Source organism: Talpa occidentalis, unplaced genomic scaffold, assembly GCF_014898055.3.
Source record: "Talpa occidentalis isolate TD23 unplaced genomic scaffold, MPIMG_talOcc4v2.1 talOcc4.5, whole genome shotgun sequence".
Classification (NCBI taxonomy): Eukaryota; Metazoa; Chordata; class Mammalia; order Eulipotyphla; family Talpidae; genus Talpa; species Talpa occidentalis.
In genome coordinates, this window is record NW_023604861.1 from 72,728,426 (window position 1) to 72,800,514 (window position 72,089).

The window sequence follows — 72,089 nt, forward strand, 5'->3', positions numbered from 1 at the left end:
AGAAAAGGATTGGGTAATCAGCGTGTTGTTTTCTTTTTGAAGATTAATTTATTTATGCATACAAGAACTGGGGTACAGGCCAGAGGTGCAGGGGGTGGGGGTTTGAGACGATTCATCAGAGACAGAGTGGGGAACAGAAGAGGCAGACTGACTGAAATACACTGATGAGGGTCACAGTGGGTGAGACAGAAGAGGTCTGCTGCGCCATATGGGTAGCTCCCTGGCCGGCTGGGGATCGAACTTGTGCTACAGTGACTGCAGTTATCTTCATAGTGCTGCGCTTAACATCTTGAGCTACCAGGGAGGCCAAGGGTGTGTTGTTTTTTAACCCGGAAGTATAGGCTCATATGCCAGGGCCTATAAGATAAACAATCACTCACCAAGGATGAAGGCTAGCTGGTTTCTGCGCTGGCATCTAGCATCCTACCAGAAACAAGTAGACAAGGCTCAGTGGGTAAATATTGCAAAGCAGAGAGAGGAAAGGGAGGAAAAAAAGAGAAAAACAGAAGGAATGAAAGAGAGAATGGGGTGAGGGCTGGGGGCACAAGGAAGAAATCCCGCAAAATCCTTCAGAAGGCAGGAGCAGGGGACAAACCTTACCTAACAGGTAGTGTGATATCAATAGCTGAAGAACATGAGCTGTTATCAACACAGCTAAGTATTCCTTCCAACCCATTTTTTCATGCAGGCAAGCTGCCATATCCTTTCTCACCTGAGTCATCAGAAATATAGAACCTATGTCCAGCAGAATTGCTGCTAAATTCTTTCCCTTGGGTGTTTTCACTGCAAGCATTTTCTCTGCTTCCAAGGCATTTGGCCATAAAGCAATATTACCTTAAAAAAGATAAAATCACCAGTGCTTGGGGCCTCCCTGGTGGCACAGGTGTTGAGCGCCACACTTTGAAGCTGTCCGCAGCCTCTGCAGTGCCGGTTTGATCCCAGCCGCCAGGGAGAATCCCACATGGCAAAGCAGACCTCTCCTGTCTCTCCCGCTGCTCCCCTCAGCAGAATATTTCAGTCAGTCTGCCTGTTCTGTTCCCTGCCCTGTCTCCGGTGAATCCTCTCACCCTCCCACACATCTGGTCTGTATCCGGTTCTTGTATAAAAATAAAATAAATCTTTAAAAAAAAGATAAAATCACCAGTGCTTATACCAAATACCAAAATTCTGTCTGCGTTCTGTTGTCCTCTATCAAATAGCAATTTTTTCCTCCATTTTTAAGAAATTACACTCTTAAGGAATTGCAAAATTTCTTTTGGGGGGGACAGGAGTAGTTCCATTCTCCCTTTGCCTCCAACTTCTAATATTATGTAATCAATTTGGTAAAGATAGCATTAAAAAAAAACAAACTTTTACATCTCTGTTAGCTAAAGAATTGATAGTTAATGCTCTTAAAGACTGTTTCCAATTACCAGCCACCTCTTTTACATAAAAGTAAACTTTGGGCTTTGGCAGTGGGAGGGAAGGATGACGGTGCTTCAGGAAGGATTTGCAAACTGATATGTCATCATTTTCTAATATCATATGTCATCTGGTTTTACACTGTCTTAGTTGACACTTCCAGGAAGTCTTTGAGTTGTATTTTCTATCAAGTCGTTACCTATAGTTGTCATCATCCTCTATTTGAAGACCACATATCTGCTTGTCACTATAGAGACCATCATGAGGGCTAAGATTTATATGACACAAAAATGGGAGCACAAAATCTTCTGAAACCCAACTGGTGAACCAAACTGCTCTGCTTGTCTTATCTGTTATGACAAAATTGCCTCAAACCTCTGGCATACTTCTAAGAACAAGTTTGTATCTTCTGAGAGCAAAGTAAATCAATGGCAGTTGAGAGATTCTTTGCACACCTAGTTGGGGAGGCCAGTAGAGTCACCTCAGGGGGGTAGAAGCTTCAGGCAGATTCATTGGCTGCAAGAGCGTGACTGTTGACCACATAGGCCATGGGGAGGCCTTGGTAAGAAGCCATGCTGCAGGGCAGAGTGATTCTAATTGGGGCCTGCTGCATTGCACCTCACTCTTGGGGAACGGTGACTGGTAATGACAGCATCATACACAGAACAGCTATAATATGGGAGCTAGTGGCCGCCTCATAGTTTTTAGTGGCTTCTCGTCACAGAATCTGAAAGGCCGCTCAGGGCCAGATAGAGAAAACATTTGGCCCAAGGAGTGTGGACACATTCCAGTGAAGCATATGCTCTTCAGTAAACAGAGCAGCCGCGGGTGCTCTAGGCCAGCGAGTCTGAGCAGGAGAGGGCAGGGGAGGCCTGCATGCAGGAGGGAAGATGAGGCCTGTGCAGTGAGAACTGAGAACAAGGACACAGGAAACAAGACCTTGAAAGAAAACAGCACTGGGCTCGGCTCCAAGCCTGAATTTATAAAATATTGGGCCAACACAAAATAATATGGCAGCGGCGTTGCACATCGGGGTCCTCACTGTCAGGCACCATTATTCCAATTGCTGACACTTGAATGAAATGTGGTATAATTGGGTTTCCGAGCCTCCGCTTCAGGCAACATCAATTGGAGTTTTTAAAAATGATGATGGTGGGGAAGGAGATTCCTTTTTCCCTTTAATGTTTTGAAGTTGCCACACTCTCTGTGCCACTTGTATGCCACTTGGAAGGGGCATAGGGCTCTGGGGAGGGCCTGACATGCCAGTGACTGAGCCTATGAAAAAATATGGTGAGTGGATGCAGAGGCTGCTCAGTGTGGCATGGGACGCAGGATCGACTCAGGGCCCAGACATACTTCTTAGGCCTCTCGCTGCTGTTTCTCTTCCCAATCAGAGCTTGGGGATTTCCCCCATCTCCTTTGACATCCCATCCCTCTGTTTTGCTTATAAATGACTGGAATCTTTTCCAGACTTTGTATGTTTTCTTCTTCTCTTGGACTTAATGTGACATCTATAGTAGTAAGAAAAATGTTGTTGTCATGAACAAAAAGCCTATTTCATGCAAAATGGATAACTCCTCCCTCAGCGGGGTGCATTGCACATGTGTGTCCTTGTGGATGCTGTTTGCCTCGGTGCCTTAGTGGCGTTTCCAGGTCTGAGATGCAGTTTGAGGGAGGAGAGAAAGAAGTTAGGGGAGTATCAAAATATCCTTGTACTCTTGGTTTTACCTATAAAAAATAGAGCAAAGTTGTATGTGTGTGTGTGTATGAGTGTGTGTGTGTATGTGTGTGAAAAGTGTCTTTGAGGCAGAAAAAGCCAATGTGCTCTGATTTTTAGACTTTCCTCCAGTGGAAGGAGTTGGAAAAGTGAGGAGCATACACCAGAAAACAATTCCCCTGAGTTAAAAATGCTTTCCTTCCCTACCAGTGAGCACCTCCTACCCCCATTACTCTTAATAGAAGTAAATAAATATGATTGCAAAGCAATCTGGAGTTGTTGCTTCAAAAGTCCCTATGAAAACTGCCAAGAACAGCTTAAACCAATGTTTTCCAAAAATAGCTCTTACATTTTCATGTTTCTTTTATGAGGATTCTGAGACTCCTCCTATGTCATGTGATATCATCACATGAAGCAAAAACAAGTATGAAACTGCCGTGCTCCGATGTCTTTGACAAAAATGTAGCATTGATTCCTAAACATAAAAGCAAACAGGTAATGACATCAGATTGGCATTGAATCCAAAAACATGAAATGCTTTCCTTTCCAATTCTATGCGTTGTATATATAGCAAGTATGGGGGAAATTAAGAGGGTTCCTAACTCAAGTTTGGGGAAAGTAGTTAAGTAACCTCAGTTTTATTCCAATTAAAAGCTTGTGTTTACTGGTAAGGTGAGGTCTTGGAAAGCCACTTTTTCTCTGACTAACTTCTTATCTGTAAGAGGGAGGACAAAATTTTCTCCATACTCCATGCATGTCTTGAGGACCAATTTATGACAGAATCGCTCATTTACCATGCATTTATTACCCAGCATATAGAAGCACACCTAGAACTGACCAGGGGCTAGTAAGTGTGCAAAAACATCACCAGTTTGACACTCCCCCAAAGCACATGCTACTGACTCTTGTGACAGAATGTGCCCTTGAATTAGTCATATTAGCAGTGAAAGGCAGGTGCCCACCCCATCCACCTCTGAAGGAACAGGGAGCAGAGACTGACATTCTCTGCCTCTCTCTACTTTGATAACAGTCTTGGATGCAGTAGCTGTTGGGCTTAGGGGTGAAGCCAGAATGTCATTTCTGACAGTGGGTTTCTCTCTTCATAACTGTTGGAGAAACAGGCCCCAGGCTGTTCAGGGGGCTGCTGTGAATTCCTTTCGCCTTTGGTGAGGCCAACCCACTGAGTCGAAAGGGACTGTGCGAATGTTATTGAAGCTTCTTAATTCAAAACATCACTGGAAAGAGACTTCCTGGGATGGGGCTGGAGGAAATGGGGCTGCTCAGCTGGGATGAATTACTGGGACTGCTGGGTTGGTTTTGCCCCCTAGTGGCTAGAGGCTTAGGGACCCCATGAGCTCAATGGCTCCAGGCAACAGGGAAATACTGTTGCATAAAGGAGGCAGTTTGGGGGAGCAGGAGGACACCTCAATCATGAACCAGTGGTGCGACCTCAATTCTCAAGTCTTCAGTCCCCACACTTGCAAATTGAAAATGTTGGACTAGATGCCAAACAATTCATTTCCTTCTGCTTTTGCTGGTGAATGGCTCCAGAAGCATAACCGTGACACTCTCCACCCCCAGGCATTTTTTTCCTGAGGGCAACGGAAGCAGAGTTTTAAGGTTCTGATGGTCTCTCATTTAGGCACCAGCAGCATCTGTGTGAGTACAAAGTTAGCTTATTCCTCACTGGTGTGAGAGATAGAGCTAGGACAAGAGGATGAACCTGTCGTCACCTTTGGAACAAAAGCTTATGTCCTTCATGGGCCTCCTTTGTGCCCTCTCTGAAAGCCCTGAAAGTGAGCAGGCAGGAAGACAGCACGGGGAGACAATCTCTTTCTAAGCAGCATTTCAATGAACTTACAGATAACAACAGTTTCACTGGAAGACCATAAAATGGAAGACTTTCCCCACTGAACTTATTATTTCTCATATCCTAATAGTATATAGACTAGGAATCACGAAAAATGACTCACCCTAACCCAGAAGTGATTGAGAACACACCTAACTCCTTTAACATCAGGGCAATAGAGACCCATCTTTAATTTTTTTTGGAATGATAAATAAAACAATTACCCTAAATTATTGAGATATTGACCACTGATTGCTGTGTAATGCTCCACATGTAATTGCTGTGTGGTTTATTTTTCTCTCCTTTGTGGAAGTTTGTTCATGGAATTGCAAAACAGATGAACATGCTATTGATTCTTTTTGTCCTGTGTCATCTTTCTAGATTTTCTGATGCACTCTACTATGTTGGGCAGGTAAGTCCACAACATCTGTACATGTCAAAGGTTTTGATCAGGTCATGCTGCAGACATGCATTTTTCTGACTAGTGTTTCCTCACTCAGTGGCTTATCATTTTCTCTTATTCTTTTGGCCTAAAGAGAAATGGAGTGTATGCCCTTTTCTGGGACTGTGGCAGGTTTGAATCAAACTCAGGATACCATTTAGTCAAAGTCAATCATGTTAAGAAGATGAAATGAATCTGGGTACATTAGTCAAAGGACAGTTACAGTTAATTTTTCAGGGCAGGCAAGTGATTGTTAACAAGAATAATTCCAGGTAGCTAGGGAAAAAAAGTGAATTACACTGTTCAGTTAAAGTGGCAGGACAAAAAAATAACAACCTATAAACTCCTTTACTGAAACCTGTTTCTGTCTGGCTAGAGTGAAAATAGAGACAATGAAATCATTTTCAGCACATTATTAGTGCAATATACTTTTTTTTCTTTTTAAGAAAAAGAAACTAAAGAATGGTTGTGGCCTTTTGTTGTAGATAGCTTTTCAGAACAGTGTAATGTAAACAGATTATCTGCAGTGTTTATTCAGTGTGAAAAACAGTTCCAAGAGCCCCAGGTGCTTGCCAAGATCATAATTGTACCTTCTTAAATACTTTCATTACTTGGAAGTACAATAAGCGAAGCAGAGACGCATGCTTTCCATTTTCTTGTCAACAAAACACCTCCAAGAAATTAAACTCTATTTTCTCTTGAAAATTTCTCTAGAATTGTTCCAGGTATATGAAAAGGGAAAGGACGCGGTGCTTTGGTTTCATTTCTTTATGACCTTGAGAAGAAGCCCATAAAATATCCAGTGGTGACTCAGTTGGGGAGACGGGGTGACTCAACCCCAGAATATTAAATCTAAGATGGTTCCTTTTTGGTGAGATTTGGACATGCAGGTGCAGAGGTTAAGGAAATATGACTGGATTTGACACACATTAGACTTTTCCTTGGGAAGACCTGAGACACTCTGGGAACATGTTTGAGGAAGACACAGGGTGATGTTCAGATCCTACCTGCAGACATTCCCAGGGTTAAGTCTTGTCTTTAGGGGATGGGAGGATATGGAGGATGTCTGCTGACCCTCTTAGCGCTTACCTGATCATAATTTGGAGGGGAACCCCCTCCACTTGTCGGGTGCAACTTACCTCAAAGGAGGTTTCATTCATCACAAAACTTCTTTTTCTTAGTCCTTTTCCTTCTCTGGTTCAGATAATATCGCTCACTTTTGCTCACTTCTTATTCTCTGAGCTATCCTCAAGCCTCCTTTCTAACCTGTCCTTTTTTCTCTCACCTTCAGTCACTGTGTTTTCACCAGCTTAATCAGCTTCAATCTCCTGGGGTAAGTCACAGCTGCTTGCATATCGCAAGCATTTACCTTCATGTAGCCTCTGCCACGTTGTTCTTTACTTGATCACCCTGAGATGGTGGTGAGAATCCTTCTCAATTCAGAGCAGCCTAGAAAGATACAGAAATTGGAAAAGATACAACTCAAAAATATAACTTTTCCATATCTCTTTCTCTCTCTTTGATCAGATTCACCTCCAAACCATTGCTTGGAAGGATATGCTGGCATGGAGAAAGAACTTGAGAAAGGGAGATGGTGGGTGGCAGGTGGGGGAGAGGGTTGTGTGCATATGTAAGAAGAGAATTAACTGGAACCTGTCTAATCAAAATAATCAATTCATTAGAATTTTCCTGCCCCTGAACTTTAGGAGAAATAGATAGAAAGCAAGGAATTAACAGCATTAAGCTCTCTGCCAGACATTTCTACATGCACCCTTTCAGTTAATCTTTATATCCACCCCACCAGATAGGTTTTTCTAAGCCCATTTTACAGAAAAGGAGACCGAGGTTCAAAAAGTTTAAACAAGGGCCAGAAAATTGTGGCCTATGACCTAAACCTGAATCACTAGCAGCTTCGGTAAAGACAGACTCTTCCTGGATTCAGTGAGACTGTGTGCTTGTGTGCTGTTGGCAACTGCTTTCCTGCTGTCACATCAAGTTGAATAGACACAAAAAACACTGTGTCCGACAAAGACACTGATTATGTGATCCTTTACAGAGTAAGTTTGTCAACCTCTGCTTTAAATGATCAGTATTTTAAGCCAAAAATTTATGCTAGAGATAGGATTTGACCGATACCTTTCTGGTTTCAGAATTGTTGGATTTTGAGACAAGAAACAAGAAACGGGGAAGATGAGTCGAAATAGAAATGAAGGTGATATCAGGGTTCTTCTTACTGATCACAATTCCAAGTAACTATTCAATTTACGAAAAAGAAAAGAAGTACACAGGAGCATTCTGAAAAGTCTAGAGTTAACACATCTTTACAAATTTTACTTCTGTCCTAGAACTCAGGGATGAATCAGAGGCACTACTAGATCTGCCCTTCAGTCACACATTCCTAACCTTACACAGGCAAAGGAAAAGCTGAGTTTTTAAAACTCTAATGTGGATGGGTGGAAACTATACTGATGGTAATCATGATGTAGTATATATAGATGTCAAATTATAATGCTGTATAACAAACTCATGTAACTTTTAAGTCAATGTCACCTCAATAAAAATTTAGTTTAAAAAATAAAAACTACTTTATTTAAAACAATTCCAATGTGCACACAACCCAGGGTTTTTAGTTAAAATTCAGGCTCCAATTCAGTTGCTCTGGGAATGGGGCAGAGAATTTTCATTTATAAAAAAATTTCAGCTAATGCTTAAGCTGCTCTTCTTTGGATCACACCTTTATTAACAAAGCGTTAATAGACCTATGCTAAAATCCTGCAAATTTAGGTTTTCAAACCAACCCTTAAATTACTTAGAAAAATCAAATAATCTACGTCGTCCTTCCAGTTAGTAGTCATTTGGCTGAAAGTGATCAATTCAGGTTAACCTGTCAGTTCTCAAAGTTTGATCCTGGGGTATAACAGCATCTGCAAATTTGGGGAACACTTGTGTCTTATGTTCTACCAACCCCTTCCAGTGATTCTAATTCTTTGGAAAGCTTGAGAACCAGTGGTTTAAGCTATGTGTAATTAATCAGGGGGTGTTTGTATAATGGCTCATTCATTCATTAGTCTGATTATTTCATTCATTCATTAGTTCCTTCATTGATTCATTCACTTAATGGATATTCTGTAAATTAATCTATATATGTCTGCATCTGTTTAGATACTATATACCATTCTTACATAGTAGAGGAGATGGCAAAATGGGGAAATACAGAAAAACACATTCCAACCTATTTGGGCCTTTCTTTTCGTTTAACAGGATACAGATGATATGGCTATTATTTTTTATGAGTTCACAGTCCCATAGTAAAGTTTCTTGTTTGATTAGTAAAGATACCATGATCCCCTATCCTACATTTGTCTAAGATGAAATATTGCCTGATATTCCCCCTGGCAGGGCAGGAGAAGGTACTTGTTTGACCTTGGGGATTTTTTGTCAATATCTTATTATTTACCATTATAGTACCAAGGTGCTGTTTCTTAGACAACCCTCTGAGTGTGTGTGTGTGTGTATATGTGTGTGTATATATATATATGTGTGTGTGTGTGTGTGTGTGTGTATATATATATATATATATATATATATATATAACCTCTTCATGAATTAGGAGTCACATCACTGTGACTTCAGGGATGAATAGGTCTACATGCATCCTCCCATGCCCTGGCCTTTTCCCCTGTTGATATCAAGGTGTTCAATGCTGCATTATCTCTGAGAAATCATGTGTTCACAACTCCAACTATGGAAAACCAATGCCCCATGGTGTGAAACTTAACTAGTTGTAGGCAGAAGCCAGCAAATCAATCTTCCCCTTGCCTCCTACTAAGTGTTGTGATCTGCAGGTGTCATACGGCAGCCTCTAGATTCATGTCCACAATATAGAGCAAGCAGAGACTATTTGTACCCAGTAGAATAGTACACTCTCTTTCCTGTCTCACTCTTCTCCCCACTTACTGCCTTTCTGGTTTTTCACTTCCTATCAAGTAGAAGCACGTTAACCATTGCCTCAGGTTCTGCTTTCTTCCAAACCAAGGCTCAGTTGCCATATCATTCCAGAACAGATCAGAAACTTCATCTCAGTCTATGGTCAGTGGAAATTCTCACATATTTATATTTGAAGAGTGGGGCTGGACACTTAGATGATGGCAACCAGATTTCTATAGGATGGCTGCAAAGAGCTCCTTCAGGGTGGAGCTCACACCATTCCCTGGATTTCAGAAACCCCTGCAGAAAATCATCCCTTTCTCTACTCAGAGCTATTGCTTTAGAATCTGCTAGGGTAGGTCATGGAATGTTTTTTATTTTATTTGTCCATTTGCAAGTGTGATTATGATGGTCAATTAGGGATGCCCCTACTACTTGATTAGATTTGATAGATTATTTTTTGGATAGGGGAACACTATTACCATTAATTTATATGGAACAAAATTGAGCATCTCCAGACCGCCAAAATAACCTACCAAGTCATGCCAAAAAAGAACATTTTACTTTTCCAAGGGAGGAGAAACCTATATTTACTTCATGACCCCCCACAGATATTTACCTCTTGTGAACATCAGTTTCCTCATCTCTAACTGGGTATGAAGAAAAATCAACCTCAAGAATTGTAATGATGAGATGATCTCATCAAGCATCTGGTGCAAAGTATGGATGGAACAGCTGTTGATTTTCCGGTCCTCTCTCCCACTCCCTTTCAGTGTCCTCATATGGAACTCACTCTCTGACCATACTTTGTCCTCTGAACCCTTGTTGCATGTCTCTGGCTCCTCATCTTCTATCCCTTCTTTCCTTAGTGTGTCTAGCTGCTTAGCGTTCCTGTCCTCCAGATCATTCCGTATTACACCCTTCTTGTGAGAGTCTGCCCAGTCCGTGAAGCCACCTCTCCAGGAGTAGCTATTTTTTTTTTTACATCATTGTTCATTTTTAAACAATATTTGCTCCCCCTCGGTGTAGCCCCATAGAATTTCCTTCACCGATGCACCCATGCACCATCACCGCAGTCCCCTGTGCTCCTCCCTCCCTTCCTCAGACATAGCTACTTTACTTGCTCTCTCCATCTGAATTTTTCCAGCACTTACTGTCTTTTCTACTTAGCATTGATTCCTCTGCATCCTTGTGATAATCTTGCATATCTCTGGGTTGTTTTCTGAGAAGGTCACACCACTTCTGCCCCATACCTCCTGGTAACCCTCAGTTTAACCGGCCTGGAACTTGAGCTTCAGCTGCTAGTTTCAGTTGGAGAGGCAATTCTCCCTTCCTAGAGAAACTGAGTGAGTATGAGAAAAATGCTACCAATTACTTACTCCCTGACTCCAATCTTGGATCCAACCAAACTGCTTAACAACAGAAAAGTGTCTGTTTTTCCCCCATTTGGTTTAATGATTTTCCTGTAGATCTGCATCTCTATCACAAAGAAATCACTTTATCCTGCTGGGTAATTAATACAAATGTACAGTATGGCAAACATATTCCTGTAGACTGCTTATTTTGCCGGTAAATTACAAGAAATCCTGTACAGTACACCTGGGATACCCTGCAGTTTAAAATTAGAATATAAAGTGTCTCCCAGTTCCTCCTACTTGGCCGGGATACTGGTCTGATTGTGAAAATCTTTCTAGTTAGACATGTAATAAACTGGGATGATGGCAAATTCATTTACTTCCCTTTAGCTTAAAGGTAATAAAGATTTTATCTACATTTTTTTAAAAAGAAAACAACCCAGCACCATGTTATAGCTCTGAGTTCCTAGAAGGGATGTGATGTGGTCATGGTTCCTAGCCATGAATTCACTCAAAAAAACATATGCCACATACACATTTGTAACCAAATCCTTAGAGTTTAAAGTATTTGCCAGTAAAATTTCTTGGCCAAGCTTTAGTCCCGTGTGACATCACATTTCTAAGAGGCCTGTGATAGCATTCGACTGGCCACACACAGCTGTTTACCTCTTAGGGCAGAGCAACACCCCCTTACCCACTGGCCCTCTCCCCGCCTGTGGGTGCTTTTTTTTTTTTTTTTTAACACAAGGACTTCTTTATGAGCATGGTCAGTGAGTTCTCCCTGCTTAATCTCACAGCAGGTTTGTAGAGACTGGGTACAGACATGGAATGATACTGCGCGCACACACACACATGGCCTAGAAGGACTTCTGTACAAGTGATATATAAATTCTCCACAGGCCTGTGTGCTGTAATACACAGCAAATAAACCTTGGCAACTTCCTTTCTGGAAAGAATAGTCTAGTCCAATCCCAGCAGTTTGTGGGAAATATCAAGCCTCATCCCTTCTTGGAAGGAGGGAAGGAATATTTGAAGTGTGACAGTGAAAGGTGTCAACTTTGCTGAAATGTAGCTGATCATTTGTTAACCCAGTGTGTCTTGCCCAACAGGGATCCATAAGCTATTTCTTAAAGGGCCACATAGTAAATACCTTATGCTGGTAGGCCATACCCTCTCTTGCTACCACCCAACTCTGTCGAGGTGTGGAAGCTCCACACACAGGTCTAAGTGTCTGACAAAACTCTGCTAACTGAAATAAGTGTTCGGTGGGGTCTGGACCACAGGCTTCGTTTGTCAACCTTGCTGTGAAATAACACTACTTAGAGGGGTGGTCAGGGGCCAGTCTGAAATTGTTTAACATTTCCCAGGACACGGTCAGAACAGAAATTGAAAGTGAGTGGCTAGAAAATAAATGGCTTTCCTAGCAATGTGACATCACAATGACACTGAAGTTCTTCCTTTCCAGAAGAAGGAAAAGGCTGGCTCAGAATTGTTGACCTTGTGCAGGTCATGCTCAGTAGGACATGGATACGGATAGGTGCCTGATGGAGTTGAAAACAAAAACAAACAAAGTGAAAGAAAAGCGAATAGGTTCTGTACCCCAGGCTGTTTGAGATGCTGCTCTAGCAGAACCCTGAATGAGATCTCTCAGATGGGAAATATCCAGTCCCAACGTCGAGCCCAGTTTGCCTGTCTTTTTTTTTTTCCCCCAGAATTATTTATTTATGCATACAAGAGCTGGGGTACAGCCCAAAGATGCAGGGGATGGGGGTGAGAGGATTCACCAGAGACAGAGTGGGGAGCAGAACAGGCAGACTGACTGAAACACACTGCTGAGGGGAGCAGCAGGCAGGAGAGACAGGAGAGGTCTGCCTTGCCATGTGGGTTGCTCCCTGGCCAGCCGGGGATCAAACTCTTGCTGCAGAGGCTGCAAATTACTTTGCAGTGCAGTGCTTAACCCCTTGTGCCACCAGGGAGGTCCCCATAGTTTGCCTGTCTTGAGAAGAAAGGTTGGGAAGTGGTCTCTGCTCTGCTTGTCTGTGACCTTAGACTACAAAATCTCTTTTGCCTTCTTGGCACTTTAGAAACATAGGGCCATACCTCTGTCTCTGGAAAGGTAGCTCATTAGCATCTTGATGAAGGTTTAATTTTATTTTTGTTTGGTCTTGTGATGAGAATTTTTGGTTAGTGTATAGACCTGAAGGGAATTGGGAAGGAGGTACAAATTGCTGGATCTCGAGATAAGAAAGATTAGTGCTTGATCCCAGACTGTTTTGTCTCTTTTCAAACTGTCCCTCAAACCTCCACTAAAGCCACCTTCCCAGCCAGGCCTCTTTTATAAGGTGCTACTCACAGGGTTGGCCTCACAGTTTGTAAACTCTTAGAAACTTATCTGCTTCTACAGTTGGAGTCTTCCAAACTCAAAGAAAACTTTGGAAACCTAAGGTTGTAAAGGAAAAGTACTAAATGCCAAATTGTGATGGGTTGGGGACATTTCAAGGTACATAGTACCTTTGGATTTCTAACCTTAAAAGCCATGATGTCACCGGAAGGAATATGATGTCAGACTATAAAAATATCAGAAAGGCTTTGAAAATTCCTAGGCTGTATTGGGAAGTTTATATGAAATGCTGAACAGAAAACACAGTGTTCTTTCACTTCTTACCTCCACCTCCTGCACAAGTACCCCTGCCAAAAAATGCTTAGGTGAGGCAAACACCGCCAGCCCCTGCTCTCACTGGGAATATAGCTGGCTTTTATTACTAGAAGTTGTTCATTCTCTAACAGAGTTACAGTAAAACTTTTTTAAGAAATGTTTCTTGGCTTAACTGCTACATGAAGTAGTAAATGCTCAGTCATCCCCCTTTAGAAATAGCATTTACTTTCCACAAAGTAGAGAAGGTACTTTCCCTTGGCTTGGCATAGCGCTCAGTACCATGGCAATCGTTTGTGTATTTTCATTTAAGAAGACTCTGGAATTCCTGCCCTAGGTCTCATTAAAAACCTATGGTGTTTCTCTTGCTACTTTCTTTCTCTTTCTCTTCCTCCTTCTTGCCCTCTCCCTCCTAGGATTCCGTACTAATTGTGTTGTTTCTTAAATAATTTATACTGATACACTTTCAAAGACAACAGCCTCAAATTCTGATGGAAAACTCTTGGGCAAATCAAGAATGATTAAGGGGCTGGAGAGACTGATCTATGAGGAAAGATGAAAAGACAAAATGTGTAGAGCTTGGCTAAGCAGAGACTTGGGGGCACCTGATAGTCATCTGTAAAGTCAGAATGGAGTGTGGCTGTAGGAGAGGGGAAAATAATCTCACCTAGAAGCGGGGGCTCTAACTAAAGTGATGTGAAGAAATTTAGGAGAGATGTGAGATGGGTATCGTGGAAGTCTTTCCAGTTTGGGATGCACTAGCTTGTGGGCTCATTTGTCAAGGGAATCTTCGCAGGTCCCTCCTCGGATAACTGAAAGCCCAGGGAGCTGGGGGCCAGCTCCACAGTGGGGACTGTTCAGAGAGCTCAGTAGCTATGAGATGGGCAGTTTTCTTGTGTCCAGATGCTTCATTTTTGCAGGGTTGTTATTCTGCTGTCTCAAGTCTTTGCAAAATAATGTGTTACAACAGCAACAGAAACTAAAAGAAAAGGCTAAATGGTGGGTGGCCTTGAGACCCTTATCTGTGAGTTCATGGCCCTGTATCTTCCTCCTAAGAGAGGCTCACTTTTCCCAGTATCCCAAACCATATTAGGTCCATAATGTGTTCTTTCAGTTAATGGGTAAAAATGTAAAATGAGGGTAAAAGTTAGAGGAAGAAAGTGCCCATTTTTCATACTGATTGGAGGAGAGACAATGTCTTGAGCGTTATGGAAAAACAAAATAAATTCACCTAAAATCCCATGGCCAAGGCTTAATTAATGTTCACATGTCAGTGTGTCTCATTCTTTCACTATCATTTCTGCATCGAATAATTGTCACTACTCCTGTTGTTTGAAGTTACTTCAAGTTTGGAGAACCTATCTTTTCTGCCACACTGTGCCTTTGGTCATGCCAAACAGAGTGTGAGGCAATGGCCCAAGTAACTGCTTCTGCCATTAAACAGAGCAGAAATTTAACTGATTCATTGTAGGGAAACTTACCAGATTTTGTTTAAATTATTTACCTATTATGGAGGTGAGACTACAAGATTGTAGAAAAACATTTCTTGAAATATTTACTATTTTCCTCCTTCCTCTGAGTGTAAATAAGGGTTTCTAAAGGGCAGGGGAGATTATAAAGGGGAGATTAAAAGAGAGAGAGTGAAGGGGGAGAAAGAGAAAGAGGAGGAACAGGGAGAGGAAATAAAGCTGATTTCAAGGGATTTAAAATCTGGTTAATATTTCTATCCTCTTAATTCCCTAGTTTCATATGTATTTTTCCTGTGAAACACAGTATCAGCATAGGCTAATATTAATTTGAATCTTTCCTAGTAGCAGATAAAAATATCCTAAAATTGTGATGTTATTTAAATAAGGTCAAGAGAGAGAAGGGCACATATTGATGTGACAAGTCACTTTGAGAAAAATAAGATTACAGAGGTGAGAGAAGATCATATCCTGTTAGGAAAGAAACTGAATTTTCTGAATTTTGGATTACCCTTCATGCACGTCTTATTAAAAAAACTCAGAGAACATAATGGTGAAGACAAATATCTAGCATATTTTACCTGACCTATATATGAAAACAGAGACATAAATTTTCTAATATACTGATTTTTTCAGCATCCGTTCAAAACTTTACAATTACAAATGAAACACTTTTTTATTAAAAGTCATTCAATAGATTTTAGTTACCAAATACATAAGTATTTTGATGAGATTTTAATAAGCTCTCATTAAAATCCTTGCTATTTTGCAGACACAACCTAAATGTCCTTTGTAAGAATTTTGCTTAAGACTTTGGAACTAATGCCTAGATTGAAAATGTAGTGTCTCTTTACCCAATGGGGTGTTTTTCCTCTTGTGTCTGTAACATGTAATTGGTCGGTAAAGAGAGAATGTAGGACCATCCTTTGCTTTTGCATACTTATGCTAATGGGAATGGAAAAATGAACCCTCTCCCTCCCCACCCTCTGAAACCCCAACTGACTTTTGCTCATCTCCCTCCTCATGTAGATACCTATAATAAAAGGTGTCCAGAAAAAGAGATTTGAATCTTGCTTCTAGCTTACCAGAGTTTTCAATTTTATTTTCCTCTGCTGTTTATCACTTTTGTAGATGTTTTGTATGGGTGAGAATGTGTGTGTGCATGTGGTTTAATTATATGAAAATTATATTGGGGGTTCAGTAACCAGTGACTTGAAAATTAACTGAATTATGAAAGCTGAAATGTGGCTCATAGCATCAGTTAATGACAAGGTCGCTGCCACTGTCATATTCAAAAGAAATGTCACACTTGAATGGGGCTGAGATGGCTGTGCTGTCCCAGGGTCCCAGGTAGAGACAATAAAACAGGGGCTCCTTAGGTACTGTTTCATCCCATGTTTGAATCGAATGCATTCTTCTTTCAACTCATTTTAGTTCTGCTGTGTTCCCATAATATATGGAGTCCCTAGGTATTCTACTATAACATGGAAACTTTTGGGGCTGGGAATAGCAGATCATGAATAGATTGGAAATTCTCTCTAAATGTCCCCTTGGGTGGTTGATGCAAAGACTCATTGTGTGTTGTTTCTGTCTTTTACAAAAATCAAATATGTCTAGAATTATTTGAGTCCAACAGGCTATTTTAGGGATCTGAATGTCAGCATACCCCATACACTGCCAGATAAATGATGACAGATGTATGCCCTTACTATCTCCTCCTATCTCCCCAGCTCTGGGCAACTGTACTTAATTGAAAAAGAGGAAAGAGGAAATTGAGTTTGGGATGGAGTCAGCTGGAGATGAAGGAAAATTCCAAATAAAATACTTTGATGTTAAGCTTGTCCCAAACCAGTGGCAGAGTCAGCTCAAGCACTGCATGGGTATAGGGGCGGAGGTGAGCACGCTGTGGAGCCGTGAACTGGAGGAGTATGACTAATGGGCCACTTATAACCCAAGGGGAGGCAAGTGTGCTTCACCTGCCCTCAACCCCCAGGAACTCCTAAAGAGCAGAACAGGGCTTCAGGAGAAGAACTGACAGTGCACTGCCTTGTCAAATACAACAACTTCCTCTTTATCAGGCAGAAATATATTAAATCTGATCTTGTACATGTTTTGTTTATTTTTCTTCCTTTTTCTCTCAAAATGAGAGTTACCTAAGATGTAAGACTAGGATATGTAAGTATGGGTATACTGTCCATCATTCAATTTATCTTTCTACCTGGATCCCAGATTCAGTATCATCTTCAGGGTCTTCATGGAAGAAAAAAAAATGACTCACTGCCAAGTTCTTGACTTACACTTCCTCATTTAATATTTACAATAGCCTAATACAGTGAGCAATGCCACCACAATTTTAAAGACAAGAAAACCAAAATCTGGAGAGGAAAGGAAGCAAGTCAACTTAGGTCACCCACTTAGTGAGATCGCTGAGTCCTAGCTGGTAGATTAAGGCCACCCAATTAGAAAGCAGCTCAACCTGAGCCCAGTCCCAAAGAGTCACAGCCTTGTCCATCTGCACAACATCCACTGACATTGCTCGTCTGTGCTACAGGGTAGCATAACTCTGTGCTATAGGATACTATAGGGTCACCTTAACTTTTGGCCTGCCACAGATAATCTGACTTCCTATTCCTGTCCCAATTTCCTAGCTGCTTTACAGTTGCCCCAGACAAGCATCTCCTGGTGTGATGGAAAGGATGCTTTGTACTGCTCACTGGTAGTGGCAAGTTTATCCCACTACGTTTCCAGCAGTAGGACAGAACTTCAGCTTTGACACCGAGTGCCCAGGAAAGTGGCAATGGTGGTAGAGAAGGTGGGACACTTGCCCCTCCCTGGACGAGGACTCTGTGCCCTCAAGACAACAAAAGGACACACAGACACGTCACACCTGTTCTTGCCCAGGTGTAGAGTAGCTCAACTTCTCCAGAAATTAGAGAAGATGAAAGGATTGGTGAGGTGAGCAGTGACTAGAGCAGGGAACCCTCAGTTGAGAATTAATCAATAATTCTGTCTAATTAGATAACTAAACAATATGCTGTGATTTTCTCTGATTAGTCATGCTGAAACAATAACATACCAGGAAGGCTATTCCTCCGTGTTTAGAGTTTGCAGAGTGTGAGCAGTTGCAAGGAACGTTTCTGCAACTCTGAATCTAGGGGGAGAAGAAATCTAAACACTTAGAGACAATTTATCCTTTACCATAAGGTTTTGGTAGCAAATGAGAAAGCAGGTGACATAATCTGGGTTACACATGTAGTTCAGGACCTGCCTCTCCAGGACACAAAGCAGAAAGAAACAGCCTGACCAGGAATGTAAGTCTTACCATAGATGTCATGGCTGCCCCATGAGGATGGGGGTGTGTTGGGGGTTCCCTTAGAATCCAGACTTGATTTTCATTTCCCATTCTAGTATTTAATTGCTTTAAGTGTCTTCAAATGGGAGATTAAGTAGGCACTGTTTTCCAAATCCCTGGAGCCAAAGAACTTTTTCTGCATGTTACAGTGTTACAGGATGAAGGGTGCTTTTAACCATTTGTAATATGTGATGATTCTTTTCTAAGAATTCTTCTATTTACAGAATCACTGAAATTTACCTTGCTATTACATTCCAGGCCTGTGTTCAAACTACTTTCCTGCCTGGAATGCAACCTTTTAATGAAAACATTGAGTTCTATTTTGTTCCCATCTTGTAAGACATTTTCATACATTTTCTAAATTATTCCTCAATCAACAAATAGCATAGTCTAGGTTATGATACAGTAAGAATAATAGCAATGACTTCAAACTCTTAGTGGCATATATAACACAGTAAATGTTCATACACACACACACACACACACACACACACACACACACAAATCCCCTACAGTTCTAAGTGACTCTCCAAGACAACCATCCTCTGTGTGGTGACTCAGACACAGAGGGCTTTGAACTTGAGACTCCACCTCTTTTTTTTTTTTTTAAAGATTTATTTATTTATTTATACAAGCACTGGGTACAGTCAGAAGCACGGGAAGGTGAGAGAATTCACCAGAGCCAGAACTGGGAGCAGAGCAGGCAGACGGACGGACCGAGGTACACTGCTGAGGGGAGCAGCAGGAGGCAGGAGAGGTCTGCGCGCCATGCAGGACCCTCCTCTGGTGGCCGGGGAACAGCCGGGGATCAAACCGGTGCTGCAGAGGCTGCGGGCAGCTTGGCAACCCAGCGCTCAACCGCTGCGCCGCTGGGGAGGCCCGAGACTCCACCTCTTAACAGGAGACTACCTCCATGTTTCCCATCTTGGGGAAAGAGAAAAACATGGATTGTTACTGCCTTAGCCTGAGAATGAAACTTGTCACTTCCTCTCTCCACTCGTTGGCCAGACTTCTCAGTCATCTGGCACTTTCCCGAGGACTGAGCGCTGCAGCCTCTCCTGTGCCAGGATGCCGGTGGCCTGCTAAAGGGCTGTTACAAATTATAAAAATAATTGACTGATACTTTTATTTCATGGCATATGAGGAAACTGAGGACTGAAAAAGTAAAATGACTTATTCAAGATCACACAACACAGTCTTTAATCCAGATGATCCGTCAGATGAGCTGGTCTCATACTTACTATGTGTGGATTTGTGTAATAAACTCTTAACCCATCCCACACTTGTGTGCAGGAACTGCACAGAGACCAAAATATCTAACAGAAGGAATAACTGTCTGCAGTTCTTTTCTTCACCCTTTCTAGATTGTTCTCCCTTTACTTTTCACCAATACTTAATGCACATCAACCTTAAAAATAGAATAAAATAAAACCTACCCTCCCCCCCCGCCATCTACACAGCCAAGTGATGCCCTTCTGCCGCTTTCCAGAATGGAGAGAAAACAATGGTCCCTGTGTAGAGAGTCCTAAGTCTTTTATCTTTCTACAGATTCAACCACAGTATTGATTCTTTATTGACCTAAACTGTCCTAAGCACGGCTGTGGTTTTTTCTCATATAGTGTATGGGAGAGTTAAGGCAGATACTACTTTAATATTGATTTTTGTGAAAAAGGTGCAGGGAAGAGGGCAATTTGTGTCTGCAGTTGCTCTTCACTATAAAAGATACCATTGTTAGGAGCTTATAGCATTATATCAAGGGTCTTAATCTGTAGCAATCTTTTTTTACAACTTAGAAATAGGCTTGGGCAAATGTGTTATTGGTGTTAATGATATTTTGAAGTGAAGCAAATTTGTCAGCCTTTCTAAGTAAACTGCTCAACTTAACTATTTGAGGACTTGGCAGGTTGACTCTGAGTGTGCAGAAAAGCTCTCATTTCTTTATTTATTTGAAAGTCCTTTGGATAGAATGTTTTGTTGTATAAACAGTGACAACAGTGTTTTCTCAATGAATCTTTGAGAAATGAGAATGATTATCTAGGGTTGAAATAAACCATGCATGTTTCCCTATGAGGATATTTCTTTTTAAGAATTAAAGAATGCTGGTTTTTGGAATGTCATTCTGTGATTCAAGAGAGAGGAGGAAAACAATTGCTCAAGAGACAGCAATTTTATTGGCCAGAGTAGAATGACCATTGATTTTGTAGGTGGGGTTTCCATTTTCTTGAATGAGTATTTTTAGAAACAGGTTCTGTTTGTATGATAGAAAAGCTTCTGATAGAAAAGCTTCTAAAAGAAAAGTTTCTGAAAGTGTTTCAAAAAACCTTAAGAAATGGTAGATTTTCTGAATCTGGCCAGCTTAATTTCTTTTATTTTTAGCAAAGGTGATAAAAATGGGCATTTAACACTTTAAGTCTAGAGATTTTTTTTTTTAATCACTAGCATGTGGTTTTATTGAGGTTATTTGCTTTCCTTCCTGTGAGAATACCCAATTACTTAGTGAGAAATATTAATTATCTATCTACTTCACACAGAACACTCCCTATACTACTGATCAAAGACGAGTACAAGACAACAATGATTTCAGAGTCGTGACCCAAGCTCAGGATGACCAGGGGCTGGCATGGGTAAGGGATATCAAGTAACCATCTATTTTTGGATGCGGCAAGACTCCTGTTAATTTATCTTTAAAAATTCAGAAGGTTTGGTTCCCCCAGCCACTAGAGAATTGTCACATGATGGCCCTCAGTATGAAAAAGACACTTCTTAAGATGATGAGAACTATCCTCCTGATAGGAAAGTCTATATATTATTTGACAATATTAACGTAGTGACTTCCACTGATGAGTGCTCTATCTGTAAGCTTTAGCATGCTCTCTGTGGGGCAAAATCCATCTCTTGGGTCAGATTCTTGCAGACAGATGCCAAATTGTATCAAATATTCAAATTATCACTTCCTTGTAACACCTGGTTTCTGTTGAAAACCCCAGGAAATTCCAAAATAACACCTGCTCTTCAGACCATTAGTTGGTATTTTAAACATTTTTTCTTTAATTTAATGTTGTTTAAACATGTAGAGTACTGGGATCCCATTGGGCTACCTTGTATATATTAAAATATCATAGATTCAGGCATAGGCATTATAAGAAGGCCAGAAAAAGGCTCATTCTAGAAGATATAGAGCAACTGATGTTTTTGGTAACACTCAATTTTTCTTCTATTTCTTTTAAGTCTCCATGTTGAATTACCTGAAAAAAATTGCAAACATGCAAAAAATGTGCCCCCTGATGACTGACACTTTGACATAAGAGTGAATTGTCCCTACAGCTCATAAATGTGTTGCGGAGTAGGCACACCGCACACATGCACACATGCGAGGACACACGGGTCTTCTCTCATTGGGACCCTGGAAAGTTGGAGAGTCATGAAAACAACCATAGGACCATGTGCCAAGTTCTCAAAGCAACACGATTATATACATTTCTGCCCACCCAAATTGCCTTTTGAAAAATTTTTTACTGAAATGCCCCCACCCTCCCATTTGTGAAGGAATTCAGATTATTACCTTGAGAAAACTAGATGTCGAACTTATGGCTTAAGTGAGGAGAAAGCTGGATGTATTGAGCGACTGGTTGGGGAGATTACCATGGGGCTTGGAGTGGACTAAGAAATTAGGGGAATCCCAGTGGAGCAAAAGGGAATTTGAGATTGCCCTTGTTCAAAGAAAGCTTAAGTATATATAATCTTAGTGAACAGAAGATTTTTCCCCCTAAAAAAGTTTAAGCAGTAGATGAAATTACTGGAACTTGAGACTCAATAGGAAGAGATTATCACCAAGAATAATAATAAGCATCAGAAAATTTGGAGTTCAAGGGTATTCAGGTCTGCAAACTTCCTTTAATGCACCCACACTCTCCCACCATATACATTCTTAAGAACATACAGTGAAGGAATGAGGTAAAAGATGGAGCATAGTCTGTTTTTAATAGCACATTTTGATACTACACTTGACCTTTGCCAAAAGGCAGAGAAGCAATAATAATAGCACATTTTGAAATCTTAGGTTATCACAATGGTCATGGCAAAGAAGTCTAGAAGATCTCACATAATGAGGAACTTTATTCTGTAAGACTTTAAAACTCCCTGCCACAATTGCATGTAAGTAAAAGTTTATAACAAATCCACCTAGGAAAAGAATTTCTCTTTAATATTTACATATTTAGCATAATTTTAACATACACCTTTTCCAGGGTGTTACCACTGTGAAGTTCAGAGGAAGCATAATTTTTCACTGACAGCGTGCCAGGAAATTGCTTACCATTTTGGACAGTCACCTTACTGCTTGCTGCATTTAACTCACCTGTACTTCTCAGGCTGCATTTATAGCTATGAGACTTGCACAGTGATTCTACATAATTTTAAACCTCTGATTATTTTATTATAACATATAAGAATACATATTTTAGAAAGGAGTATTGGATCTGATGGGGTTGAGAACCACTGATTTAAGAGTCTAGTTCGTCCAAAATGTGCCATCTGACTTCTGTATCATCATGCTTTGGTCTTTTCTCATTCTTGATTTCCTCCAAGTTCTGACTTTTCATTCTTCAGTTTGGAATACCAAACATCCTTCTCCTGGCCACAACTCTACCATGGTGCCACAGCCTAATTTGAATAAATTCCTTTTTCTGATGAAGTCAGCATGGCATTAACCTCAGTTCTCCCTGTGCTGGATCTAGGGGAAACTCTATGATCATATTATTTAATGTACTCACTTGAAGATGGTCAGACTAGTTCTCAGGGAGGTTGTCTAAATTCATGCTGTTTCCATAGATAACATGAAGTAAGATTGTGCCCTAATATTTATTGTCTCGACCTGAAGGATCTCAGAGCCTTGTTCAGCAAAGTTACCTTTGAGAGACCTAATAATCTCAAGGCTTGTAATACTGGACTGCGATGTGATTGACATCTTTCTTTAAAAAGGCTAACAAACTCAATCAGAAGCTTTGCAGAGGAAGTTTTGACTATAATCTTCCAAGCTTCGTCTGAGGCTGATGGAGTATGAACTTTCAGGCTTTGCATATTCTTGTCCTCTGAGCAAGATTAACTCTATTATGGAATGGATGAGACTGCTAAGTCTGATGCTATTAACTTCTAAGTTACTTGTTAATTTACTTGGTTCTGAGTCCATGCTCAGCATGGTTATATCTGGTTTTCTAAGGAGAAAATGAGATGTTACATGGATGAAATCTAAATTTTTACTATTTTCATCATTTTAAATAAACATGTTGCTCATCTTTTAAGTAAAAAGAAAACATGGATTATGGTATGACTTTTCCACATAGCTTGACTGTGTATTTCAGAGAGGGAATGTGTTAATCACGCTGGCACAATTCCTTTATATCCAAGTAACAAGTATTGCCCATAGTGTCAACTTTCTGGTTTTATTTCTCAATTTTGGGGGTTTGTTAGTTTATATCTAGTTCTAGAAATGAGTCCTCCTAAGATGGATCCTTACCAGTCAGATTTCTAATGCTGCAAGTTTAGGTATGAATAGAAATTTCTCAAAGAACATACACTCCATTTGGGCAAAGTTTAGTGTATATGTTGTTTGCTGCTTTATTCTCTGTGCTTAAGAGTTTGTGACATGTATTTGGAATGAATGCATATTTCTCCAAAGCATCAAACTTCAACCCATTCCTCAGTGACATCTCTACATCCATCATCATCCTGGTGTAGTTAACTTTCTTCTTGCTGTTGTTACCATACTTCTGGGACTAGACTTCCTGTTTCATCTGCCTTTCCTTTCACCAGACTGTAGCATCAGCATGCAAGAAAGTGAATATACCTATTAGGCTTGTTTAAACTTGGAAATAAAATAAGGAGGTGTATTAAAATGGGCAGGTTTTGTGTGATTTGGCTTCTGGCAGAACTGAAGAAACATAAGAAAACAAAGACATGAATGAATTTTCTCTTTTATTCATAGCTATTTTATTACCTTTATAAAACATCCAGCGAATAAAGATATTGCTCATTTTATCTGAACCTTATGAAAATAAAACTCAGGAGAGAAGGTAAGTATGCTAAAGACAAAGAGATGTCAGTTTGAATTGGTAACTCAGCACCTTCAACAAAATGGTGGGAAACTGAAAGAAGTTGTGGTTTGAGGAGCTAATGAGGAGTAAGCGCATAAGCCATTTATTTCTAGAAGTTTGAGTGTGAAGGAAATGAGAGAAGGTTGTAGCTACAGAAAAACTCAAAGTCAAAGAGATTTTTATTTGTTTTTAAAGTAGGGTATACTTGAGTGTGTTTTAGCCTCCAGTCTAGACATAGAACCATTAGAGATTTTCAAACTGAAGACATAGTGAAGAGGGACTCATCAATGAATCAAGATTCTAAATGAGTTGGAAGAGGGGCACACCCCAAAGCCATTGAGAGATGAGTCCTCTAAGACAATTTCAGCTTCTTCTATATGTTAGAAATTTCGTAAGAACTCCCTCACAAAGGGGCATCGTAATATATGACTGTCTTATAAGAAACCTCATAATAATAGCTCTGAACATAACTTTAAGAGTTGAATGCATGCTTAACTGTATTGTATAACTTTTCCCAAATATACAGCACACTCTTATTTGAAGTAGTTTATGATATCTAGAGAAACAATGGGGGCAAAGTGTTTAAACTGTTCTTACATCTTTTGACTAACCTTATTTGCAGAATTGTTTTATATTAAGTTACTCTCTTGACAACAGTCTATTGCATTGTGGTGCTTCTGTTTGCTGAAGCACAGTATGGCAAAAAGAAAATTCTTGGGCTTGTTTGGGAAAAAAAAAAAACAAAAGGTATGAAGGTAGATAAAGCCCTGCCTGTGAAATTATCAAAGATCCCAAAAGAAACCAATAGAAATCAGAAGTGACACAGGTGAGCCTCTCTGGCAGGTCCTTAACAATATGAGGGCCCAGTGACTTAATTTTTTTTATTTGAAAAATGGAATTTTTTAATAATTATATGTCAAGGACAGAATGAAGGAAGAGTTCAAAATCATCTACTCAATGCACATTTCCAATCTGAATATCAATATATAAATTTGTGGCTTCAGATGTCAATTATCACATAGAAAAGTCCCACTAACTCACTCCATCCAGCTTTTCTATAAACAAGTTCTTTTACACAGTATCAGAACAAAACATCGGCAGTCCCTTAGTATAGGGAGATAATTTTTATCTTTAGAATATGTGACTTTCAATTCATAGAAATCTAAGAACTACTTTGAAAATCACATGCTTTAATTCTGTAAAGATATAATTGCCAGCACAGTCATGAACAATTCTGCCCACAAAATGTAGTTCTTTCATCTAAAAGTACAGTATAGGGCCTCCCCGGTGGCGCAGCGGTTGAGCGCTGGGTTGCGAAGCTGCCCGCAGCCTCTGCAGCGCCGGTTCAATCCCCGGCTGCTCCCCGGCCACCGGAGGAGGGTCCTACGTGGTGCGCAGACCTCTCCTGCCGCCCGCTGCTCCCCTCAGCAGTGTACCTCGGTCCTTCTGCCTGCTCTGCTCCCTGCTCTGGCTCTGGTGAATTCTCTCACCCTCCCGCACTTCTGACTATACCCAATGCTTGTATAAAATAAATAAATCTTAAAAAAAAAAAAAAAAAAAAAGTACAGTATAAAGATTTGGATTAAAAATAAACTTGCGAAAATAGTAATTTTGTTTACTTCTCCTCATTTTCTGATTAGAAATATGGATTTGCCATATAGATTAATGAAAGTAGAGTGTATCTAGGGAAATAAAAAAAAAATCATCCATAATGTTAACATTAAGAGATTTCAGGTTTCATATTTCCTTCAGTGTTTTTTCTGTGAATTTTGTGTATAAATGATGTTATGTTAGCAATTTAGTGTTATGATTTTCTTATATCACATAAAAACATTCTACTAATTGTTCTATTTTTCAGTAACATTGTTTTTAAAATAATTATTTATTCATGCATACAAGAACCAGAGTACAGGCCAGAGGTGCAGGAGTGTGAGAGGATTCACCAGAGACAGAGTGGGGAATAGAACAGGCAGACTGACTGAAATACACTGCTGAGGGGAGCAACAGGTGCAACAGGAGAGGTCTGCCACAATGACAATTTCACAGGTTTTGATTTAGGTATAAAAGAATTTACCTACATTTTTCCTATTGATCATTTGATTTTTTTTTTAGTTTTTATTATTATAAGCACGTTGAAATGAGTGTCTTTTCTCATATATCTTTATTAGCATTTTTAAATAATTTCCATAGACTAGACTTCTAGAAATTATGTAATTGAGCTAAAAATATATTTATGGTATTTTCATTTCTATGAGAAAATTTCTTTTGGGCCTCACTGGTGGCACAAGGGGTTAAATCTCAGTGCTATCAAGCTATCTCCAATCACTGCAGCATGAGTTAGATCCCAGCCAGGCAGCTGACCCACGTGGCACAGCAGATCTCTCCTGTCTCACCCTCTGTTCTTCTCAGCAGTGAATTTCAGTGGATCTGCCTATTCTGCTCCCCACTCTATCTCTGGTGAATCCTCTCATCCCCTGCACCTCTGGCCTACACCCCAGTTCTTGTATGCATAAATAAAAATGAATCTTTTTTTAAAAAAATTTCTTTCACAATATTAAGCAAAACTAACCCCCATCAACAATGCTGTGATTGCCTGTTTAACCAGGTGTTCATCAACCCTGAATTTTTTTATTTCTTCACTTTTCATAAATTTAATAAAAAGACACACAACAACAAAACAAAACAAAATCCCAACAACTTTGCTTAAATTTACAGAGAAATGTATTTCTTTAATAAATCAGATAAAATATCTGCCTGTATCTTTTATTCCTTTGAATTTCCTCTGTGAGGGGAATTGTCTTCTGGACTGTGCTTGTTCTGAGACTTAACGTTCTCTCTCAATTCTGAGTTGTCATATTTGCAGGCTTTCCCTATTAATTTATTGTTTGACATACCAAAACTTTAATCTCTTTTGATTTACAAGAAAATTTTATTTAATTCAGTTTTTCACAAGTTATGCTTGTATAGCTCTAAGTTCCACTAAAAGTGAAAGTAAAGAGTTTTCTGCAATAGTAATACCTTCATAGAGCAGAGTGGACCCTATCATGGGTTTTGGATTAATAAAGAAAAAAAATAATGACAAAGAGCTGATAAGACTCAACAAAAACAAAGAAAATAATCCAGTCAAAAAATGGGCAGAAGAGCTAAAAAGAAACTTCTCTGAAGAGGAAATGCAAATGGCCACCAGGCATATGAAAAAATGTTCAACATCACTTGTCATCAGGGAAATGCAAATCAAAACTACCATGAGATACCATCTTTCACCAGTGAGAATGGCACATATTAAAAAAACTAGCAACAACAAATGTTGGCGAGGTTGTGGAGAAAAAGGAACTCTCCTGCACTGCTGGTGGGAGTGCAAACTGGTTCAACCACTATGGAGAGCTGTGTGGAGATTTCTTTTTTTTTTTTTTTTTTTATGGTTTTAAACTTTTATTAAAATATTATTAAAGTACTTAAAATTCATGATCTTTTTTTTTAAATAATAAATTTTATTTTTATATTCCCCATACAATTGCAACCCCCCCATTCTGACACCAATCCCTCCCCTCCCGCCCCTCACCCCCCAAAAAGTGTCTCTGGTTCATAGTGTTTTGTTGATTTTGATTTTCACTTTCTTATAGTTATTCATTTTCCTGGTCCCTTATTTAAGTTTTCTAGATTCCTGCTATGAGTGAGACCATCCGGTTGGAAGCTCTATCTTTAGTAGGTCAAGAAATCTCTACTAAAGATAGAGCTTCCATATGATCCAGCAACTCCACTCCTAGGTATTTACCCAAAGGACACAGAAACATCAATTTCAAAGGGCACCTACACCCCTATGTTTATAGCAGCACTATTTACAATAGCTAAGCTTTGGAAACAACCCAAATGCCCAAAAATAGATGACTGGATCAAGAAGATGTGGTACATATACAAAACCGAATATTACTCAGCATTCAAAAAAGATAAACACATGCAATTTGCAGCAACATGGATGGAGCTGGAAGAGATCATGCTCAGAGAAATAAGGCAGAAAGAAAGAAAAATACCGGATGGTTTCGCTCATAACAGGAATCTAGAAAACCTGAATAAGGTACCAGGAAAAAGAATAACTATAAGAAAGAAAATATCAAAATCAACAAATAACTATGAACCAGAGACACACTTTGGGGGTGGTGGGGAAAGGAGGGATTGGGATCAAAATCAGGGGGTTGCAATTGTATGGGGAATATAAAAATAAAAATAAAAGAATAAAAGAAATAAAAAAAGAAAAAAATAAGTTCAGCTTAGTCATTTATTCGTTTTTGACATTGGACAAATCAATCTCACTGAACCCTTAATTTCCACATCTGTTAACTGGAATGCCGAAATAATATATGATTTAAAGGACTGTTTTAAATATTAAGGTAACTCATATAGTGTACTCAGTATAGTGTGTAGTATACAGTAAACATTCACTCATAGAATTAATTTAATTAGGTATTTAATAAATATAGACCTGTCAGGTGACTATAGTGTTCCTTTCAAAAAGTATATCCTGCTACATAAGAATGGAACCAACATAAGATTTTTTAAACAATGGTTTTCATTGAAAAATGGGTCATTATTTTGGATAAGCAAGCAAATCAGAAGGACCAAAATTACTCATTACTTTCTTTCAGAGAGAAATAATACAATTGGCCAAAATTTAAAAAAGTAAATCAATGTACCCCGGTTCTTATATAAATAAATAAATAAATCTTTAAAAAAAGTAAATCAATGTATTATGGTGTTTTATGTATTTTATTTTTTATAATAACATGCTACCATATTTCTACTTCAGTAAACCTAGTCAGAAATAGCTAATTAATAATAGTAGTAGCAATAATTCATGTTTTTAGATACTGTATATGCCTGATGCTATTTCAAACACTTTGCATGTATGATCTCCTTGAATCCTCACAAAAATTCCATAAAGTAGATAATTATGACCCCTATTTTTTTAAGAAGGAACAATAAATGGAAAAATTCACACATATAAGCCATATCAAAGTAACGCAGACTGGGAGACTTAAATAATAGAAATTAATTTTCTCACTGATCTGAAGGTTGAGTCCAGATCAAGATACTTGCAGGGTTAGTTCCTGCTAAGGTAGTTTCTGGCTCCGTGGCTTGTACATGGTTCACTTTTCCCTGTGTCTCCACATGGTCTTCTCTTTGTACCATCTTTGGAAAGGTGCTGAATGCAATACCAACTTAAAAGCCATGTGGAATTCCATAGGTATTTAATAAATATAGACCTGTCAGGTGACTATAGTGTTCCTTTCAAAAAGTATATTCTACTACATAAGAATGGAACCAACATAAGATGTTCTAAACAATGGCTTCCATTGAAAAATGGGTTATTATTTCAGATAGAGCAAGTAAATCAGTAGGACCAAAATTACTCATTATCATACCATTACTGGTTGTGCCAAAATACTGCATGGTTGATACACTTGCCAAACTCAATAAGAATCCACTTGCCAAAGTCAATAGTCCCATCCCTAATGAGACATGAGAGATATGGCTACCATCAATATTGATTTAATACTGATTTTATCTTACTAATGTTGATCATTCTAAAGAGAAACTTTTGATGTTGACTTGTATTTTTTTTTACACCTTTTACTATGTATGGTGAATTCAAAATGAAGTTATGCCTCTGAACTTCTCCAACCGCAGTGTTTGCCTCAGGGACATCTGACAGTGCAAAGGGTGCTGTGAAATAACCTTTCTTGAGTCAAAATATTCTGTGTCAAAATCTCCCCTTCTTTGTTTTCTGATGATTCAGGCTGCTACGTACTTTGGGCACCTATTCAGATGTATTATGTTTTTATGTCCATTTCTTTTTCCTGCCATAAAGCACCATCACTGTGCTGCCTGATAATATTTGTCTTAGAGGTGGTGAAGAGTACACACACAAAGGCAGACACCGCTGTTAACTCTTCTATTCCTTGATAGCAAGGCCATCTAGACAGGCCTAGAGCTTCACATGGAGAAAGTGACCTAATTTCAGTTTTATAATATAAGAGTTTTTAGTCCTTCAGTATTTCCCTAGATCTTTGAATACTTTAGGAAGAAACTTTGTAATTGTAAAATAATTATAAAATTACTAATCCTGCAGGACTGTAGCTTCTAAAGAACTAGCGGTGACCATCACAGGATTCTTAAATGTAGAATGCTATTTTTTCTTATATAGTAGCAGAGGCAGTTTTTAAAGTCTTTTAGTACCTTGCTCTCTTTTTAATATAAGTGATATTATTGTTTGCCCTTGACACTTCAATGGAAAAGGCACACCATTCAAATCACCTGTGTCTACTTGAACACTGAGAGGTACTTGGCCCTTCCCACCTGACATCTTTGATAATCTCTAATAATGAAACCTTTTAAAAACATTATTTTATCCCAGAGTATTGATATCACTGATCCACTAAATCTATTCCAGAAACCTTGGGGCAAGATACTTTTTTTTTAGCTCTAAGACTATTTTGGAGTTTAGAGAGAAGTGCATTAAATATTATAACTCTGTTGGCTGGGTCTGGGACAGTTCCCTATAATATCAATATTTCTGCAGAGAATCATATAAATATTCTCAGCAGGATAGATACAAACTATAAATAGTTCTACATCTATTCAGGTAAGGTTGTACCACTGCTACCAAAGGATGTCAGGTCAGTTCAGGTTTTGCTGCCAAATATGTTTTAGAAACTTTAGGTTTGGGGTCAAGCAAATATGGGATTGTTGATTTATAACAAAGGTCAGCAAATGTTTTCCATTAAGGGCCAGATAGTAAATATTTTAGGCTTTTCAGGTTATACTCTCTCTGACTCAACTACCACACTCTGCTATTTGGCACTTCGATAATATGTAAATGGACGTGACTGCATTCCAATAAAACTATTTATGACAGCAGGCTGTGGACCAGATTTGGTTCATAGGTCAGAACTTGCCAACCCTGATCTGTGTAATCATCATTGTTTTAAAATTCCATGATCTGAGTATCCAGTCCATTGTCTAGCTTTAATAAGTTCTTTGAATTAACATCTTGAGAATAAGAAAAAAAAAATTTGAGAAGAGAATGAGATAACCCCCCCTTAATCCCACAACACAAAGTGTACACAACATAGCACTTAGGTCTAGAATAGAACCTAATACTTAGGTTTGAGATCCAGAATTTAACTTATCATTGACTTCATGATTAATGTTATGTGATGTTACAAACATCACATTGGAAAACAAAAAGTGACTAGAATCTAGTGGTATCTGTGCTTGTCACATTAGTGTTTTTAAGGGAAAAAAATACAGTTTTTTCAAGTCTGACTTTAACTTCTGGTATTCTGTGACTTAAAACATCAGGTTGAGCATTGTTGTCTTAGTACCTGACTTGCTTTGTTTTATGTTTAATTAGAGATGAGAAAAAAACAGATGCTTGGACTAAAAAGGATGAACAATTTGTGAACTATTATGGGAGTTTGCATTTTTCTCAATATAATATGGAGCAAGACTTTGATGGGTCAAGTTTGAAGGGCTTCCTTTTTTACAAATACAATTTTATTGATTGGAAATTTACCATTGGTTTACAGTGCTGTATACTTTTCTTTTAAGATTTATTTATTTATTTATACAAGCACTGGGTACAGTCATAAGCGCAGGAGCGTGAGAGAACTCACCAGAGCCAGAGCGGGGAGCAGAACAGTCAGAATGACGAAACACACTGCTGGGGGGAACAGCAGGCACGGCAGGAAAGGTCTGCGCACCATGTGGGACCCTTGCTGGAGGCCGGGGATCAAACTGGCTCTGCAGAGGCTGTGGGCAGCCTCGCAGCCCAGTGCTCAACTGCAGCGCCACCAGGGGAGGCCCAGTGCTGTATACCTTTCCAAATATGGCTCCATACCTTGATATGTCAGGTCTCATTGAAATGGCTTGTTCATTTAGTGGGTGTTGCCTGATACTTTTAATTGAGAATGAGAATAGAGGACAAAGCAGTATCCACTATGGATGACCTCCCAGTATGCTAAGAAATTATAGACCCACAGTACATGAGGGACATGTAAGCCTTCAGTACATTTAAGAGATGGAAACCTTTAGGAAGTTGGAGGAAAAACTTTCAGCCATGAAGATATAGGTCTCTAGCCTGGTTTTATGAAAGGGGTAACTGGGGTGACCTTGAGGATTAGATGACATGTTTACCAAATATCTGCTAAGCTGATTAGAAGACCATATTATGTCTGTCACATATGTAGGCATCATTCCCCCGCAAGTTTCATCTGCTTTCTGGATGACTACCTGCCTCCATGTGAGGAGCTTTCATGAAGGTTGGCCTCATGAATATCTGGACCAGGTTATGTGGTTTGAGAGGCAGTGTTCTCTTGTTGTTGTATTTATAACTTTTGCAGAGTTGACCTTCATTCTTAAGGATGTTGTATTCTTCAGTAATCTCTTATGCACCTTGAAGCTACTTTTTTCATAGCAGTTCTCTTGTGGCTTCATACCTCGGTTTTCCTAAGAGAATCATAGTCTCCTTGAGAATAGGCTTAGGAATTCTGAATGTCTGTAATCTCAGCATTTCTGAGACAGTAGACTGATTCTAGGCAGACACTAAGCTTCAGATTAAACTAATAAGTGTGCATTAATATACAAACATATAGTAATAGTAATGATTGAAATTTAACCAAGATCATGGCAATGAGAAATAATATTGCACCTCTACTGCAATCCAGATTTGATAGGCAAACTTTGTAATTTTAAACAGATATTACTTGACTGTGAGGACATCTATAAATAGAAAATAAAATGCCAATGTTAATAATTTTGCTCAGCTTCTCCAGGATTTTATCTAGTCACTAACTGATTTGGTTGTATTAAGAGACAATGAATCTACACCATGCTTTCTCTTTAAGAACTTTTCATTTAGAAAAAGAATTACTTGAGAGTAGAAATCACTTGTCAAAGTATGCAGAAATGTTGGAAGTAGGTGGACCAAGCTCAAGTGACAGAGAGATGACAGATATTTCTAAATCCTGTAATCATTGGTTGAAAGAATTTTGTCAATTAAGATACTAAAGGCATATTTTGCAATATATACATTGCCCCCCCTAGTCTGAAGATGTCAGAGAGAAAATTGCCCACCTCCCTTCCACACTATCTGGAAATAAGGGCTATATAGTAAGCAGAAAATAGTATCTGCCCAGCTGCCAGCACTGTTCAATGAATGAAGCAGCTCCTCAAAAACTCTGAATGGATTGCCAATTTTATTATGTTTAAGGCAGGCAGTAATTTCAGTTTTCAATTTCACTAAGTAATAATAGTTATTAATTAGTAAATTAGGCCACTGAGTTCTAGAGGTGAGCTAACAGAATGATTAAAAAGGAGAGAGAGAAAATTCACAGATAATACTCAGGTTTCATAGAAGTCTCCTGCCACGACTGAGAGTTTATGTTTGTACATCTCTTCAGAATGGATTGCTGCACTTAAGAGCAACTTACATTGCCTACAGTGCTGTCTGTTCAGTAATTGCAGCAAAGTGAGGTACTGCACCATACATTGTCATAAAGATGTCAAGAAATGAAGGGAGATGTTCGAGGACTCAGATTCGAATACTTACATTTTAAATCTGGGGATATTAAATCCAGGCAGAAGAATTTCTGAGTTTTTTTCCCCCACAACAACAAATGGCTTAGACATTTCCTAAGTAAAGATTCTGACATCAAGCCCAGGGAGGGTTTCTGGACCCCAGGTAGGCCTAATTCATTGTTGAGACTAATTTTTTGAGCTTTGTATTTCAAATATTACAGCCTTCATGGAGGTTTGTGCGTTATGTTTAAAGGTATTTTCCAAGGCTGTACCTGTATAGTAACAAAATCCTGAAATAGCATTTGAAGCCCCTTAAGGACTTAACAGGCTAAAACCTAAGTTTTTTTTTTTTTTTTTTTTTTGCAAGATTCTAAATGGACAAAATGCCTATCTTAAGGCTGTTAGAGTGTATTAATGATACTTAAAGGAATAGTTGAAAAGTGGAAAAATCAGTCAAACTCATTCTGAAGATGCAAAACTACAGCAATTTGATGGGTTTTAATGTGATTTTTATAAATTTGTATGATGGCAAATTAGATCTATGTGTGAATATAGACTAAACCTATAATGGCAAAGTGAATCAAATCATTAAGACAGGCTACTTATTTTTAAAGAAAAATAGCATATTTTTATCCATCCATTAAAATTAGTTATTCCATGAATTTTGTTTAAATGAAAAACAAATCTATTTTACTTTGCTTATATAGACATAAGAAATAACCATTAATTGAGTCCTTAGATCAATTTTCCTATTCTCCTGCCCTATCATTATTTCTGCTTCTTCTGCACATATTCATATTGGAGGACTTTTTTATATTCATTTTTTCATTTCCTTCACTTTTCTTTTTTTTGTCTTTTCTGAATGTTTTCCTTTAGGGTCACTACGAAAAAAAGTAGGTCTTAATCTGACAGAAACTCCATTAAATCCTTGACATCACTACTCACTAGTTAATTTGGTCTTGGGAAAGCTGATCAACCTCTCTTTTATTTCCTCATCTTTCATGTGGAAGATCTGTAATAATTACCTCCGCAGTGGTTTTTGAGTTTGCAATAATCCAAAGAGTTATTCTTAGTTGGCATATATAAATAACATTTTTTGTACCTATATTATTAGTAGACTCGATTAAGATATACTCTTTTGAGAGGCAGACTTACTCGATATAGGCATTGATACTAAGTACTTAATTGTGAGAGGTGACACTTAATAGTTACTTAATATACATGAATATTTATATATAATATTATAAATATAGAGCCACTTCTTTCCTACCTTCCAGACACTATTCTGATCTCAGACCCACCCCCCAACACACACAGAGCACATACCCACACAGAGCATATCCCTGTCTTAAGTCTCATCAGTGCCTTCTGTGCTCTCCTGCCTACATTTGTCTTTTTCTAGTTTCCTTACCACGGCTCCATACTATGCCATCTGAATGCACTCCATTGCTTTCTTTTTAATATTAGTGCTTCAGGAAATCTCATTTACTGTGAGAATGAATATTAGGTATATCTACTGGGTTTTGTTATTTGGAGCCCTCATCTAAGTTTGAGTCAGCAATGTAAATGTAATTGAGCCTACAATGTAAAGAAACTTTCCATTGATGGAAAAGCAAACGTGTTTTAGAGAAAACGTTTTAAAACACACAGGAAAGGAAGGGACAAAAGATTGAGAGTGTTAAGCTAAAGCCAGATTTTCAAATAAGATTTGAAGTAAGGTCAAGTTTATCAATGTTTGTCATAAATAGTTGATCTAATTTATCCATGAATAACCAACGAGCCAACTAATCAAACACCAGAATGATTTGTGAGGGAGATCAAGAGAATAGATCTCATATTTGAATGTCAACCCATTGTTCATCAATTAACTAAGAAAAACAAAATCTTCCTTTGAATCTAAGGATGTGACAGCTAAGTTCCTAGGGATCTTACTCAAGACTCTAACAGAAGTTGAGCAAAGAAGCTAACTAGATTTTTTTTTTTTTAAATTGAAGGTTAAGATGCTTTCCGGGAGTTTTTGCTTCAGTCATTGCTATAACTGAACTTTTCTGCCTTTAAGGGTTTGTAATATCTAAATTCAAATTATTCCAACTTTAAAGATACTCAGCGTTTTTTTTTTTTTTTTTTTTTTCAGCCACCAGCAAATGCAGTTTTCTTTTTTGCTGTCACCTCATATCATCACCTATGACACAGCATTGTACAGGGAACATCAACCTAGAGCTTTCATTCAAGGTCACCTCAAGTCCTCCATGGTAAAACATTTAAAATAACTTGGAATTATTTTGATGAGATATGTTTGTAGCTGTCAAACTCCAATCTACATGGTTCATAGAGGCTCAATTTCTTTTCTATATTAATAGCTCATTGAGCAAACATGTTATGCCAGACCACACATAGAGTTTTCCTTTCTTTCAGTGAACTCAGTGGTCTTGAATACCCAATGAAAAATGTTTCTATTATCTTTGCTTGTTTGCAATTCAAAAAAATATAAGAATGCATTGATTTTTTAGACAATTATTGGGACTTACAGGACTTATATTCTTCTTGGATATGACTTCTAGAATTAAAGGGTTCATTAGATGTCCCAGGGGAGTTTTCATATTCCAGGACAGAAAAGGGATACCATGGGTTATGGAAATGCTTCTGTCAAATGTGATATAAAATACTGTGTGAAAATTGACAATTGAGCTCAAATATCTGAAGGTCTGATCTGCATGAGGTTATCTATAAAACATTCAGGAATCCTGTATTTGATTCTATATCCTTTGAGTAATTGCACCAAGTGGAACTTGTGTTCAATCCCTCCCAGCACAAGGAGCAAAATAAAGACATTTTGTAGCATTTACCATGTCCCTGAGAAAATAAACCTTTCATAGATAAAACAATTAGAAAGTTGTTGAACCACACAGTGAGTGACTAATCAGTATTGGAAGGGATAGATCAGTGTGGGATGTTAATAGCAGGTGATGACTTCATGAAGGGGAAAAAAAAAATAAAGTAAGGATTGGTATTTAAATAGAGAGGAAAAAAAAGGTTTGGGTACATTGCAGTGTGGAAAAATAGCATGAGAAGAGGCATAAAAATAGAAACAGACAGTGTGAGACAGCTTAACTAAGTGGGAAGTGAGAATTGAGAAATAGAGGGATAATTTGGACAGGTAAGAAGAAACCAATTTCTGGAATGTCTTGTAAGTCAATCAATGAAATGTGAGAGGGATTAAATAGGTGACAGAAAGTCCAGGCAATACTATTTGAGGACTGATGTGGCATCTCACTCCGATAACGTGAAGCAGTATATGTCCAGGTTTTCCAGTCCCCAGTTTGAGTAAACTCTATTGCATCATATGAAAAACATGTGTAAAATGATTATGGATCTATAAGTAATCTTTGGAGAATGTTGTAAAAAATGGAATAGTACAAAATTAAGAAATGGGTGAATGTCTGAGGACCAAAATATAGGAGATCATCATTCTGGAAACTGTATGTTAGTAATTATCATATGCATTTCCTATAAGTTTAAAATTAAATTTTAAAAATCCAACTTGTATTCAATTTTTAAAAAGCTATGAGCATTGAAGCCTTCATAGGTTTACTAAAAACAAGTCATGACAAGTAAGGGAAATTTAAGTTTTTGGTAACATTGTTATGTCTCTAGGTCTTATTCTTTTTATCAGTCTCATGTTATAGGAAAGAGTCTGATATACAGTAGGTGCTTAATAAACAAAAGTTGCATGGTTGTTTGAAAATATTAGTCAAAAAACAGAGGTGTTTAAATGGAGAGTTTTCAAAATCTCTGCTAATATTGTATTGGGAAAATACAAAGAGCTTCATGGAAACTGATCACTATGGTCAACCAGCATAGTGTTTTAGCTAATACACCAATACCAGTCAGCAGAGCCATATTCCAGTGCCAATGAACAAACTGTTTTTGGTACTGCCTTCCCTACATTTCTATTAAAAATCTTCACCTTACCATATAATGGAGTGCATATTTTATTTGTGACACCAACTTGCAAGGTTTGACTGTATATTTGTTGACAGATTAAGGATAAAAATAACTAAACACGATAGAACAACAGCCCCCAAAATAGTCAAATGCATAATTAACTTAAGGGATATGAGTGGGCTTAAAACAAAGAGGGCAGAGAGATTTTTCAGTGTTGGTAAAAGGAGCAACCCAGGAGTTTGTCCCCAAAGTCTGGTACTAGACCAAAGGATATGAATAGGCTCCTCCAGAAAGGAGGGGGACCTTGGGGGAAAGATGCCCCAATTAGCTATGCAGCAATTTTCTCTGCATCAGGGTGGAAGTGGAGAAACCAAAGTCGGCCTCTGTTAAATGGGTGCTGTGACTTGTTGCCATAAGACCCATTTTAGTCCCTGTGCATTTACTAAGTAGAATTGTTCTCCATTCAGAGTTGATTAGTATATAAATAATTGAAGCTTCCCCAATGTGAAGATTAAGATAAGAAAGCTCTAATGGTGCCCCTTCCCATTAGTGACAGGAAGACAGAGACATGGATTCATTGAATACAAATGAGAAACTTTTGCATTGCTCCAGTCACTCTGTTTCTATTCTTGGATGGACAAGGTTGGTTCTAAGCTTAACTTCAGTAGGGGGATATCTTACCATGGTGATCCAAGGAAAATTTCTTTTTCTGATGGGATAGCACTTGGGCCTCCTTATATTTCACTCACCTATTTATTTAATAGCCTATAGTTATGAGGCAGGTAGTTTGCTCAAATGTCCTCCACTCCCCTGTGGTAGGTCTCTTTATCATTCCCAGGGTCTTTTCTCTAGAACACAGTCCCTGATTCTCTATAGTTGTTGAGGATCACCTAGTACTATAACCTATCATTTCAGGCCTATGTTCAGAAACATTTCTTTACACCATGCCTACCTAACGTCTCTCCTCCTGTCTTAGGTTTTATGGGATAAATAGTTATCTAATATAAAGAAGTAAATTAATGAAACCCACCACACTGCTACACACACACACACACACACACACACACATTCTCCAGCATTCCCTTGAGGATAACAGTGATGAACTTCTACATGATAGGACTCTATAATCTTAAATGGAACACCTTGATAATCTAGCACCTTAATAATGCACTATGTGGTGGAGGTGGAGTGGGGTAGGGATGGCAGCATCTAGACTATACATGGCACATGATGAATATTCAGGAAAGACTTGCCAAATAAATGAATTAAGATTTCCTTTCTATTCAGTCTTTCTATGTGTATGAGATGTGACTAGTTTCCTTGTTGGTTTTCCTAAAACTCACACCAAGGTATGGATTATTATTTTTTTTTAAGTTGTCTCATAAGAAAGCATGACTTTTTGGGCCTCCCTGGTGGCACAGTGGGTTGAGCGCAGTGCTGTGAAGCTGTCTGCAGCCTCTGCAGTGCAGGTTCGATACTGGCTGGCCAGCGAGAATCCCACATGGCATGGCAGACCTCTCCTGTTTCGCCCGCTGCTCCCCTCAGCAGTGTATTTCAGTCATCTGCCTGTTCTGCTCCCCTCTCTGTCTCTGGTGAATCCTCTCACCCTCCCACACTTCTGGTATGTAACCCAGCTCTTGTATAAAAATAAATAAATCTTTAGGAAAAAAAGAAAACAGAAAAAAGAAAGCATGACTTATCATGTCCATCTTGAAATAATAATTTTTTAATCATTTTATTTATTTATTTTTGGTAGAAGAACTGGAGTATAAGCCAAGGGGTGAGAGGATTCACCAGAGACAGAGTAGGGAGCAGAACAGATGAATGTACTGAAACACAATGCTGAGGGGAGTAGAGGGTGAGACAGGAGAGGTCTGCTCCACCATATTTGGGTTATCTCCCTGGCTGGATCAAACCCAAGCTATCAAAGTGGTCTATCGTGCTGAGACTTAACCTCTAGACTACCAGGGAGGCCCCATAAATAATTTTTATAAAAGCATTTGACTATTTCTGGATTGAAATTCAATGTCAATATCTAGAGCCTCTTCCAGAGGATGACCTCCCCTCTGCACCTCTAAGGAAATAACGCTGGGAATGCCAGTCCATCACACCAGTCTGAGAGTAGACACCATTTACAAAGCTCCTGAATGTACCCATTACTTTACAAGGTGCTTCATATTATTGATTTAATCTTTAATACAGTCTAATTAGAGAGCTGTTAGCCTCATTTTAAAAATTAGGAGCAGATTCATAAATGTTGTGCCCAAGATCATAAAACTGTGTAAGCAACAGAGTAGGGGTTATAAACAGGTGATCTGAGGTTGCCATCTTCCCAGGAGAGGGTGGCTCTAAGCCATGGTGCTGAGATTCAGTCCTGGCTCTGCCACTTATAATATGTGAATTGGGCCCACTCATGTAACTTCACTGCACTTCTATTTTAACATAAGCAAAGTATGGAAGGTAATAAATTTATTTACAGGGTTATCTTAGGATTCAATTACTTAGTTCATAAAAAGTTTAGAATAGTGCCTAGAATGTAGTAAGCACTCTATATATCTTAAAAGTTATTATTTAAATTCATGTAAAATTAGCACTTGGTATCTTGTAATTTAGCAATTAATAGTTTAATAATTCCTTGTTTTATTCTCTGTGGTGTTGTATCAGGAATTAGATAACTTCATGAAGGAGTCACTTAATAAATTGTAAATATCTTAAGGATTGGGTCCTTTGTGCACTTTCAAAAATTAAAGGATTACTCAGTGAATTAGACACACAATTAACACTTGTGAATAAGGATGAAAAAATACAAATGATCCAATCTACCACATTCTCCAAACAATGCCTTTCTTACATGTGTGTAGAATGTTACAGTTTACAATGTGATTTACAAATTTAAAAAGAAAAAAAATCTCCACAGTCACTACTAAGAAATCTATAGCTTCCCCCCTCCCCCATCATAGATAAAAAATTAAGTTTCAGGACGGCCGAGAGATGAGATGACTTGAAATTTGCTCTTCCTGCATTAACAAGAAACACCAGGTTACTGGTAAGTAGCATTGTTTTCCAGCTTGACAAGGTTAGGTCAGTTTCTGCTGTCATTTCCTTGACTTTGCCTTCATGGTCATGATATAGCCACGTCACTTGTGGCTAGGATGTCTGAATCTAAGGAAGGAAGAAGGGGCAAGTTTCACATGGGCCTCATCCTTGTCATGCTTTTACATTAAGCTAGAAAATCATCTCTAGAGGATCCCAACTTTCCAGAAAACTTTCTTCACATGTCATGGGCAGCCCCAATTTGCAGGGAAATCTGAGGAAGGGAAATGCTTGGCTCTCACCTTAGAGTAAAGAGCACTAGGAGAAAGAGCCTTTGATGGCTTCTGGTAGCTTCTATAGTGTTTGCAGATAATCATTTTACTGCTATTACTACAATTCTTGCTACTCCTACTCTCTACTGCTGCCTGTGCAGATCCTAACAGTGTACACACATCTGTCATCCCTCTTGTTTCTCAAGAAATGAGAAATAACAAGACCTTTTCTGATGTTAATAAAGCTAAGTTGGGGTCTCCCCTGGTGGCGCAGCGGTTTAGCACTGGGTTGTGAAGATGCCCGCAGCCTCTGTAGCAGCGCCGTTTCGATCCCCGGCCACCAGCGAGGATCCCACATGGTACACAGACCTCTCCTGCTGCCTACTGCTCCCCGCAGCAGTGTGTATCATCAGTCTGCCTGTTCTGTTCCCCACTCTGGCTCTGGTGAATTCTCTCACCCTCCCGCGCTTCTGACTGTACCCAGTGCTTGTATAAATAAATAAATAAATAAACAAATCTTTTTTAAAAAAAGTGTTTTAAAAAAATAAAGCTAAGTTGGTATTGAAGGTAAAAATAAGTATCCTCAATCCCACTGCTGCCCTTTGACAGAAGACATTGATCTGGAATCTTTAAAAATGCTCAACTGTATTCAATCAGGAGCCCAGACTTGTGGCTTGTATTTTTATGAGCTACTGGTTATGTGATAATTGGAATTACCCACACTTTGAAATACCAAGTTCAGATGAAACTCATGAGTATTTTTAAAAGATTTGGTTTGGCTTAGCTGGAACTTCAGCAAAGCCTAGGGGGAAGGAGTCTGGAATAAATATAAACCAAGTTGGAGCATCACCAGCCATAGATCTTTCATTGTAAGGTGGCTTCCTGGGAAATTAGCAGAGCTTCTGGAAACAGTATTGCAAAATATACATAGGTTTTCCTCTTCATCCTTGGAGGCAGGTCCCTACAAGTACTGAGGAAGGAAACCGATTAAAATCTTTCTGTGTTTCAAATACAACAGACTTGTATAAATGAATTAGGAACAAATACACTGTTAGGTAGTTAAAGGATTAACTTGAAGTCACTTTTGAATGATTCATCAACCATTTCCCCTTCACAAACCCTACCTTGCCCTTCCAGTGTTTCCAGGAAGATGGTTATATATCTATGGTCTGTATGGAGAAGGAAAAAAGTATCCAGGGCACAGGAAAACCCTAGATGTCAGGGAAATGGGGGGATATGGAATGGAATCAAATCTGGCATCTTGCCCAAGCTGGCATGAGCTAGTAGCTCAGGTTAGTGTGAAGCCAAATGTCCTCTAGGGATTCTGGATTCTGTAGCCGCTCTGCTGTGTGTACCCCAAACCATCAGGGGTTTTGAGAGCCAAGGCCAGATATAGGAAATGGGCAAGTAAAGAGAACTTTCCAGTTTATTGACTATTTGGGAATAGGAAGAAAGGGAGAACATGTATAAAGTTACCCTATTGTTTGTAAATTTGAAAGGCCGCTGGTGGTGTGTTTGCATCACAGTTCAAGGCATTAGCAGACCAGCTGAGCTAAACATGCTGAGTCTGGTTTCGTCATACATCTGAAAGTATTTGTAAATGGTGGCACTTGGGAAAATGACTGTTGGCCAAGCATATTTCCTACTGAGAGAGAGACAGAGACAGTGACCGAGAAAAGGATATTAGTGATCTGTCTGCTTCATTTCTACTTAACTCATCAAAATGGGTTAGTGTTAGGCTCTTTACTACCTAAAATTGAGTTTCTGGGGTCTCCCTGGTGGTGCAAGGGGTTAAGACACAACCTATGAAGCTATTTGCATCATCTGTAGCACAAGTTAGGATCCCCTGCCGGCCAGGGAGCAGCCCAAATGGCACAGCAGACTTCTCCTGACTTGCTCGCTGCTCCCCACAGCAGTGTATTTCAGTCGATCTACCTGTTCTGTCTTCCGCTCTGTCTCTGGTGAATCCTCTCACCCCCGACACCTCTGGCCTGTACCCCAGTTCTTGTATGCATAAATATTTTTTTAATTGAACTTCTTTGGACATTCCTTTACCTAGAGAATAGGTCAACTGTGACAGGATGATATTTTAGGATATTGGTCCCAATGCTAAGATTCACAAAGTTTGGCTGAAGGCAAAACCTATTCTCTTTATCAAACAGTTACACTGCATGCAGTTGGCCATTTCGCTGCCTCCTAACACCTCACATTGCCATTTTATAAATACCGCTGCTTTGTGGAAACACCTGCAGAGTTTCTTGGCTTATAAATGCCATTTGATCACACAACAGGAGTAAGGGAAGCTCATTTGCCTCTTGGCAAAACAGGTGAGGGCCCATTGAGTGCTGGATCATCTCTTCCCCTAGCTCTGCACTCTTGTTGGTGAAGGAGCTTCCTAAGCATAAGGGAATGAGGGCTAGCAACTCAGAGAAGTCTACCACACACTACACTGTCTACAACTAGTAGAATAATTACTAGTTTAACCTGGGTAACTAGTCTTTCCTTTATCTTGTTGCTACTACTTTTAAAACATTCTTTTCTTCTCCCCTAATTTTTTTTCCTCAAAATAATATTCATTCTGGAACAAGTTTACTTTAAGTCAAAGGTAGCTTTATGCTTTTGGCACATATAAAGGGAAGATAATATAAAGTTGGAAACAAATATAGTGTTTGTCTCCTAAAATGACATTGCCTAGAGCAGTGATTGTTAAACTTTTTGATTTCAGAACTCTTTTACACTCTTAAAAATTACTGAGAAATTCACAGAACTTTGTGTGACTTACATATTTTACATATATTCACGTATTTGCATGGATAGATATCTAGTTATATAGCCTTTAGTATTTATCAGTAAGTAGAAAAGAAATTTTAGAATGTATTATTGCAATACAATACCACAAGGTATAAAAATTTCTCATTACGCTTCAAGAAAAGAGAGTGGTTGCCAAAAAAAATTAATTTTCAGATATAAAAATAACAATGTTGGATTATACTAAGGTTCACAAATCCTATGAGTAATATAAACAACATAGCTAGTATGAACATAGTAGAAGCAATGAAAAAAAAACTGAGCTAATCTCTGAACACTCACATTTTTTTTAAAGTCTTAATTGTTTTAGAGCAGTTTTAGGTTCACAGCAAAATGAAGAGGAAAGTACTGATATTCCCCATATACCTCCTGCCTTTACACATGCGTGGCCCCCCATGTTATAAATACCCCCACCAAAGCAGGACATGGGTTATAATTAATCAACTTACATGGACACATCAAAATTTATTTTACTTTCTATGCATTTTGAAAACTGCTATAGGAAAATCTTTTTGCTACATCTATTCATCTCCCCTGACCTCCAGTCCCAGGCAACCACTGATCTTTATACTGTCTCCATAATTTTGTCTTTTCCAGAATGTCATATAGTTGGGATCACACAGAATGTAGCCTTTTCACATTAGCTTCTTTCACTTTGTAATATGTATTCAAGGTTTCTTCTTGTTTTCCCATGGCTTGATAGCTCATTTCTTTTTAGCAATGAACACTATTTCATTATTGGATATACCACAGTTCATTCATCCATTAACCTACTGAAGGACATCTTAGCTGTTTATGAACAAAGCTGCTATAAACATCTATGTGCAGGTGTTTGCATGAACTTAAATTTTCAGTTCCTTTGAGGGAAAAAAGAGAAGTTCTTTTCTGGATCCTATGGTAAGATAATATCTAATTTTATTTAAAAAAATTGCTCTACTCTCCAATGTAACTGTGTGTTTTGCATTGTACCAGCAATTAGTGAGTGTTTCTATTGTTCCACATCCTCACCAGTGTTTGGTGTGACCATGTACCTGATTTGGGTCATTCTGATAGCCCTTCCTAAAATTGATCAATTGTTGAGTGCTAGGAGTGAAGTGAGTAGATGGCCTCTTGCTATGGGCTCCTTCAGGGTCTCCTCAGCAAAGTCTTTGTGTAGACCACCTCATGGCAGTCCTGCCCCTCTGGTAGTAGCTCCCACTGGTGACTGAGTGAGGTGAGGCCATCATGGTCTAGCCATTTCGGTCCAAAGTGGGAGCACTGACAAGCAATTTTCTCTCCAGGGCTACCTCATGGTGGCCACGGATGTGTTAGACCCACATAGCAGTTATTTTTCTTTCTCTGTCCAATCCCGCTTCCACCCTCTTCTTTCCACAGGTTGATCTTGAATAAATACCTTGCACCCAAACTTCTGTTCAGGGTCAGACGCTTCTGGAGAACCTCATTGTAAAAGCCTCACTGACCGTCTTTGTCTTGACTGTCTTGTTTCTCCTTACCACAGCCCTAAAGTAGAGAGACAACATCTAGTAACAGTCATCAGGTTAATATTCATTTGCATGGAATTTTAAAATATACGACTTTTAAATGTAGACTTAAAAAAGACTTATTTTTCATGCTTATTACACCAACAAATACCAAGTGATGAGAAATACATCCTTCTGGCAGAATATGAACATACTGTGCTAAACCAGTGACAGTGACTCAAGGGCGTTAGGGGCATTTGATAAGTTCTAAGAGATTTTTATACCAAAAGACAAAATCAAAGCTAGATTTGGCAGTTTTAGAATCATGTCAAGGAAGAAGAGAATACTGAGAAGTTCATAAGGGAAGATGGGAAGGAGGTGGAGGAAACTGAACAGATTGTTTTTTTCTCTACTTTCCCAAGATAAAAGGGACAGTGAACAAAATTGCCTCAAAAGAAAAGAATTAATATATATTTAAGCAAAATGTTTTCCTTCTACAGGTATTCTTTCATTCATTGGTTACCCACTGCCAGACACCCATCTGTGTTTTCAAGGCATTGTCATTATTCAATAACACCCTACATGTTAATCTCCATGCATGTGGGCGAATCTGTGTTTTAAGAGGCCAGGGCCACCTGACACATACGAGGAAGTGTCATGCGTTTTACATGAGGCTTAAATTCCTATGAAGGAATGAATGGTTTTGTCCTTGATCTGCTCATGGAACTCTTTTTAATATTAATGTGCTATTTAAAAATTCATCATTTGCCTCCAAAGTAGCTCGGTGGGCGGCATTAGAGCCCATGGGCAGGCTACCAGGCCCAGAGTGAAGCAGCTGATTGCTATTTATCACACACGCCTGCTAGCTCCCAAGGATCAAAACTTTAAGCACAACTTGGCAGGGAAGAAAGGTTTCCATCTATGTCCTGGTGTTCAAGCTCTAAGATTAGTGTGACCTCAGCCACCTAATTCTTAGAAAGACACTAATATAACAATGCTTTTTTTTAAGGTCAAGATTTCATTATTTCTTTCATTAGCTCCATCACATCTGACTCCAAGGATAATGCACCTTTGTGGCTTCTTTTCAAACCAGCAGGACTGTTTTATATCATGTTCAAAATACTCCTTTTGTTTCTAGAAAGGCAACATACTGAAAGACACATTTCTAGCCAAATTTACAGACTGCTTCTATTCTCACCTTTATTCTGTACTGAGAAAAAATATAGGATTAGGCTAGAGCCAGACAGATGCTATAACTACTGCTAGAAAGAAATATAGATTTTAAGCGGGAAGCTATAGACATGAGATAGAACCGTGAAAATGTGAGCTGAGTGGTTGAACGTTAACTCAGCAGAAATACTTGTTCTATTTAGTGTTTGTTATTCTCAAATGGTAAATCTCAGAGAAAACAGTGCTACAGAAAGTGAAACCAGAGGTTTATTATGAAAATGAGTCCAGGACTGAGATGTGTTATGAGTCCCATATAATTGCCTGACAGGGGCATAGCTAATCCAGAGCTGCATGGCTGAGGCTAGAGGCTGGGCTCAGCACAATTTTATCTGTTATCTTTCCCCAAGTATTTTTGTACTACTTTGTATGAGGTGTTTCCATATTATTCTAACATAATTAGTACTCAGGAATCATGTTGTTTTATTAAGGGTAAGGACACCTCTAACCAAAAAAAAAAAAAAAAAAAAAAAAATCAGGTTGGTAATAACAACATGGTTATTCCTCCCTATCATTATAAAGTCTTTTCCTCCTAAGAGTAGTTAGATGGTCCAGCCTATTTCAGAGCAAGACTGCTGTTAATTCATTCATTCATTCATTCACTCACTCATGGATAAAGCATTTACTGAAACTATGTTCCAGAGGCTGAGGCTATAAAACGAATAACCAGGGCCTCCCTGGTGGCATAGCAGGTTGAGCGCAGCTGCGAAGCTGTCTGAAGCCTCTGCAGCACCGGTTCGATTCCTGACCGGTCAGGAAGATACCCACATGGCCCAGCAGACCTCTCCTGTCTCACCCGCTGCACCCCTCAGCAGTGTACTTCGGTCCTTCTACCTGTTCTGCTCCCCACTCTGTCTCTGGTGAATCCTCTCATCCCCCACACCTCTGGCCTGTACCCCAGTTCTTGTATAAAAATTAATAAATCTTAAAAAATAAAGAAAATTAATATGAATAGTGAGTAACTGAGTCCCTGTAGGTGTACCATTGCTTTATATAATAAAAACTCTGTGGATTAATTGCCCCAGTACCTAGGACTTTTCCCTTCCCTGTACCTAGGACTTTTCCATGTTAGTCTTGTTTCAGACTAAACTTGGCCATGTGACTCTTATAAATAAATTTATAATCATAGATATGGAGCAAACAGAGACTTGATAAAACTTTTGTGATAGTTTTGCTCCTTCTTTTTTCCCCTTGTGTTGTTCACTATAGTCATCATGTGGTATGTTAGAGCCTCTGAACTTAACCTTCTGTGCCAATATCTCCCCATTTCCTTCTTGTCCTAGTCTCAGCTTCTATGAAATCAGCTACTTTATATTTTAGAGTCCACATTTAAGTGATACCATTCAGTATTTATCTTTCTCTTTGTGGCTTATTTCATTGGGTATAATGCCCTCCAGTTTCATCCATGTTGTCATGAACAGCAGGATTTTCTTCTTTATTATGACTTTTTTAATATTCCATTATATATATTCTTGGCTCATGTAAGTAATGTTGCAACAAACATGGGAATACAGTCACCTCTGTGGTATCTTGTTTTCATTTCCTTTGCATGTGTACCCAAAGTGGGATTGTTGGATCATATGACAGATCTATTTCTAATGTCTTGAAATACAATAGTATTTTCCATAATGGCTACACTAATTTACATCCCCACTAATAATACATAAGGATTCACTTTCATTCACATCCTTACCAATACTTATCTCTTTTCTTTTCTTTTCTTTTCTTTTCTTTTCTTTTCTTTTCTTTTCTTTTCTTTTCTTTTCTTTTCTTTTCTTTTCTTTTCTTTTCTTTTTTCTTTTCTTTTTTTTTTTGGATTTATTTATTTATGCAAGCACTGGGTACAGTCAGAAGCGCAGGAGAGTGAGAGAATTCACCAGAGCCAGAGCGGGAACAGAACAGGACCAGTGATGAAGTACAGTGCTGAGGGGAGCAGCGGACGTGGCAAGAGAGGTCTGTCGCGCCATGTGGGACCCTCGCTGGTGGCCAGGGATCGAACCGGTGCTGCAGAGGCTGTGGGCAGCTTTGCAGTCCAGCACTCAACAGCTGTGCCACCATGGGAGGCCCTCTCTTTTCTTTTTGGATAATAATCATTCTACGGATTTGAGGTGATATTTCAGTGTTTTTGATTTTTATTTCTCTGGTGACCAGCAATCTTGTGTACCTTTTTCATGTACCTGTTGGCCATTTGTATGTGTTCTTTGGGAAAAAATTATTTGGTTTTTTTGCCCAATTTTAAGTGGATTACTTGATCTTTAGCTATTTAGTTTTTTGAGTTCCTTATACATTTTGGATATAAACTCCTTAACAAAAAAATAAATGGTTTGCAAAACTTACTCCCACCCAATGGGTTGTCTTTTCAGTTTATTGATTTCCATTGCAGTGATTTTCCTTTGCTATGCAGATAATGTTTTAGTTTGATGTTGTCCTACTTGTTTATTTTTGCTTTTGTTGCTTGTGTTTTTGCTTTATTATCTAAGAAATAACACAGGAGGTGAAAGACGTGTACATTGAACATTATAAAGCATTGATGAAAGAAATTGAAGAAGACATAAGTGCAAAAATATCTCATGTTTTTGAATTGGAAAGACTAATATGAAAATGTCCATACTATCCAAATCAATCTATAGATTCAATGTAATTCTGATTTTAAAAAGTGATATTTCCACAGAAATAAGAGAACAAGTCTCTTAAAATTTGTATGGAACATAAAAGATACTGAATAGCCAAAGTAATTTTGAGAAAGAACAAAGGTGGGGGCATTACACTTTCTGATTTCAAAGTATAGTACAATGCTGTAGTTATCAATAGTATGATACTAGCATAAAAACAAATACATAGCACATTGGTAGAGAAGAGTGAGCCCATAAATAAATGCAAATGTATAAAGTCAACTAATTTTTGCAGAGTTCCAAGTATAGTCTCTTCAATAAATGATGTTGAGAAAATTGGATATTCATATGAAAAAGAAAATTAAACTGAATCCCTGTCTCAAACCAGGCACAAAAATTAACTCAAAATGGATTGAAGATTTAAACATAAGATCTGAAACCATAAAACTCCTAGAAGAAAACAGCAAAAAAAGCTCCTTTGCATTGGGCTTGCTAGTTCTTTTCATCTGTCATCGGCAGGAAGACATGACTGGGCAATTCTGCTGGAGGATGAGAAATACCTGCAACGGAACCATGTTGCTCCAGGCATCCTAGTGAGGAGATTGTAAGTCAGTCAGTATACATTCTTTCCTCAGATAGGTGAGGAAGCTCAGCAAAGATTAGCAGAATTATGCATAAATCTCTGTAGCTCCACAAATGAATACAGTAAGATTGAGCATGCTCTGTTCAGGTCCACAGATGATGTGCTAAATAAACATGATTGTATACCACTGGGGTCTTGTGATTGTTACGTAACTTTATTGAAGCCAGAGCTAATTGATAAGTTTTTGCAAGGTTTAGGCATAGGACTTTTCCTACTGCTGAGGCCTTTGTTGACCTTTAGGTAGGCTTCTGAGTAGATGTCTAGCTTTTTGAAAAGACTGATTTTTCTTTGCTTTTTTTTTCTTTATGAATCCAGTTCTCCTGAATTTATTTTTCATTTGATATACTTTAATTTTTTTTTTTTACCTCACCGTGGCTTATAACCCAGATCAATAGCTTACAAAATTCCATCATTGTTCATTTTTAAACAATATTTGCTTCCTCCCCACCCCCTCAGGTGTAGTCCCCATAGAGTTTCCTTCACCAATGCACTCATGCACCATCACCTCAGTCCCCTGTGCTCCTCCCTTCCTCCCTCTGATCTCTCTCCCTCCTCCTCCCCTGCAGTATGTCTCTGATTTATAATTGTCCATTTTTGCTTTGTTGTGTTTTGTACTGTTATTTTTTTTTTTTTACACTGATGTCTTATTTGGTTCCCCTATATTCCTGCTATAAGTGAAACCATCCCATATTTTTCTTTTTCATTCTGGCTTATTTCACTGAGTATAATTCCTTCTAGTTCCATAAACATTGCTGTGAATGATATGAGTTTATCTTTTTTGATTGCTGAATAATATTCCATTGTGTATATACACCACATCTTCTTGAACCAGTCATCTATTTTTGGGCATTTGGGTTGTTTCTAGGTTTTACCTATTGTAAATAGCACTTCAATAAACATAGAGGTACAGGTGTTCTTTTTAATCAATGTTTTTGTGTTCTTTGGGTAGAATCCTAGGAGTAGAATTGCCAGGTCATATGGTAGCTCCATTTTTTGTAGACTGAGGAACCTCCAGACAACTTTCCATAGTGGTTGGATCAGCATGCACTCCCACCAGCAATGTAGGAGAGTTCCAGTTATCCTGAATTTAAAAGCACCTAACCAACATATATGACATATACCAGATACTGCCAGATATATTCAGGGATTTTCTTGTGACCAAGATGACTATCATTAAGCATTTGTATTTCTTGATCAGATTTCCCAATAAGCATCAACATATAGGACACTTTCCTAACCATGGACTTTTTTTTTAAAAAAAAAGAGTTACTCAAAGGTGACATGTGGCTGCTACTAATGCCCAAGGCATCCCTCATCTTAAAGAAAGGTGGCCATCATGGCACTGTGAAGGGAAATGTAGAAAGTGATAATCAGCTAGAGGATGAGTTCCAGCAGAAGAGACAACTATAGCAAAATAACAGTTTTCCAGGGATCTTTCAGCATTCACCATGTAGAATTATCTTCTCAGGCCAACTAGATGGCTAAAATGAAATGCATATGATTTGAATTTTTATTACCCTTTTCAATTTAGAAAGCCATATTGTGAGGAATACTGATTATGATTGATTAAATGTATATGTGGTCGTATCTGTGATCACCTGGGACTCAGTCTCTTAATACAGAAAGTAACTTGTTATATGATATTGAAAATAATATCAACTGTCCTATTGCAACAATGCCTGTTCAGGAAATAAGAATATCACAAAGTTACATTTTCCTGCATGTACAATAAGAGCATTTTAGATCTCAGAAGGTCTCAGAGATTATCTCCACATCTGTGGTTGTTTTTATAGATAATGGAAACTGAAAAAAGAACGATGAAATCAAACTGGAAATTGAGGTTATCATGTAACACTTTAGTTAGATAACTCATTAACATTAAAACAATGGTCTCACTTATAGCAGGAATGTAGAGGATCCAAATAAGGGATCAGGAAAAAAACCTAATTATAATAAAGTAAAAAGCAAAATCAACAGGCAACTATAAATCAGAGAAATACTATAGTGGGGGAAAAGGGAGTAGGATCAAAAAGAGGGTGGGAAGAGCACAAGGAACCCTGGTGATAGTTCCCGGGTGAATGGGGGGTGGGAATTTTACGGGGACTATAACCAAGATGAAAATGCATACATTGTACAAAAATGAAAAATGATGTAAAAATATATAAAATAATTAAACATAATAAAAAAGAATTGCATCATTTGGTAATATATATGTTTCTAATCTTTATAATCTATTCTTTATGACAATCAGCAGTTAAATAAATACCATAAAATAAAAAAAATAAATAAATTAAAATTTATTTTAAAAAACTTGCAAGTATGCTATTCCATTTAATGTGTTCCCTATGCAACACATGTGGTACTTTCATTTTTTTCAAGACAATCCATTTGTCACTTTCAGGGCTATACTCAGTAAAACAGAAAGAATCAAAGCCCAGGAGTTTTAGACACAGCTGAGTTCTAATTCTGCCTTAGCTGCATTTTAGTTATGAGCTGCTAGTGGCCAAGTCACATGACATCTCTGAGCCTTAGTTGTCCCATCGATAAAGGGGGATGATAATATATAGCTCAGAAATGACAAATAAATGAGGCAACTAGATTCTAAATGGCAACTAAAGTCTCTCCAGTTCCTACCTCATTAGCAATATGTCCATGATGAGCTGGGGAGAGACCCATTGTCAAATTATAGGGACCAGCAATTAAAATGTGTGGAACTGACCTCCTGACAAACAACGAAGAGCAGAGAAAGCAAAATTGCAACCTCAGAATTTCACACAAGCTTTTATCACTATCTTAGAAAGCGACCTTGGGGAAGAAACTTCATCTTTTGCTAGGGTGCTGCAGGAAGGGTGTTGGAATCATGGAGATATTCAGCATCTTCTCTACAGAAAATGCCTTGTTTCACAATATATATCAATGTCCATGTATGTCTTGAAGCTATCAGAAGAAAGCCTCCGGTTCTCCTTCACCTCAGGCATTTGTATATCAAGGCATTGAAGAGCTTATGGGTATTGCAGAGGCATCTGTTGCAGAAATTATAGGAGGATACAATCTGGAAAGGTGGTTAGACTGGGTTCAAAATATGATGTGTAGATGAGAAATTCTATCAAGGCACTAAATCAGTTTTTCATTCTAACATTTGTATGGTATGTAGGTACAGGTACTATTTGGCCAAGTAGGATGGGTCCAAATAACACAAAAATCTAAAGCTCTAGTTACTTTTGAAAACTGGTGTCTTGTAAACTGTCATTGTGAAATAAATGTTCAATTAATGAATTAATATTGTGTTTTGGGGAAGTGGGATTCAATCTGTTCGATCGATCAATCAGGATAGTTCATATTATTTATAGGGAAGCAGAAGTACAAATGGGCCCACGTCTTGATGCCATTTTTAATATTGTTCATATCAAACTGTATGGGAATAGTTACCTTAAAGAATTAAAATAACCACTAGGAATGACACAAAGTACAAACATATCTGTAGCTATAATCCATTTGGCCACTGCATTAGTTATGAAAGCTGCATAAACTGGGTGACAAAAAGAACAGAAGCTTAATCTCTCAAAATTCTGGGGAACAGAGGTCCTCCCTCAATCAAGGGGTCCACAGAGTTATGAAAATCCTTCTGCTCATTTTTTCAGCTTCTAGTGTTGGAAACCCTTGGAGTTCCTTATCTAGCTGCTGTGTGGCTCTCCTTTCTGCCTCCAGTGTCAGCTGGCTGTCTTCCGTCTATGTGTGGTTTTGGAACCGGGAGGTCTCGCCTCTTCTTTTTTTTAATTTATTATTTATTTGTACATAGAAGAACTGAGATATAGGCCAGAGGTGCAGGGGGTGAGAGGTTTCACCAGAGACAGAGTGGGGAGCAGAATAGGCAGATCCACTGAAATACACTGTTGAGGGGAGAGCAGGCCAGACACGTGGGGCAGCTCCCTGACCTGGGGTTGAACTCAGGCTGCAGCGGTTATAGCTTGATAACACCAAGACTTAAGTCCTGCACCACCAGGGAGGCCCCCTTAGATGGATACCAGTCATGAATGACAGATGTAGGGCCCACTCTAATCCAATATGATCACATCTTAATTTAGTTACATCTACAAAGATCCTATTTCCAGATAAGGTCAAATTCTGAGTTTCTGGTGGACATGAATTTTGGGAAATACTTTCAACCCAATAAAGACACTAAAATTGAGGGAACCTGCAGCAGTCTTTCTCTCTTGCCTAAAAGCAATGAGGAAGTCAGTTTCTCTTAAGAACTGTGCATTGTTTGCAGCATAGTTTATTAGAAGGGAGAGCTAGGGTGGTCCTGTTGGATTTGAAACTTGCCTCCACTTTATTTTCTTTTTCCCCTCCTTTTCTATTTATTTGATTATTTTTGGCATAAACTGTATTGATGTTTTTCAACTTTTAAGTTGGTAAAAGAAAAACAGAAAGAAAAACATACTTAGCAAAAAATACAGACATTTACGATTTATCATGCTTCAAAATAGCAGCCAAAGAAAAGTTTAATAGAGAACATGTGTAACTGATGCTTTTTTTTTCTTCATTTCATCATGCCATGATATTTTACTATCAAATAATTAGGGGATAACCAAGAGAAGAGATCAAGAGGAAAGACTGAGCTAAACAGAGTTAACATAAGAGAGTTTTTAAAATCTTTCATAAGATTTGCAAAAGATTTTTATAAGTACTGCGCGCTAACCAATTGCGCCACTGGAGCTCCTATAGCAACTATATTTTGTGACAGGCAACTTTTAGACATATTTTTTCAAAATTCTCAAAAATGTTTTGTATTTTATCATATGTGAACACCTTTTCCTATATCCTTGTAGTAATCCATCTAGTTCTGGAGAGAAATTCATTTAAAACAGCTAGGCACACCTTATTCTGAAATCTCTGTCTTCACTTCCCTCTTACTATTTTCCATCCTACTTCTGATGCTTTTAGTACTATTATCCTCAAAATAAAAAAAAAAAAAACCTGAGACAAAAAAAAAAAGATTTTTATAAATCTCAGCCAAGAACCCAGACCATTAAGAAATAACTGACACCATGCCAAGTTCACACACACACACACACACACACACACACACACACGCTCACCCTTATCTGGTTGAGATATTTGATAAAAAGTAATATGTACCAAGTAGATCTGCTTCCTTTCCAACTCTGGCCCAGAAATCAGGAGTCCTGAGTTTCTTTCTCAGCTCCACCACCATCTGACCAAGATTAATCTTTTTTTTTTTTATATCTTTAAAATAGGGACAATTAGACTTGTCCTATCTATCTTGCTAAAGATCTAAAATTCATTGTGAGAATTAAATATGATAATGGAAGTGAAAAGACTTTGTGCTCTAAATGAAAAATATTCTCATGATTACCAAAATTATTATTTGCTCCCCCTGAAAATGGAATGAATATTCTTGGCAAAGCTGAAGATTTATTGTCTCCACCAACTATCTGCCAGGAGAGGCCACCGTTTATGGAGAAGCTGCTACAAAACACTGTGTGAGTTCTTTATATAAATTACTCCTCATGCTCACAATGTCTCTGCAATAGACTTTATTACCCCTATTTTACAGGGAAAGAAAGAAGGAAAGGACTCTGTGAGCTCTATCTGATCATTCAAACTTGAGCCTAAAAAATCAGACAACTTGCAAATGACAGGTTTGGAATGCCCTATCAAGTCAAGTTAGTTTCCCTTACTCTCCCCTCCACTAAGATTCTCCTGGGGGGTTTTACAGACACATTCATCTGTGTGACCCTCCCTCTTCCCCATACCAAGGGTACTGAGCAAAGTAGTCATTTGGTTAAAAAAAAAAAATCAATCTCAACCATTATTAGATGGTACTTGGGCTTAATCAAAAAGAATTGTTTGAGAGAATTTTTTGGTTTTCATCTGGTTATTAAAGACAAACAATGTTTGTCATTAGTTTTTGTGCTTCTGTGCAGATGGAATTCAAATGAACAGCCTGAGTTCTCTATGCAGTTTTGCAAATCTAAGTACAACCATTTCATCATGTAAGCCTCAGCACAGTGCTGGTGTTTAGTGATGACCAATGAGAATTTCCCACTTGCTCCTCTGTTCCAGTTCAGACAAGACCCAGACCGTGCAGGAATAACTGAGGCCCTGCTAAGTTCACCTGACTCTTCACTGTCGAGAGTGGGGTGTGCAGCTGTGAGGGTTCACAGAAGATGAGGTTCACGAAAAGGGCCTTGATTTCTAATTATCCTCTCCTTTAAAATTTGTTTTGCTTTATAATATATCTAATTTGTCAGCACAATTACACATAGATGAGAAGTATATGCTCAAAATATTTTCCTTGTAGAGGATAAGATAAAAAATGTTTGGAAATCATTGAACTAGAGAGTAGATGCAGGAGCTCCATTATGTTTAGGATCTGAGTTTTTGGAGCCCCTGTTTGACCTGTTTTCTTCATAATCTCTGAGAGTGGTAATTCTTCTGGTAAGATGAAAATGATAATAACACTTCAATTTTTTTCCCTGGTGAATATATATCAGCTTTACCTATAAAATGGGTAAGTGTTTGTTGTAAACAGCTGAGTTCCCATTTTTCAAGTCATAATTGTGTGGGTTAGTCGTATCTAAATGGTAGGGAGAATTGACAACAGTCAGAAAGCAGCTTGGCCCTAACACCCCTTTCTCATTCAGCAGGCACAGCACAGAATCACAGAAATTCAGAGCCAGATAATACCCAATAATACTGAAAAATTCATTCAAGCAATTATTTTTGATTAAGGCTGCATGGTACCTAACAATGATTGAGATAGGTTTAGTTAAACCAAATGACTAACTTTTAATGCTCTCTTTTCCAGTCAGTGGCCACTGTGACTCCTCCTGTGACCCCAAGTCACCTTGGATTCACCTTAATTTCCTAAACAGGCATGCATATTCTGTTCATTATGCACGAGGCTCTTTTTGCAGTGGTGAGCATTGTCTCACCTCCTCTTGACTTTTGTTAATCTGACAGCCACACAGTCCTGTCTTGGGGAATATTGCAGTGTGTCTCCAATTCAATAACATTTCTGTGGTCAAGGGGTTTTATGTAATTACAGAAGTTCTGTAGTTGATTTGAATATTATATCCCTGTTGTGGAATTATGTTTGGACTTTATCCTAAAGGACCAGGAAGGGATTGTGTTTGTTTTGTTCAAACATTTCTTATCACAGAACTATGTTGGAGACAAACCCCAATGTCACAAACATTCAAACACCACCTTCAGATGTAATATCGATTTATAAAACCACCATGCGCAGTTGCCAAGCTTCGCTCTTGAATATAGAAGACCTTCAATTCCCAACAAATTACTGGCATTTCTACCAATTTACAAATTAGAGTTTCCTCAGAATATCTCGTGGTTCTTAATATTCCAGTCACCTTCCTCTTCAGCCTTTCCTCTTAAATCTGTGTGTGGGGAGGAGGCGGGGGTGGGGGGAGCGAGAAAGTAGAGCATTTGTAAAATTGGAGTTAAAAAAAATCTAGATCAACTTTTATCCTTAGGCAAATTATGCACAGAGTTAAATTAAACCACTATATGTACTTGTAGATTGAAGAATCAGAGGTGGAGGAGGGGTCAGAGACACCGAGATCAAAGTTTCTGTTCTTTGAACAAAATCCCTTTGAAAAGCCCCCATGCCACCTATTCTGCTTGTTAATGTTTTGACTGGGAGTGTCTAGTGGTGTCATCAGCAGCAGAATATTTTTAATGCCTTTTTTTTTTTTTTTAATTTTCTGTGAGCAGCTAGCTCTACTTAGCAAAGCACCAAATCCTTTGCCAGCTCTGTTATATGTCTCTTAAGGGAATATTTTTGTTAATTGCAAATATTTGATTGACAAACATAGGATGCAATTAGTAGTCAGGCACAGTAGGAATGTGCAGTGAACTGGATCCCTGAACCAACGGATCTCAACTCTCTCAGCTTGATCTGAAATCGACTGGAGCATTTCAACCATATGTTTGTCTCAAACTTGCTCTTTTCAATGAACGTTGCTTATTTCCCCCAACTAGCTTCTTTTCACATTGGTTCGCCAAGGGAGCAAATTCCTCTATGATCAAGCCAAATAAAGAAAGAAAATTCTTCCCAAGTTTCAGTCTGGTGGGGCTTTCTGACCATGGCGGTAAAAATTAATGTGGACAAGATTACACATGCCAGTTGTTCCTTTCCAAAGCTTTGGGTGAAAAAAGAATCTAACCTCTTCTGAATTCAGACATTTTCTGTTTAAAAGCTATTTAAAACCACCTGGTTTTAAGGAGATCACCAGTCTCTGATGATCTCTAGCAATTGTATTTTGCTTCCTTTATACCTACAGCAAGATGAGACCTCTGTTTTGTCTTAACTGCAGCATGTGAAGTAGATTTCTTCTTTTAACATAACCCAGTCATTATTAAAGGGAATTTTTGTGCCACAAATCAGGGTGGAGGCACTGGAGCCTGATACTCCCAGCTTTCTGTACCTCCATCCCCACTGGGAACTAATTTAAACTCACTGAATTTGGGGGGAAAGAGAGAACCTTAAAACCTTAAATACTGGCTTTAGAAGTCCTAAGAAAATTTAAGATATCTTCCTACCTCTATGTTGTAAAAAATCAGTGGGAAAACTGAAAAAATAAGGTAGTCAAACTGGCTTTATGGCATGCAATACCAGTTGTCAATTTTTTTCACTCACTGATGGATGCAATTCATGTGTTATTTGGGGGGATAAAATATACAATATAAGTTGTTCTCTCTGAATGATAAGCAAATAGATTGCACCATTGTGGATAAGGAGATAAGAAATCTCTCAAGGCAGAGGGACAGCACACTGCGTGCTTAGGAGCATCCTGCAAGTACATGGCAAATGATGTGGGGCCTTCAACGAAGATGAGGAACCTGAAACCCAGGGAGATTTTAAATTAGTTCAAGGACACAGTGGAAGTGCTCGGTGATATGGAAATATAGGGCAGGAATCCTGACATGCAGCCCATGAAACCAGAATGCTTGTCAAGTCTGTCAATTATAATGTGCCACATTCCAAATAAAGCTTTAAAAATGGGCATCTTAAGGCTGCAAGGCACCACTGTGGTTCATCTTGACCAGCCTCCTTCCTCTAGAAAAGCTGCAATTAATTTTTTAAAAGTAGTGGCCTGCTCCAAACATACAAATAAAACGGTGTTCTCGTGTTTGGAATATAAATAAAGCCATGGAAGAGCAAAGGAGCAATCTGGACAAGTAAAAAGGCAATTGCATGTTCTCTTGCACTTCTCTTTTTCCCTTCTTGAAATGATTGTCCCAAAGCTCAGTGAGTATGAAAATATATGGGATGAATCTAGCTTATTCTTAGAGCAGACATCACAGGCTCATTGGCTGAACATATGCCCTATGACTTGGCCGCTAATCAAGATAGTCATCCTATCAGTCACGGGCCCCTAATTTATATAAGATCAGTATCTTGGAATCAGACAAATATGGTAGTGGAAGGGATCATGAAGGTAATCCACCCATTTAACAGATGCGGCATCACAGGCTGGGAGAAATGATGACTGCACTGAACAACCACGTGTGATTGCCAAAGTCTGTTTCTGAACTGGATTGATTGTGTTTTCGCCCCATGAGTCAGGAAAAGTAGGGGGGAAAGGAGAAATCAATGAGAACAAAACGTGAACAGCCACACCTGTAGACCTGGCTGATAAGGGAATAGTTTTCTGAGAGGAACGTTCTGTGAGTAGGGAAGGGGTGACTGGAAGGGAGAGGGGGTGTATGCTTGACAGATTAGAACAAGTTTATACTCAGGTAGCCTGGAGCTCTCTGACAGAAAATCAAATAATGCTCCTGGTAGGATGACTACATATTAAGGCAGTATTTACCTCAGTTCAGTCTTTAGAGAAGACAACTTGACTTTGGGGAATCAGTTTTCTTTTCAGAGTTTTCTCATTGCTGTTTATTTATTAATGCTCTGGTCTTAATGGGAGTTCACACCTTTGTTTAAAAGGGCTTGTGTGTGGAGACTCTTCTCTCTCATCATAAACATCCATTGTTCTTTGTAAGCACTCTCTGCCACTCTACCAGAGCTTCTCAGTCTTGAGGGTGTGTTAGGTCATCCCCGCGGCCTGTTTAAATGCAGATTTCTGGGCTTCAAAACAACAGTTACTAATTCAGTGGGTTTGGGGCGCCCCAGATTCTATATCCCCACCAAGTTTACAGAAGCTATTGGTTCCACTGGTCTAGGGACCACAATTGGAGAACTAGTGTTCTCTATATAGATGTAATGTTCATTGTATGTTAATGACTAAAAAATTCTTAAATGTTTAAGTTAGCTAGACAGAAATAGATAATAAAAGATTCCGAGAATGAACTAGTGTCTCCCATGCCTGTCATGTACTAGCTATTCAATAAATATGTTTGACTGATTTCATTGAGGCAGGAAAATAATTCATGAAGGTGAATAGGTTCTAAAATATTTCTCCTGTGGTCCCAGTCCAGACAAATGAGTTTCTAGCACTTTCTAGCTTTGTGATATTAGGAAGCTTTTCTATTATCTAACAGATTCTTCAGTTGTAAAACTAAGGGAAAATGGGATGTTGTGAGAAAGAAATAATTATAATTATAGTTCTTCTTAGCATACTGCATGAGTACAACAATACTCCACTTTCATATATATCTTTGGTGAAAATAAGATATCTGTAAATAATAAAAAAGTAGGTGAAAAATAAGGTTTCCATAAATAATAAAAAATAGTAAGTTACTTTTTTTAAAATAAGAAGTACATCTTAAAGTATGCATCAACATCCAATTCTCTAAATTCAGAAAATCTACATATAGCCCATATACCAGTGTGACTCCAATGCAAAGAAGAGCATAGAAATCCTCTGCACTAAAAAACATTTTTATTAGAGCATTTGATACAATTAATCAGTTTGTTTCAATTTATGGGGAATCACTAAATGACTTAATGGGAAAGTACATAACAAATAAATGATGGAGAATTTTAAAATCCAGTGCACTAAGTGGCCCAAATGTTCATCATCTGTTGAGAAACATATACACCTGTGGCTTGGCATTAACAAGCAAAGAATATTTCATATACCTTTGTCAGTTTCTAGCAAAAAAATCATTAAAATGAGTCTAAATAAAAGAAAACATTGTAAAAATAATAATAGATCAGACTCATAGTTAAATTTAACTTTTATTGGTAGTGTTTGGATCAGATATTTCTACCTGTGATTCTTTATATAAATAATCAAAAAGACTCATTTCTAAATGAGTTTCTACTATTGAATGAAATTGGATATAAAAGTAAATCACTCAATTCTACATAATATATATATATGATTTATGTAGTTATTTTAATTTAACTTATTAAAAACTTATACAGTTCTTACTATGTTCTAGTCATTATTTTAAGTGCTTTACAAACATGAACTCATTTAATCCTCATAATAACCTTATGGGAAGGTATAATTAACATCATTTCTATTTAACCATTAAGGAAAGTACAGTACAAATAAATTAAGAAATTGCCCAAAGTCACATTAGCAAATGGAATAGCAAGGATTCCAACCTAGTAAATCGCGTACTATGTCCCTGCTCATGGAGCCCAGCCTTCCAATCACCATCATACGATGAACACTTTGCTGGGTGCTACAAGGGATAAGTCACCCTGCCCTAGTAGAATTTACAGCCTTACTGGGATTCATGTTATAGAAATTCATTAAGTGACATGTGTCAATATTTATGGTGTAAAGACAAGGCCACAAACTGGGACCAGAGATCAAACAGAGCTTGTGGATAATTTTTATTTGACTAATAACATTTTGAAACTTTTGAGCTAATGGTTTAAAGTTGAAGTTTTTGTATTAATATTCCAAATTTTCAGCTGTGAAAAAAAAAATCAGTTCTAGAAAATTTATGTGCAAATTCCAACACAGAACAATCACATGTTCTAAATCCTCATCTGTTTCCATCAGACCCCAGCAGACATTCACATTCACAAAGACATTTTTATCAGATGCTTGTGACTGGCCTATATTACTTCCTTACTTAGTCCCTGAGTTGATTCCCATATGTATCTCCTAAAAAAGGCATGTGGGGAGCTCTGGGTAAAGGATGTTGCCTGGGGTATTTGTGGACATACCAGAAAGCAAATGTTACTTGCCTTAAACTTCAAAGAAAAGAGTCAGTGGTTACATCAAAACTTCAGTGATCCCTCTAGTTACTTCTGACACACCAGAGCACATACATACAAAATATTTCTTCTAAATTCGACCAAATATATTTTTTAAGATTATTTATTTATTCATACAAGAACTGGGGTATAGGCCAGAGGTGTGGCGGGTGAGAGGATTCACCAGAGACAGCGGGGAACAAAACAGGCAGATCCACTGAAATATACTGCTGAGGGGAGAGCGGGCAAGTCAGGAGAAGTCTGCTGCGCTATGTGGGTTGCTCCCTGGCCGGGGATTGAGCTGGTGCTGCAGTGGCTGCGGATAGCTTCATAGTTTGTGCCTTAACCCCTTGAGCCACCAGGGAGGCCCTCACCAAATATTGAATCACTCTTACTGTTGTCTGAAAGTCGTTGTTGTGTTTACTACCATTTGACTAGTATCAAATTATTCTTGCCTAGTAATAAGCATTGTTTAGTCACTGAATATTGCTAGTCTCACTTCTTTGGACTAGAAAGAAAGCTCCCTCTAAAATACACACCATACAAAGGCAGGGATCTGTTTATCTGATCAATGCTATGTTTCTGAAACCTAACACTGTGCCTGAAATGTTAGAAGAATTCAATAATGTTCAAGAGAGAAGGTGAGGCAGGAAAGGAGGCTCGAATCACAAGCTTCACACTATTCAAATCAAAGAAAAAAACAATGAGTTTGTTTTTGTGCTGGTGTGAGGTAGTGGTCAAGTTTCATTCTTTTGAATGTAGGGATACAGTTTTCCCAGCACCATTTATTGAACAAATTTTATTTGCTCCAGTGCATATTCTTTGCTCCTTTGTCAAAGATTAGTTGACTATAAATCTGTGGGTTTATTTCTGGGTTTTCTATTTGGTTCCATTGGTCCATGTGTCTGTTCTGGTTCCAATACCATGCAGTTTGGATTATTATGGCTTTGAACTAGACCTAAGACCTGAAACCATAAAATATATAGAAGGAAATATAGGCGAAACACTACATGACATGCACCTCAAAGACATTTTTACAGATACATCACCCAAAGCAGTGGTAGTGAAGGCAAAGATAAACAGCTGGGACTGTTTAAAGAGCTTCTGAACAGCAAAAGAGACAATAACCAAAACAAAGAGAAACCCCACCGACTGGGAGAAAATTTTTGCACACAACACTAATGATAAAGGACTGATCACAAAAATCTACACAGAGCTGGCGAGACTCAACGAAAACAAAGAAAATAATCCAGTCAAAAAATGGGCAGAAGAGCTAAAAAGAAACTTCTCCAAAGAGGAAATACAAATGGCCAACAGGCATATGAGAAAATGTTCAACATCACTTGTAATCAGGGAAATGCAAATCAAAACTACCATGAGATACCATCTTACACCAGTGAGAATGGCACATATTAAAAAAAACTAACAACAACAAATGTTGGCAAGGTTGTGGAGAAAAAGGAACACTCCTGCACTGCTGGTGGGAGTGCAAACTGGTCCAACCACTATGAAAAGCTGTGTGATTTCTTGACCTACTAAAGATAGAGCTTCCACATGATCCAGCCATTCCACTCCTAGGTATTTACCCAAAGGACACAGAGACATTAATTCCAAAGAGCACCTGCACCCCTATGTTTATAGCAGCACTGTTTACAATAGCTAAGCTTTGGAAACAACCCAAATGTCCAAAAATAGATGACTGGATCAAAAAGATGTGGTACATATACACCATGGAATATTACTCAGCATTCAAAAAAGATAAACTCATGCAATTTGCAGCAACATGGATGGAGCTGGAAGGGATCATGCTCACAGAAATAAGCCAGAAAGAAAAAGAAAAATACTGGATGGTCTCACTCATAGCAGGAATCTAGAAAACCTAAATAAGGGACCAGGAAAAAGAATAACTATAAGAAAGAAAAAATCAAAATCAACAAACAACTATGAACCAGAGACATACTATGCGGGGGCGGGCAGGGAAAGGAGGGATTGGGGTCAAAATTAGGGGGTTGAAATTGTATGGGGAATATAAAAATAAAATTAAAAAAAAAGAAATATATTTAGAAAAAAAGAATGAGAAGTAAGGTGTAAAGGCAGGAAGGAGGGAAGAAAGAAAGGAGGGTAGGAGGGAGAGAGGGAGGGGCCATGGCTTCTAACAGGTCACTCTTCTGAGAACCTTCTCCCTCACTGTTAAGGGGAAGTAATAATAGTGTTGCTTGTTACATCCAAGAATACTGCAAGAATTTAGTAGGAATTGTAAAGGTCAAATATGTAACTTGTTGTAAGAATCAAGTAGAACCTCTCTCAAGATGTGCTCCCTACATTTAAGTTGAGGACTTGCTGGAAATACAGGATTCCGTGCCCCGCCCCAGATTGAATGACACTCAGGAATTTTGTGTTTATGCGTGGTAGTTATTCCTTTATTCATTAAACTTTGCACACCACATGTTGGCAGAACAAGCACTCAGTAGGGGTGAGACATTAGCAATCTATGTTTTGAGTCTAGAATCACTAAATTCACACATACAATTCAATTCAATTCAGTTAAGGTAGAAATTATATAGTGGGTTTTGAATAGATGTTAAATCAGTCTGTCACCTCCGAATGAAGCTGAATTTTACCTGGCTGGTAGTTGTTTTGTTAACACAGGTTTATGTGTTACCATGTACCTGCAAGGTGTCATGAAATTTTTCAATCCCATGACTAGTAAATTGGTTGCTTTATTTACTCATTTGTTATTTAAACTAGTTTGATTTAACTAGGAAGCAGGCTTTACTATAAAAGTTGCAAAATTTGATGCTATGGTTTAAAGATGAACTTGCATGTCTTGAAGGACATTCTCTGCCCAGTGTAGCCATAGATGCTATCACTTCCTATTATATTTCACCAGGTTGTTTCACGTACTTGGACATAACTTGGTATAGCATCCTAAATCTAACCATTTCTCACCACCTCCACTTCTCCTGCTCTGACTCAAGCCATTATTATCTTTTACCTAAATTATTGCTGTAAGTTCTGCAGCCCTCTTGCCCCCATGACTCTATATTCTCCAGGGAAAGACCGGGAGCTGCCATGGCCTCCCATCTACTCGAACAAAGTACAACATGCTTATGCAGGCTTCACTGTTAACAAAATATATAGAGCTCTCTGTTTACAGGACACATACTTAGAGTTAGCTTCTTGCCCAGGCTGTGGCTCTTCCCCACCCTCACCAGTGCTGAATATGGCTGTTTGATCTGACCCTGCTGATGAGTTGTTCATGGAAGGGATGCATCACTTCCATACTGGACAGTAACTACAACAGATGTTTCTTTCCCCTGCTGCCATGACTGGCCATATCCTGGTCCCCAGTTCCCAGGATGCCACTGACATACTGCAGAACCTCTAACCTAACTGTGGTCCACATGGTATGGGCAAAAAACACCCCTCTGGTGTCCTTAGCCACAGAGATTGGGGTCATTACCACAGCATGAATTTCCTATCCTGTTTGCTGTTCTGACTTTTATCTACAGGCTGTGTATGACCTGAGTGCCAACTATCTCTCTGACCTCACTCCCCAACCTCTTTTCTACTTTCTTATTCTCTTCTGTTCTCCTTGCTGTCCTAGAATATATCAGCATTATTCCCAAGTCAGGGTCTTTGCTACTTGTTTTACAGCTTTATCCTCACAAGTCCTCACTTCATCTAGATCTTTGCTCAATGTCTCCTCTGCGGGTGGACATCCCTGTGGAGAAGTCTATCATAGATCCCTTCATTGCATTACTCTCTATTCTTACCTCTTAAATTTTTTTCTGTATCTTAAAAAGTTTTTCTTGATCACTTTACTTATTGCCATTAAAGCTGAAAACTCCCAGAACATAAAATCCCGAAGGCAGGGACACTATTCAATTCATAGATGTTTTCCCAAAACATGAACAGCCTGGAGCAGGATAGATGATGCCTACATTTGATATTTATTGAATACACCCATGTATTTATTGGGGCACACCACCTAGCCATCAGTTTTCTCATCCTATAATATGAGTTAACATGGCCCTCCAACTACCCTGGGAGGTTCTTATGTTTGAGGAAGCATAAAACAGATTGTGTCTTGTTTTCTTAATTCATCTAATGACTACTGTTTAAAGAAAGAAATATTTAAATAATAGTCTAACAATCAATGATGCATTTGAGACCAATGTGCTTGATTCTTTTTTAGCTTCTTTGGATATTTTACAGCCTCATTCTGCTTTCTTATATTGAATGAACTTCAGAAAAAAACCAGAGAAGCAGCATGCATTGGAAGCCTTCGCAGGAAGTTGAAATTCTTCTCAAAGGAGGATCTGTTTATCATTTATCTTGAAGTCACTGGCAGAGTTTTGCTTTGTCATACAAAGTTTATTGATTCTGTTGTAGCAGGCTCGTTTGAAAATTAATTTGGGATTTAAGCAATGACCTCTTTGAGAAATAGTGAACATTTAATTTTTTATGCTGAGCCTTCTCAATATTTAGTAATGGGGAATGAGTCACACTGAAATAGAAGCTTCATTTTCCACTCTGAATTTTACACAATAGAATTTTACCTCTAAATGACAGCACATCTCAGTAAACTCTGAAAATATAAATTTATAATTTCCCCCTTTTTAGAGTCGGCTATACAATACAATTACCATAAGAAGATTGCTTTAAACATGCAATTATAAATATGGCATGATTCTATAAATTATCTGTAATTTATTTATAAATCTTCTGCAAGGGCTAATGTTTAACACATGCACTTTTTTTATATTCTCTTTCCCTTCAGTTCTGTCATATCATTAGATAAATATACTTAATGAGGGTTTATTATGGAAATAAAATAATCTAAATAGTATTGTATGGTCTACTGTATTATGAAGGAGTTATTTTAAAAGCCTATTAAAATCCTTGCTTGGGCTTGTCCAAATTCATGAGAATGAGAAATGATAACCTAGAAGAAAATTCCCATTTTGATTATTCAATCAAATATATTCTCCTATATTAGTCAATCAAATTAAATCTTCTCTTTGTGCTACCCCTTTTGTGTAACAGTCAGATAAAACCATGAGTCAAGAGAATAATTTTTTTAAAGATTTATTTATGCATACAAGTGCTGGGGTACAGGTCAGAGGTGAGGGGGGGCGGTGAGGATTCACCAGAGACAGAGTGGGGAGCAGAACAGGCAGATTAACTGAAGTACACTGCTGTGGGGAGCAGCGGGTAAGTCAGGAGAGGTCTGCTGTGCCATGCGGGTTTCTCCCTGGCCAGCTGGGGGATCAAACTCATGCTGCAGAAGCTGTGGACAGCTTCATAGGCTGCATCTTAACCCATTGTGCCATCAGGGAGGCCTGAGAATAATTTGTTCTTCATGACACTATCAGAGGTATTAAAAAAGACCAAATCAACTTTTCATGCACTAAAAATGCAGAAAAAGCTATATTCTTACTTCAATAACTGCTCTAAGTTCTAAGCAATAGTTATGCATTAAGAATTCATACCTACAATTTGCAAATTTGATCTTGTATTATACATCAAAGTGGTATGCTTTAGCTTCACTGACAATGGGGTGCTTTAGTTTTGATCTAATGTAGTATTTCTTCAATAGATAAGATATCACAGAGGTCCACTTTTGGGATTGCAAATAGGACTTATATACCCAAACCTAATCTATCTGATGTAATTCACCCACCCTGCCGTACTTTCCAAATAAAACAAACACCAATCAAACTAACCTGTGGCTTGAGTTCTGGATCCTATCCTAATCACCTTTGCATACATCTTATCTAAGATCAGCCTTTGCCTCTGAGCTAACTGATGGGAACACTGTATACATAATGATATACAGGTGCCCTATCACCAAAAAGACATTAAAACATACAATTCTACTGGATCCTACATATACAAATAAAGATGGTCAGAGACAAAAAAGGAACAGGTAATGTTGGTAATGTTTTAGGCCTTATAACATAGGTGATATTGTATATGTCTAACACAAAGGCATTAAGTATCCCATTGCAGTGACAGACAGGTGATTGTATTTTATTTTCCATAGTCTCTCTCTCTCTCTCTCTCTTTTTTAAAGATTTATTTGATTTATGCATCCAAGAACTGGGGTATAGGGCAGAGTTGCAGAGGGTGAGAGGATTCACTAGAGATAGAGTGGGGAGCAGAACAGGCAGATCCAATGAAACACACTGCTGAGGGGAGCAGCAGGCCAGACAAGAGATTTCCGCTGCACCATGTGGGTAACTCCCTGGTTGGGGATTGAACTCGTGCTGCAGTGGCTGCCGATAGTTTCATTGTGCTGAGACTTAACCCCTTGCACCACCAGGGAGGTCCCTATTTTCCGTAGTCTCTTTTTTAAAAGAAAAAAATAAAAGCTTTATTTATTTATGCATACAAGAACTGGGGTACAGGCCAGAGGTGAGAGGGTGAAAGGATTCACCAGAGACAGAGGGGGGTAACAGAACAGGCAGATCAACTGAAATACAACTGAGGGGAACAGAGGGCAAGTCAGGAGGGGTCTGCTGTGCCATCTGAGTATCTCCCTGGCCAGGGATTGAACTCGTGTTGCAGTGACTGCGGATAGCTTCATAGGTTGTGTCTTAACCCCTTGCGCCACCAGGGAGGCCCATATTTTCCATAGTCTCTTAAGGGCAATTTAAGGCAACAGCTTTCAAGAAAATCTTCTCCTCCTTTAAAAAAAAAAAAAAGTTTTCAATGCAAATGTGCAAATGCTGCTTTAGCTCCCCCAATAAAATCTTACTTATTTTAAGGCCCTAACACATAACAAAATGAAAGCAGAGGCAGAAGATCCACCCTGCTGGTTTCTCCTTACTATGTATGATCGACCCCATGGTAGAGGCCAAGATCATTACGAAGAACTCTAGGGCTCCCAGTTTGGAAAATAGTGACTTAAATCCTTGGAAAATGGATAGTTTTCAATTATACCCAACGGATACGTGTGTGTGTGTGTTGCTATTGCACTCACTTACACATATACCAAATTTAATATTAATATACACATGTTCAGGACTATACAAGTAGACAACTCTTAAAGTGATTGGTAAGAACAAGTAAAAAAGATAGGAGCCATAATTTAGATCCATGCTGTGGTTGTGGAAAGCAGTGGTGATATATTTTTCCTCCATTGGATGTATTTTCAGAAACATGCATGGGGATTTATATGCATACCCTGTGCAATTTATAATGGTGCTACAAATAACGAGGATTATGCTCATTAGCAAACATTGCTACTTTTCTGAAGGGTATGCTAAGCAGACATGGCTGAAATGAAAGGAATTTTTTTAGACAGAAGAGATAAACCTGGAAATAAAATGTGTATTTTGGTCCTGTGACTATTTGGAGCAGGCTATTTGGTGAAGAAAGGAGGTGGCGGGGTGCGGAGAGAGGAGAGAGAGAGACAGAGACAGAGAGAAATAGATGTTCATCTTAACCAGATTCCACTATGATTCTGTCATGTAGTTTCTCAGAAATATCTAGAGTGTCTGTAGAAGTTTCTTCTGAGAAATTAGGGCAACACTTGATGGGAGAGGAGGGAACCTAATCAAACAGTTCTTTCAAAAATCTTCTCTCCCAACCACTAAGTTTGGACAAATAATTGACATGAAGGAAAGATAAAGGATTCAACTTAACTGTCATGTTGCCCTTCAATTTTCCTCAAATCCCTGCCTTAACCCCTTTTCCAATTTCTATAGCTTGTGTTGTTATGCCTGCAGTTGTTTGCTTAAGGAAAATTTTTGCCTCTAAATACTGGGAAAGAATAATCAGGTGCTTGAGAAGTGGTGTCTCTGTTCATCTCCCCACACGTGACTGCTTTCTGTCTGGTGCTTTGTCATAGTGCCTCCAGAGCAGACTTCCTCCGCTTCCTTTGTTATCCTCGCCTGATAAATAAACAGCACAAAATTACCGAACTTATTATGGTAATTGAGAGGAGGAAACGGAGTGCTGCGCCTGCCCCCCTATCTATTACACTGCCATTGCGAAAGTTGGCTAAACCTGCCCTAAACCTCAGATACTAGTGTAACATTGGCCCCTCTCCTGCTCCCCGCTTTTTTCCCGCAGCCCCCCACCCTCCCTGATGATTGTTTTCTGTCTATCTTGAGCTGGGTGTCAGTTCATTTAGATTTACATCAAGTAGTAAATTAAAATAATCACTCAGCAAACACTCTGAGCTTAGTTTTCCCTTTCAGTCCGGAGTTGTGCGAGCTGCTTGAAGCATTCAAGCAGAAAATATTGCTGTCTAGATATTTGTCCTCTGGGTGATAAAGGAGGCATTGTCTTGGGACCCACTCAGGCCTCCGAGCCGATCGTCGCTGTGCATCACAGCTGTGAAGTGCGCTTTGTTATGTGTCTGAGGACTAGGGTTCAGGACCTTGTTTTTCTTGAAATACCAGACTGATCAGAGCTGCATATGTTCAGGGGAAAGCAGGGGTCGGTGGTTCTCTGTCCACATTTTTACTAGATTATTCTTGGACAGAACTCTGGGAAAATACCCTGCAGCCTAAACCATCCCAAGAGTTTTGCTTTGTTTTAATTCATTTTCTTTCTTTCGCTTTCTTGCATCTTTCTTTATTTCCCCTGTAGATTCCACATTGTTACAGTCCTAGAAAAGGCTGGAGTTTATCTGCATGAGTCAGAAACAAAGGCTGGTGGCACTGCTTTGAACTGGCGCCATAATGTACCAAGTTATAGACCTGTTCCTTTGTGTTCTCATTACAGTAGCTCTGTGAGCCCATTTAGAAATCAAAATGCGGAGTTCCAGAGCCCGTCACCTGGACTGAAGCATGGGGTGGACTAAACAGGCTTTCTGCCATTTCTAAATCATCAGTGAAATCTTGATGCAAAAGGAGGGGTTGATGGGGTTAAACAAATATGAAATTTTGTTCTGAATGAGAATTTCTTCAAAAGTTAACAACTATCCTATACAAATCTCTAAGCCATTATATTTTTGTTTCAGCTCTTTTGTGCATATATTATTGCTAAGGATATTTGAGAAGTAAAATATGTCTTGTTCTGAGTGGCGAGAAAAAATCATCCAGTGATAAGGAGCATGGTAGCAGGCATCTGAAAGACAATTGAAATTTTTAATCAATTATCTGAATTTTTCCAAATAGTTCCACATGCTTGGCTAATTGACTACTCTCATTGATTTTTGGCCAGATATTTGACATTGTGTTGTAGTTGCAGCTAAGCCAAGGTATCTATAGTGAACGTGATATTTGATATATTCCTTATGTCTTTGTCATGGCTAAATACACACCTTCAATTATGAAATTCTCTATTAATACATAGAAATGAAGGTACCATAATAAGCAAAAATCATTATGAAAGAAATGGGATAGGCACAGACATATTTACACACATGCCCCTAGTCAAACACAGGATTTCCTCATGAATGAATGAGTGTGACTCTGTCATTGTGACCCCAAGACAACCATCTGCAAAGCTCACCCTTCAGACCACATGAATCTTCCTACAAAGGCTGTATCTGCAGGAACTGGGAATGCCATTGAACTGGTAGTGCTCAATCTTCAAATTAGTCAGACTGATGAAAATAAATAGGAAAAATCACCAGAGCAGGGTAAAAGCATAGACTTATTCCAGTTACATGTGGGTGTTGTATCTAGTAAGACCAATTCAGTTCAAAAACACAGGGTGAAGGGATATTTGGCTCTGATTTGCTTGGGTAAAGGGGTCAGAGCACCTGTATGATTAACAGGCACATCACTGACAGCTGAGTAACCCTGAGCAAGTCGCTCAACCTCTCTGGCCTCAATTTCTCCATTTGTAGAATGGGAATATATTATCAATTTGTTCCTTATAAGGTTGTTAAAAATACTTAATGAACAATTCACACCAAGTGGTCAGAAAGGTGTCTGGCACATAGCTAATACTGAGCAAACATTTTGTTGATGACAGGGATTATTATGGAATTATTCATAATCCCCACAAAAAAACTATCATCATCCTAAATCCAGGAGATACAGTTTGGGTTGGATAGACTTATTCTAGGTTTTTTAAAGTTGATACATATTAATACATCTGAATAATTTGTTCTAAATTAGAATGTCTGTTCAGCCAT